The sequence below is a fragment of the Populus alba genome, chromosome 13 (assembly GCF_005239225.2).
Source record: "Populus alba chromosome 13, ASM523922v2, whole genome shotgun sequence".
Lineage (NCBI taxonomy): Eukaryota > Viridiplantae > Streptophyta > Magnoliopsida > Malpighiales > Salicaceae > Populus > Populus alba.
Window position 1 is genome coordinate 12,173,346 of NC_133296.1, and position 72,089 is coordinate 12,245,434.

A 72,089-nucleotide genomic window follows, 5' to 3' on the forward strand; every position below is an offset into this window, starting at 1 on the left:
AAAAAACATGTTACAATTAGCTATAGTAGGCGTGTGAATGGCCCTTTTCTCGTGTGTTCATCTTTCTCGAATCCAATGCCATTTTATTTTATTTTATTTTGTTTTGTTTTGTTCTCCTTCAATCTTTCTTGGACAAAAGAAGTTTGAATTCAACACCACTTTTAAGCAAGGAGGGATACTAGCAGATATCATTGTTATTATTGATCCCAGCTTAATTTAGGGTTTGGAGAGTGTGATAGTGATTATTTTTTTAAGTATTTTTTTATAAGAAAATATATTAAAATATTATTTTTTTTTTATTTTTTAAAAAATTATTTTTAACATAGCGCATCAAGACAATCTGAAAATACTAAGAAAAATTTAATTTGAAGTGAAGAAAAAAAAAAAAATTTTCATATTTAAAAAAAAAATACTTTTAAAATGCAAAAATAAACTGAATCAAACTTATATAACTCGATAGATTGGTTCATAACCTAATCGACGTGATCAAATCCGAGTAAGATCTGATAGTCAACTCTAAGGAATTTTTTTGTAAAAAAATATCATTTTAAATAAGATATTTGACCTGATGACTTCCGAGATAACCCAATAACTCACAAGTTAACTTGATGACTTGTGGTTTGACTCAATTATAGTTTTGAAACCCGGCCTGGCAGGTCGATTTGAGACCCGACCGATCTGGGGCTAGAATCGGGCCGGGTTAAAGAAAAAATAAAGGAACGAAAAACCCAGCGTGACTTGGCGGGTTGACCCGACGACCCGATCAAGACTCGGTTGCAAACCCATTGATTTTTTTTTGTTTTTTTTTTTTTACTAAAATGACGTCGTTTTGATTTTTTAATAAACAAAAATTTGACCTAGCTGACCTGGTGACCCAATCAAAACTTGGAACCCGGGCCTGGTCTTAAAACTATGGACTCAATGGTTCAATATAATGCAAACTAGACCATAGTTTTGCAACCCGGCCCCGCGGGTTGACTCAGCCTATCCGGGGCTGGAACCGGGCCGGGTTGAAGAAAAAACATGGAAAGAAAAAACCCAGTATTACCTGAAGAAAAAATCCGTTAACTTTTATTTTTTTACTAAAATGATATCGCTTTGATTTTTTTAAAAAAAAATTGATATAACCAATCCGGTGATCCGGTCAAAATCCGGATCCCAGACCAGGTATTAAAATTATCATCAAGACAAAACGATCTGGTAACTATAGCTAGTACTAGTTGTCCTCTGTAAACTTTAAGCATAAAGATATTAATTAGATGGACGGCTTGGCTCCATTGGTGCTTATGCATGGCTTCTGTCTAGTTGAAGAGGGGCTTGTTCAAGCAACCGGATTTTACTTCCCCATAGCAAAGTTGCAATCGGACTGATGTTCTTTTTGTGATGATCAGTGAAAAAAATCAGGAAGAAAAATAAAACAACAATTTATTTAATTAACAGAAATAACTGAAACATGTCAAAAAAGTATTGTAGAAATATATTAATTTATTATGAATTGGAACAATAAAATTATTATTTTATCTTGAAAAAAATACTAAATTAATTATTAACAATAATATGATATTTTTTCATGGTTCATTAGTGATTATAAAATTAATAGCGGCATCTCGGTCCTCTTATATCTTTTCGCACAATATAATTATCTAATTGTTTTTTTTAAAAAAAAAACTATTTAACTTGGGCTTTGGTTCTTTTTTCAAAATTTTATTTTCATAGCATAGTTAAATAACCATATTACCTTTAAAATTTAAAAATTAAAATTTCTTTAGCTTGTTTTCATGGGTTTATTTATATTTTTAGCATAGTGTTTTCTAAATCATCACGACGAAATCTATCTCTCTAGGCGGTGTGTGTAGTGTAATTCTTTTGGCTTTTCTTTTTTATTATCTCTCTTATCCTTGATTTTTGTTCATAGCCTCCTAAAATTTCAAAGTAACCTTTCAATTTGTTTTTTTTTTAGATTTGATTTTGATTCTTTCAATTGAATTTTTTTAAAATTAATTAATATAATTGAAAATTTGTTTCCAATTACTTCCTCCTTCAATTTTTATTTGTTAGATCCGGTTATCATTTTTTTAATTTCTATTTATTTTATTTGAGATGAATTTTAAAATTGATTTTTTTACAATTTCATCCTCTATTTTTATTGCCACTTTTTTTTTTTTTTTTACTTTATAAGATTTTTTAAATTGATTTTTTTTATTTCATCCTTTAACGTTAAATTAAATTTCTTGATTGAGTTCAAGTGTAGGACTTAACGGGTTGCAAATTTAAGAGATTAAATCAGGTTTAGAAGATTCACCTAGGTTTATTTTTTTTAAGCTCGTATTTTTTTAGTTTTATCCTCAGTGTTTGATTCAATTAGAGATTGAGCTTTTTAATTTTTTATCTGCTTTCTATAGAATCCTTTGCTAATTTTAAAAATGACTTGGGTTATCACTAGTATTTTTAATTTGTCATTATTTATTAAATTTATTATTTCTCAAATAAAATTTTTTTTGAATTAAATTAAATCAATTATTGAAAAATAAATATGATATGCTCATTTTTTTACTTATATATATATATATTTAATTGAATTGTGCTTTGAATATTTGGTTTATTATAATTCTTGTTTCTTTTACCCTAAATAATAAAATTCATAAATTAACAATAGTTGGTCAACGTTTAATTTATATATTATTGTCTTAATATTTTTTTTAAAAAAATATACCATTCAATATATTAACCTTTTGAATATTTAAAAATGTTTTGTTCAATGTATATATAACTTTTTAATATATTTTTTAATTTTTCTTATACTATAAAAAAATATTTTACAGATGATATAGCACGGTTTATGAATCTAATTTAATACTAAATAATAAAGTTATGGATTAAAGCGCTGGCATATGCTAGCTGTCCCCACTTCACATCACATCCAAGAGTTTCTATTTTTTCCACTTGTTGCCGTTATGCTTGTCGATTCTGTTTTGATTTTCGTTTCATTTTTTTGAATTGAAATGATAGGTTTTGGTTTTGTATCGTTACGTGGTTTTGGATACTAATCTTATAATCTTTATATTAGGTGCATTTATATTGGTGAACTTCTGAGTTTATTTTTTTTGTAATTATTAATTTAAGTTTCGTGAATTTTAAAGTTATTGAATATAATTGTTAATTTTATGGTCTATAAAATTAGTTGAGGTACATGCAAGCTGACTCAGACATTCACTATAATTTTTTTTTTAAAAAATAATACTAATTTAATAAATATAATTGAAATCTAAATCTAAAAATTAAACTAACAATAAATTATTAAAATTAAATTTTAAATAAAAAAAATAAGAATTAAATTGATATGACATGATCAACTCAACGAGTTTAAAAACAATCTAAACGCTTGAAAAAATATTACTTGATTAAAAAAAATAAAAACGACAACATTTTGAATGATTTAGGTTAATTTAGATTAACTTTCTATGTTAATGATCAAAGTTATTAGACTATAATAATCCTAAATAAAACTAATCAAAACTAATTATAAAGTTTAATTAACAATAAATTCATTATTGAATAATAAAATTAAAAAAAATCAACTTAAAAAATGACATAAAAAAATAATTTTTAAAAAATAATTACAAAAAATATAATCTGTAATCTCACAAGGTCTTTCTAACCTAATTATTCTACAAGTTTAACATGAGAGATAGCCATAAGTGAGAAAACAAAGCTTCCTGTTAAATTTTATCTCGATTTCATGTTTGAATTAAAAAATATAATTAATATTGAAAAAATTAATAGTTTTTTTTAAAAACCTATTTAACCAGAACAGAACAGAACAGAATCAGAATGTTACGGCTGGGTGAACAAAACTGGAAACCTTGGTCGCGGCTCTCAAATTGAGCTAAGAAACAATTAGGAGGAGGCATTTACTATTTACTATTTACTATTAAAAAATGTGGAAGAATAAATAGCATATGATGATATGATGTTTGACAGTTGTGTTGCTGCCCACAGACAGCAAATTTACTATGCATGCATCACTCTCTCCATCGGTGGTTGATTCTTGATGGCGACTTCGCCACTGCCTTCTTTCTACCTCTTCAATTCCCAACCATCACTGACTTATTAATAATTCATTTCACAATAGTTTCTCTCCAAAATCTGTAAAAGCAAAGTAAATCACTTTTTGCACACACTCTTTCTACTCCTTTTTCTTTTTATATATATATATATATATATATATATATAGAGAAGCAGTAAAATATCTGTGGGTTTTTTAAGCCATCCCCAACTAATTTATACCGGTTAATGATAAGGTTAATATTTAATTACTAGTTGAAAAAAACTGAAAAATCAATTAAATCAAGAAAATTAGAATAAAAATAAATGTAAAAATCGAATTGTGAAAAAAAAACCAAATAAATCGATTAGAATTTTAAAAAAATCAATCGATTTAGCTTCAGTTTTATAAGTTTGAAACCAAAAAAACTGAACCTGAAACCTAACCAAAAAAACCGAGCCAAACCGTAACCGGTTTTTGAATTGGGTTTTCGTTCAAAATAACCAAAAAAAAAAACCGCGTTTGAACCGGGTTTTGTTCTGAAATAACCGAACCGAACTGTAACCTGTCGGTTTGAACCAGTTCTAGTTTGTTTTTTTTTTTATTTAAAAAAATTGATTTGGTACTTTTTTTGATAAGAACTAAACCGAACCGAACAAAAAATGATCAATGCTAAGTTTTAGTGTTCGTTTCAAATTGCAGCTCAAATAAAAATATTAATTTTTTTTTTATGTATTTAGATATTTTAATGTGGTGATGTAAAAACATTAATATTTCAAAAATTAATAAACTGATCTAGTATTAAGTAGTAATTTTAATGTAATTTTTCCGTTGATACTGGTTTGAACTAGTTCCAGTTTGGTTTTTTTATACTGGTTTTGTTTTTTTTTTTTATAAAAACCAAACCGAATAAAAAATAATCCCTGCTAAGTTTTAGTGTCTTGCGACTCAAATAAAAATTTATGAAAATTTATTTTTTTTATTTATATTTTTAGATATTTTGATATGCTGAGATAAAAAATAATTTTTATAAATAAAAAATATATTATTTTAATATAATTATAAATAAAAAATATTTTAAAAAACAATTCAACCTTAATAAACTAATCAGAATTAAAGTAGTAATTTTAATGTAATTGGGCCTTTCCTTTGATAAAAAAGAAGGTTTTGTTGTCCGGCTTTGAATTGAGGAGATACTAAGCATCGGTAATTGACCTTATTAGCTTGGAAAAGAAGGTCAATGCTTTTGTCTGCAAATGATCCTTTCCACCACTAAAGATGCTCCTATATCTCGTCTTTGTTTAGATTTATTTATTTTTAAAATTTAAAGATAATCAGGTTTTACAATTATATTCATCGTATCTTTTAATTCATTAAAATTAAATTAACACAAAAATACTGAAATTATATTATATGATAAGTTTTCGGATTGGTTGAATGCTCCTTTCCCATTTGCCGCTTAAAACTTTGTCAAAAAGTCATTTATTGTATCCAATCATTTCGGGTACACAAATATATTGATAATAGCTTTCTTTGATGGCTTTCTGTGCGGCCATGAACTTCAATTATGTTATGAATCTAGGAAATGAGAAGAAAGAGAAAAGGGGAGCTCAGCTTTCCTTAACCATCTTACACACTTTAACCCCGTTTGGCAAATTTTAAATTTATTTTAATTTTAAATTAAAATTTTTTTATAATTTTTTGATCGTTTTGATGTATTAATATCAAAAATAATATTTTTAAAAATAATTATTACTACATTCTCAAACACCTAAAAAATCTGTTTTGATGTTAGAAGACTAATGACACAAATAATTTTGTGCCAATCACTGATTTTAACATGGCTGATAGTTGAAATCCAATTGAACTAATAAGCTAATTTCAAGAGGGTGTGTGTGGTCGGGTTTTAACTGGAAAGTTCTCCATCGTAAACGCTATTCAATATTAATGTTTACCATCATAATCTCACAATAATTCCGTTGTCGTCCAGCGGTTAGGATATCTGGCTTTCACCCAGGAGACCCGGGTTCGATTCCCGGCAACGGAATTTATTTTTATACTTCATGCTGTTGGAGATGCATTGTTTCGAGGTGTAGATTTTGGCTCTTAATATATATATTTTTTGACAAATTGTGTCGAGGATGGTAATTGGGGCATGACCAAAACCTTAAAGAATTAAATAAATGATTTTTTTTTTTAATTGCATGAGCTGTGGATTCTGATTCACAGCCAAAATGGACTGGGAAATTCTTCATTTTCTGTAAGATAGTGGAGGAGAGGAGGGGGAGGAATCCTTGATGAAGACTTGGGAGAATGTTTCACGTGGACATGGCACAAGTTTTGTTCTTGTTCTTGGCCCATTCAAGATCACTGGAGGACCATTGGAGTTGCAGGCATAGAAAGGAAAAGGAAAAAGCAATTTCAAGTGAATCCAATCCATGAAAAATTCTCCAACTACACTGGGTCCTTCACCAAGAAACTTAAGTTTTGAAGTAAAAATAATAAAATATTGTGGAATATAAGAAATTTCAATCCAGAAAATCAATCAATCATCCTATCCTAACTTTAAATGATACAAAAACAATATAAACATGGGACTTTTTTTTTTTTTTTTAATCAACACTGATTTCCTATTCTCCAGCATTGTTTCACAATTTTATTGTTTGGGGTCCATCAGTAGATGGCATTTTCTTCCTTCGTATCATGTCCTCTTATGGCCACAACATAAAACTTTATTATTCCTTTTCAAGAACAAAAGAAAGGGATCAAAAGAAAGACACGGTCCCCAAATTGTCTCTGCGAGAAAATTTGGCAGGTTGCCGAGAAATGCTTGGTTATTATTAACAGCATTATAATTATTGTTGTTTTCATCTGGGAAGACATCAAAATTGCTCTAAAATGTTTTTTTTTTTTTTAAAGGCAGATCAATAACTATAAAATGTTAAAACAAGAAGAAGCTGTTTTGCACAATAAGGATGCATCAAATTTGAATCCAAAAGTCTGTATTTCATGGAACTTTTTCCAGTCCTTGATCAGCAATTAACACAAATCTTGTTCCATTGCTGGTGTCAAAAGCTAATATGAACCAATTACGGCATTTCGAAGATGCCATTCAAAAACTTTTGCAACACAGCAAAATGCATCTCTTATTTGAAAAGCAGGGCATGGTCTTTGCAGAAACTATTGTACACAAAACCCAAAGTTCAATCAAACCTTCGAGGACAAACGCCAAAGAATGGTGCTGTAATGAACCCCGCATTTCTCACCTTCCGTGTTCTTTCCCTATTTTTTTTTTCTTTTCTTTTCTTTTTCTATATCATGCCCCCCCTAGCAAGTCCAAGAAGATGATCTCCTGAGCACAGGCTTCATTTGCCTGTCCTCTTCCAAAGAAATCATCCCCAAGTGTGAAGGGTCCTCCAGCATCATCTTTGCCACCAAGTATCCAGCAATTGACCATGTCTGGTATTTCCTTGCCTGTTTACCAACATATCTGCCAAGTTTCCCATCATAATATTCTGGCCAGCTGTCTTTCAGAAGACGGGTCTCAGCAAGATCAATCGCTTTTCTTGCAATTTGGGGTCGTCCCGTTTTGATGCATGCAGCAGTCAGCAACCATAAAAGCACTGCATTTCATGTAACAGAAGGGAAAGGAGATAAAAAAAAAACATGATGCCAGAGGATAACACATGTTGTGAAAATACAAAAAAAAATATCCATCCACTACATATTGTGTGAAAGACTTCAAAAGTAGGTTCAGAGAAACAGAAATAACAGACTAAAGAAATTGAAACTGCTAAAATTCTTAAGTGTCAACAATTCAGTATTAGAAAAGGAAGAGATGGAGACATGATCTTTTAGCTCATGAAACTTGATAAGGCAACAGATCGAGCAGTGCCGTTTAAGCTACATTACACTTGTGTCCAAATCAGAACAGTGAATGAGTGAGCAGCTCATCCTACAGTTAGAAATTGGTTTATTGAATTCACTTATATGAACTTGCGAATATATCTAAATTTATCTAACACGACCAATGCATTCCATTAACTAGGCACTGCCCAAATCCTACTATTCTGGAGACCGCTCTATGTTGCATGGATAAAAAAAGAAAGAATAAACAAACTACCAGTGCATGATAATGCAGCCAGTGCTTCTCGATAATTTACCATTTATGCATGCAAGCTAGTCATGTTATGAATATTCAAAAAGCATCTCTAATGAAATTCATGGATCCACAAATTAGAGCAATTTGAGGATCGCTGAAAGAAGATAAATCTGGGTCCACCTAAATACCATTCCAGCATCTCATATTAGTTTCCAGCTCCCACTCCTGAACAAAATCTCTGCGTGCATAAGATCTTGGCTATAACTAAGTTGAACAATAATAATTGAAAGGGGATAATGAAAGCTAAATTTAAAATCTAGACCATATGATTGGTGTTTTCTGTTTACTAGCTTCTCAATTTAAAATACAATTCTATGGTTTCAGATTCAGCCTTGTAACTCCAAAAAGTAATCAATGAACCTAATGAAGTGTGGCAGGAAGACTATCCTCATGGAAGGGCATATTTATTAGTTAATCTCTTTTAGTCACAAGAGAAAGTAACCAATTAAACAGACAGAACGAGGAACAAACCTGGCCATGATCCTCCATTATGATAGCTCCATCTGGTATTCTTAGGATCACAACCAGTTACAATTCGCCATTCATGACTTTCTATCGCAGGATAGGCTATTTTCAGAGGCATTTCTCCTACCAGCTCCTCCCAGCGAGCTTCAATGAGATCCATGATAGCCATTGCTTGTTCATGGGTTGCAAGAGAAGACAGAATGGCAATGCAATTACCTAAAGCAAACCATCTGAAATCCATCCTTGCAGGACTAACATTGCCAATAAAGTAGCCTCCACGAATTGGCATGAAATCAAATACCCAATCTGGGATTGAATCGGGAATAACGTTGAACTTATTTACAGCAGTGTGAGAATACTCCTCAGTCTTATATCTGTATATGTCATTCAGCTGTTGAAAGTCAAGCCAGAAGTAACTCCGCATGTGATAGCTCAAGGCATGCAAACGTTTCACAATTCTCTCAATAAATTCTTTTCCTTCTTGATCATGTTTCAACATTGAGCTAGCAGATCTCAACGCCATGAAAAAAAGCGCTTGAATCTCAATAGGATAACCATAGATACCCTGCAAATAAATCCATCCAGTTAGAACATGTAACAAGGTTGAACTTAACAAAACCCTAGGAGGTGATGAGTGAACTGATGCCTAACATTTGAAATGAAGATATATCTCACATCAAACACTTTTTGTAATGCTAAACAGAACCTGCAAGAAAAATTATAGCACACTATGCATTTAGTTTACGTGTGCATACACAAGTGTGGTTGAGGGTGAAAGGGAGACTTGATTATGATAATTTGGCCTCTATGTGAATTACTGTTAGGTCAAAGTAACATTTTGTCATAATGACTAGATGCCGGTGATTGAAGCAGAATGGTATTCAATCCCTGGAAATAGTAGAAGAAGCATGCCAATGCTCAATGAGAAAAACTAATCCCCAAGTTCTGGCTTTCACACAGTTTTAATTTCTTCCTTTAATTTTTCATAATTAGTTTTGACATTACTCCATGTTTGTTTATTTGACTGCATTTGTCTATTAAGAGAAAACACAGAAGGATGGCATTATCTGTTGCATTAAAGCAGAGCAAGAAGGAAACAAGGAGTTGATTCCGAAGTACTTCTTAACTGCAAAGGACTTTAATTTACTAAGAAATTGAATATTGTGATATGATAAGCAGGCTACATGATAAATAAAGATTCAACTTTACACGATTGCATGCAGCACTTCACATCAAACAAAACAGGAAAGTTAGACTTGCAACTGCCCAGGCTGCAGGTGCTTACTCAACACCAAGCTAAGCAAGCTCCATTGGCATTTAACTGACATAAAAAGAGGCTCAATGTATGTAACAGGGTGTTTAAATTTCGCACATGCTCCATATGAATGCATTTGCAGTGTGTTAATTTTTGGTTATGCTTATATCCTTTTATGCTAATCATTTGCAGTTTGCCATAATTCCCCTCCTGTTTAAAGAAAGGGGAGGGATACAAACATGTAAATGATAGCTAAAACAAAGATGTTGTGAACCCCAAGAATCAATTTCATCAATCTGTTCTGTGCCTGATGTCTACTATTTTTTGGTGGTGTTCACTAGTTAGAAGAGAAATTATGTCAAGTAATGGCTGCTTGGCCTAATGATTACAGTTACAAGAATGAGTTAACTAGAATCTCCACCATTCTTTCAGAAGAAATCAAATCACTAGATCTTTAAAAGCATTTTGTGAGGCATAAATATTAAAATTAACCACAGCATAGTCACAAACATACACATGGAGAGAGAGGGAGAGTGAGACACGAGAACAGCTTACCATTCTGCGATCAATCATGGAGCATCCATCGGCACAGAGAAGGGTAGGGAAAGTATCAAACCCCTCTGACAAGCAGAGCGTCAAAATGAGCTTTATTCCCTTCTGACACTCTGGTCTCTCTGCCAGGGATGAATCTCCAGTAGACTTCGTATATGCTCGAAGAAGAATGATCCACCAGAAACCAGAGTCAACTGGAGCAACTCTTCCAATAGCACTCTCACCAAAATCTGCAACAAGAGAGTCTGTTTTCCGAATAGGATCATGGAGAACTTTAAAGCTGGCTGGCATTGCCCCTTCACCAAGTTTGAATCGATCTATTCTCTTTTCCCACCCTTGGAGATACAGTGTCTTCAACAGGAAGTGCTTGACTATGTCAGGCTCACCATTCATCAGAAAAGCTAGGGCACTGGGTACAAAATCTCGTACAAAAACCTGAACAGAAGACCTTGAAAAATCAGATAAATGATACTACATTCAGATTCCCTGACAAATGCATATGATCTCATTTGCAACTACCTCCTACTTGAAAGTCAAAAGCAAGGGCTTTATGAAATTTCAAATACATCACCTACAAAAAATTAATGGCTCTTATCAGTAGATTTAATTTTCAATTTATCCAACAATCAAACTCCTGCCTGACTTTATTCCATACTTCCGCTTAGTGCATTCTTCAAATATTATTAGCTCATGTGTTTAATGAGTCTCTTCTTTGGTTGACATACAGAGCAAATAAAAATTGATCATTTCCCTATCATTGAACACAATTTACAATTTCATGACATCCTCAATATCAATGATTCCCAACCCCGAAGGGGATCCATCACCATCAGCTAAAAACAGTTATTTATGCTTATTGCAGCTTGGTAATTAAAGATCCTTCTTCCTTTTTGATGCAGACAATTAACAAGATACAATAACACCATACAAAAACAATCTGTTATGATACGGTTCCGCCTTTTGTTACTCATGATGGGGGTTCGGTTGGGAGCTTGGGTTTGAGGGGAAGACAATTCAACCAAGTGGGGGTTTTTCCTTGGGTTTTAGCTTGTATTACATTTAGCCATGTTGGGTTTTCACTTTGGGATGTGTTCAGCCAGATTGGATTTGTTGTTGTTGATGGGTTCGGCCCAATTATGGAGGAGTTGGTTTCGGCCAGATCTGATTTGGACTTTGTAGATGTGCATGGGCTACATGGAGTCTAAAAGTGACTAGGATTAATTAGGGTGTTGGGGTCCTTTTCCTACAAGGATTTGTCGAAAATCCTAGCTGAATTTGAGTTCATGATTGGCAAGTACAAGACTGAATTGGAGAGGGATTATTGTGTTTCCATATTGGACAAAGATTCCATATCTAACATGGAAAACAAGGGGTGGCAGCATGTGAGAGTAAGTTCCCCTATTCATTTGTCCATTATAAGCAAGGATTCCTTTCCTTACAAGGAGAACAAGAGGCAGCTATATTTGGAGGACTTTCATTGTTGCTTTCTTTCCTTTCTCTTGGAGGATTTCCTTACTTTAAAGGAGATTATGGAAGGCTTTTAAAATAGAAGAGTTTAGCAACTCTCTTCCCTATTTTTGATAGCATCAATTCAACCAAACAAAAAAAGAAAATCAAGCATTCAAGGCAGCATGTTCCAAACATGGAAAGAGGCTTAACAGGGTCAGCAAGCACACATTATTCCTATGCAAGTCAAACCCGACTACACAAGAAAATTAATCAAGCCAGGGATAGTTTTGAGGGCTGATTTTTTCCTTGTATTATTCTAAATATTTTATATGGTTTTATGTTGTTTTAAGTATTATTTGAACCATAATATTTTAATTTAGGTTTTTAAATTCAGTTGGGCTTGTTTTGGCCCAAATTAAGTGTTCTAGGTCTGTTTAGGCATTATGCTTGTGTTATCTCAAAGCCTAATGGTTTGCAACCCAATATGGATCCATTAGGGTTAATTATTTTAGGACTATATAATGTTTTCCTTGTAGCAAATTTCAATAGCTTCAGATTAATAATATTATGGTGTTTGAAGCAAACGTGTTCTTTGCTGTGACAAAGGCATGTTTGGGAGCGTGGTTGCGGTTGCTTTTCAAAGTGCTTTTCGTGCTGAAATGCATCAAAATGATGTTTTTTCATTTTTTAAAAATTATTTTTGAGATCAGCGCATTAAACGATGCAAAACACAAAAAAAATTAATTTTTAGCAAAAAAATAAAATAAAATTTTGGGAACACGGCTTGCACTATGTTCTCAAATGGTGCCAAGAAAACCTAACTTATCAAGATATAACTAACATTATAGCATCAATTCACGAATTCTAATACCTCTAGTTCTTAGTTGCAGGTTAACTATGGGTTAAGGTTCTCAAACTTGATTTTCAACTCTTTTAGAGAAGTATAATCTTTGTTAGGGCTTAACTGACCATGTGATCAAGAAATCAGCGCCATATTAAATCTCGTAACATGTCAACCATTGGACACAAATCAAACCAAGAAGAAACATCCCAATGCCTGATGTTCCATTAATCACACAGAAAACTAGCAATACCGCAAAGAGGATTCCACATTTGGTTAAAAAAAATATTTACCTGGTCATAGTTTAAGACCTCCTCTGAGGCATGGTCATATGCTGCTATAGTACCAACCGGTTGGCCTCTGAAGTAAACTAAAGACTTCCGTAGAGCCTCCCACGCATCAGCCACCATGGGGTGAGGTTCAAACGAGTTGCGAGTTGATGAGGCTGGCGTGTTAAACCCTGACCTTCCACCAGGTGAATATGTGGTCTCAAAGGTATCAATTCCTCTTGCAAGCCCGATCGAGAGCTCGCTTAGAGACCTCTCATCAAACGATCTCTGCCTCTCTATGTTCAACTTTGGCTTGTCAAGGAGGCGAGAGAGATCAAAATCATCCATTTCGGATATTGAACACACTGAGCTCACGTTCCTAAGCCCCCCCATCTCTTTAGTCCCATCCATTTGTTTTTCTCTCTCAATCCTTGAATACTACAGAGAATGCTTTGTTTCTATCACCAAATGCAAAACAAGAATCACAGCTTTAGACCACAGACATTCAACGGTCAGAAAAACAAACAAATTATCTAACACACACAAATATCATCAACATGAAAGTGAGAACCAGAAATAGAAATTTGGAAAGCTCAAAATAGAAACTGTAACGTGCTATAAACACTATTTATAAGCAAAATTATTAACCTCTTATCCATTAAAATATACTCCGTCATTTTACCACTAACTAAAACTTATCGGGTACTATAGCTTTATATACGTTGAATGTGCTAACAACAACAAGAAGAAAATTCGGACTTGTAAAACTCAACCAGTTCTCTTATCTACCACCTAACTTCATGGGATTTAAAACAATGAACGAAAAAAAAAACGCCATTTTTAATTAACTAAAAAAATGAAAACAAAACCATTCAAGAACAGAGTATCAGGGCAAATTAACAAGCTTTACAACTTAAAAAATGAAAAACAGAAATACCATTTTTGTAGTTTTACACAAAAAGATTACACTTAAATTTCAATTACATTTACCATTAAAAACCAAAAAATAAAACTTGAGAGCCAACAACAGTACATCAAGATCCGCAAAAATATCAAAATAACACAAGACGGAGACTTTTTTGTTTACTACTCAAACGAATACAAAGAACACTTTATGGAAAAAATGTAAAACAAAAGGTCAAGATTGTGAGTTTCAACAAAGAAAGCAACAAAATTGAGACGCAAAACCCAGATCTAAAAGCCTTTAAAGAAATGCTTCTTTTTAACATCCACACAGAAAAGGAGAGAGCCAAACAAAGAAGATTAAGAAAACCTTTGCGAAGAGCAAATGACGGATAATGAATCCCTCCGGTGACGGCGATTTCGCCGGCTAATGGTCGGTCAAGAGAGAAAGAAAAGGCAAAGACACAGCAGAGAGAGAGTGTTGAAAGAGAGAAAAAGAGAACATTGTTGCAAGAGCTGATATTTATAGTTAGAGAGAGAGAGAGAGAGAGGCCTCAAACGTTTTTTCCCGTAAGAAACGAGACTGGTAATAGCCGGTTAACGGGCCACGAGGAAAAATTGATTTCTGATTTGATGGTCTGACGTGGAGAAAACGACAACGTTTGATACAAGTCAAGATTTTGATAAGTCAGTCTTGGATTTTCCACTGGCAACGTGTTTTATCGGTTTCTGTGTGGGGGTCCATATTATTATTACAGTGATGATCATGGATTAAGACCAAATTAAGATCGAGTTGGGGTTAGGTGGATTAAAAAGGTGATTAGGTAGAGTAATAAATTTAGGGTGAAAAGTGACAGCTTAAGTTTACCTGTCTCTCTCTATTTTTTTATCTGTCTTGCCGTGTTCATCTTGCAACTTGCAAGCAGAGTTAGGGTTATAAAATCCTTTTCAGACTTGCTTCGGTTCACCTGTTTTTCTGGGTTTTTTTTATTTTTCTTTTTTGTATATAAAAAATAATAGTTAAACAGTTGTCCACACGACTGAATTGGTTCCATTTGTTTTTTATTTTATTTTATTGGTAACCTAGATTCAATTGTTATTTAACTTGGTCTGTCCGCACAAGCTATTCAAGATTCGGTTAATGTGAGATTTAGTCTAAATTGGATTTTAAAAAAAAATTAAGTCACTTAGTTAAACTCCAGTAATCAACTTATAATTTTATTGATCAAATTAAAATTTAATTTAATTTTTTTATTTTTTATAAAAACATTTTTTCAACTCTTTTAAAAAAATTAAAATAATATCATTTTAATCCAATATACTTAACCAATGACCAGATCCAAGTATATATATATATAACCGAATTTGATAGATGCTAAAGAATGTTTTAAATTTATCTTAGAACATAGGTTGAGTTAAGATTGATGAAATTGGTGCATTCCTAGAAACCAGCAATAACACAATCTAATAATTAAAATCTTACCTAAAGGTGTTAAATTATAATTTTCTCTCGAATAAATGTCAAGTTTAGAGAAATAAATCTTTAGAATTTAATAAACCAAGTGCTTATTTTCTCGATATCTTTATTAATATTTCTAATTAATTAAAAAAATAAAGTTTTTTATCTAAAAAAAATATTTTCGGTTATGATAATTAAATTTTAAAGATGAAATTTATGTCCACAAAAAAAAGTAATTAATTAGAGTGTAAAATAAGTGAGTGTAAATGTTTTTATTTTTTTATCCAAAAAAAATACGTACTTAATTAGAAAAGGGTATTGCATGTTCAAGTAAGATCTATATATATATATATATATATATATATATAAATTTAATTGAAAATCAAATTTTATCCTTTAGAATATTCGAAGTACATAAACATAGCTTTGAAATCAATTTTGTTAACAACGTTTCTCTCTTTCTAAAAGTAAATTTTTTAAAAAAATCATGAATAAAGTATCTCCAAAACTTTAGGAAGATTCTAGATGAAAGATTCTTTAAAAATGTGTACCTTCTTACAAGAATCTTCCCTTTGCTCTTAGATGCAAGCAAGAGATTAAAAACAACATAAAAAAAAAGGTTAGAAAGAAGTAAAAAAACCATTTTACTTTGGTACTTTTAGGTGACAAGTCAGATTTTAAATTTTTAAACTGGAGCATCCAACCACCACATTTGCAACGTGCATCCTTGCCCTAAAAAAAGAAGAAGCAACCTATGAGTTTCGTAACCATATATATGTACTTTGTCATCTTTGCTAGTTAGAAAATATTAGGTACAGTTTTGAATTACATTTTAAATATTTTTTTTTATAAATTTTATAAATTTTTTATATCATTTTAATATATTAATGTTAAAAATAATTATTTTTAAATAAAAAATATTATTTTAACATGTTTTCGAGTAAAAACAATATTTTAAAAAATAACTATTATTATATTTTTTAAAAATACTTTAAGATCCAAAATGTTATTTTAAGAGAGAAGAAGAAAAAAAAAGAAGATCTAACAATATTGTCATCTAATTACCAAATAACAATCCTGAAAAGGATTCCAAGATGAAAGTTTAAGTGTTATTTTAAATGTTTGTGTTAAGATTTTGAGTTTTAACAGGGAAAAGAAATGGTAAACAATCACGTATTTGTTGACATCCCAACACTCTTTTTTCTTGACATAAACATTTTTATATTATATAATATCCTCCCTGTATTGCAATTTTAAGTGCAAAATTATAACCATTGCACTAAGGAAGAGTCTCTGCATATAAAATAATTGTTCACAAAAAGTTGAAACTCTATCAGGTAAGCAGTGAATGATATTATCAGTTTATATATATATATATATATATAATTGGTTTATTTCGGAAATCTGATGTGAAGTCGAATATTTCTTTTTTGTTTTGAAGCATGTTAAATATTATATATGAACACGAGTTTTTTAGACTTTTAGATTGAATATTATGAGTTTTTTCTTTCCTTTCTTACGGAGGAAGCATTCTCTGTGGTTATTAGACTTACAACATCAAAAGATGTTTGATTGCCCTTGAAACTGCTTTCAACCATAAGTTCAAGGCTTGTGAGCTTCAAATCAAGGATGAACTTCATCTCATGAAGCGCGGCTCTTGCAGTGTTGCAGAATACTCTCGGGCATTCAATTCTCATTGTGACCAACTATCGGCAATGAGATGTCTAGTTGAAGACTCTAATGAAGTTCACTGGTATTTATGTGGTCTAGGCCATGAATTCTCCACCTTCTCCATTGCTCAACTCTCTTTAACTCTAATTCCAAGTTTCAATGATGTTGTCCCTAAGGCTGGAAGCTTTGATCTTTTTTTCAAGACTATTAAAACAATGCAAGTGTCTCTACTTATGTTGCTAATGTCTCCTCTTTCAACCGAAATGCAAAGCCTAATAATTATCAATAGAAATATAAGGGAGGCCAATTCAAAGGAGGAAATTATAGCAAACAATAGTATAATCGTCCCCCTCGTTGTCAAATATGTCATGAAGAAGGGCACTATGCCACGAACTGCAAACACAGATACACTAAACATGATGCGCATGTTGTGGAAGCACTTACAAATTGCACAATTAGCAATGACACTATTGACTGATATATTGATACAAGAGCATTGACACATATGATTTCAGATATGTCTCAAATTGACAAGGTGAAACCTTACATTGGTACGGAAAAAGTTATTGTTGGAAATGGATCATCTATACCTATTACTTACATGGGTTTATGCTCCCCCACTCTTTCTCTCACATTAAATGATGTTCTTATTGTTCCATAAATAACCAAAAATTTGTTATTTTTCAGTAAGCTTACAAGTGATTTTTCTTTATCTGTTTCCTTTACTGACAATCATTTTATCATACAGAATCTTCAAACTCAAAAGGTAGTGGCAAGTGGTGATCGAGTAGATGGCTTCTATGTATTGAAATGTGGAAACCATACCCTTTCTTTTATTATTACCAAACAAAACCTCTATCATTCCTTTGATATTTGGCATGCTCGTTTAGTCCATGTATCCTCTAAAATAATTTCTATACTTAATAAAAAGGATTTTTTTTTGTATCTCTCACCTCTATATTGCCCAATCCATTTTTATGTGTTAGTTGTCAAAAGGCTAAAAGCCATAAACTTCCATTTCAAGCCGGTGATAGTCGCTCACACAATATCTTAGGTCTCATACATTGTGACTTATGGGGACTAACACCCATAACTTCAATCTCAGGATATCGATATATGTAAATTTTATCGATGATCACTCGTGCTTCACTTAGTTTTATCTATTGAAGCATAAAGCTGAATTTTATCACACCTTCATATGATTTCAAACCTTAGTTGAAAATCAATTCTCGGTAAAAATAAAAACATTTCAAAGAGATGGGGAAGGTGAATTCACAAGTATCATTTTTAAGTCTCAACTAATTAAATATGACATTCATCATCAGATTTCTTATCCCTATACACCATCTCAAAATGGTAAAGTAGAAAGGAAACATAGACACCTCACTGAAATAGGTCTCATAATGCATTTTCATGCTAATTCTCCTCTTTATTTTTAGGTTAAAGCTTTCAATACAACCGTATACATTATAAATCACTTGCCTAACCCTATCTAGAATGAAGTATCTCCTTTCAAAATTTTATATGGTAAGACTCCTCCTTATGCTATATTTCACATATTTGGTTGCTTGTGTTTTTCATATTTGCGTGACTATGCTAAACATAAATTTGAACCACGAAGTCTTTCTTGTATCTTTCTCGGATACAATGCTTTCTATAAAGGATTTTGGTGTTTAGATCCTACAGCACATCGAGTCTTTATCACCAAGCATGCATGATTTGATGAGACAATATTCCATCCTTGTCTTCTAATATGCAGCCTTTTCCATCTTTTTTAGATTTCATTTCTTTCCAAGATTTCTGTATATCACAATAATCCTTGCCTGATGTTAATCCTTCTACAGGTTCTCAATCATCACCATATGAAATTGAGTCTTAAAGTTGAACACTTCTTTGGTGTCATCAGTACCTTTGTCTTCTCCAAATAATTCATCACTTGAAGTTGTATCAAATATATAACCTCCATCAATTTTGCATTCCCCAACTTAGAATTCCCATTCTATGATAACTCGTGGCAACGTTGGTATCTGTAAGTCCAAACATTCCAATTATATTTTTCAAGTTTCATCCTCTCTTTTACTATATTCTCTTTTTGTAATGAAGAAACCAAAAGGATTCAAAAGTGCTGTCAAGACTCCAAAATGGCTCACTACAATGAGTGATAAAATTCATGCTCTTAAACTCAATCAAACATGGAATTTAATTCCAAGACCATCTGCCAAAAATGTTGTTGGCTCAGAATAGGTCTTTCGTACTAAATATCATCCAAATGGAACTATTGATAAGCTCAAAGCTCTCCTTGTTAAAGGCTATACACAACTTTATGGCTTTAACTTTATTGATACCTTTAGCCTAGTTATTCGCGCATCAACAGTCAGACTTGTCCTATCTATCTCAGTCTTTCGTGGCTGGATCATACATCAACTTGGCGTTAAAAATGCCTTCTTACATGGTCTCCTATGAATAGAGGTTTATATGGAACAACCACCAAGATATATTGATGCTTCTTACCCATACCATATTCTTTGTCTAAAAAAGGCCATTTATGGCTTAAAGCAAGCCCCGCGAGCATGTTTTCATCGATTTAACACATTCTTACTCTCCATTGGTTTTAAATAAATTTTAGTATGATTGTGAGCATGCTTGAATATGGATATGGTTTAATATAGTAATCGTAAGTAAACCTACATGTTTGATCTATATATTTGTGGATTAGTGTTGGTTTTGCAAGCATAAAATCAAACTATTTATGGGACATGTGACAAAATTACTCTCTTCATAGTCCCTTTGGTGGTGAACCTGTAACTTTACCTCTCATACATACCATGTATCAATGCATACCTATCTGATATATTTGTCAAATAACAAGTTGTTAATATTCCAATAATATAATATTAAATAATAGCAAATAACATTAATATAAAACAATAACAAATGTTTGTATACTCCTAAAAGTTTTTCTATTATGCCAAATATCACTATATATACTATATTTATTTTGTTTATGCCTCTCTCTTACATCAATTTTATTATATAAATACGTTGATTTCCTTTGATCCTTTCTACATCTCTATCTCATTAGATTTTCTTTTATAGTAAGCATAATATATTCATGTCATAATAGTTGGTTAAGTAAGAGATGAAACTAATGAGTATATGTATTTTGAGAGATGTAAATATTATAGAAATGGCTTATAAATCATGCAAAATTAACATGACATGTAGTATAACATCCAATAAAACGTGAAAATAATTCTTGAAAACATTAACCACACATGCAACTTTCTTATTGTATATTGATTGTTCATCGAATCTCTTTTTGACTGCCTAGATTGAAGGGGTGTTAACTAAAAAAATAATTATTTTATGGTTAAATAAATTTATATATATATATATATATATATATATATATTTGATTTACTTGAAGCTACTATAATTTTATGAAGTACTTCTAGAGGCCATAATATACCACTAGATATGAAATATTATGAGTTAAATATTCAATGAATTAAATTTTTTATTTAAGCTATAAAAGGTCAACTAAATTAGAATAGTAATGAGCAATATATGAACATATTTCAAGATATTATTAAAACATTCTGATAAATTTGTGATCATATTGTTATAACAAAAGTTGTCATCATATATAAGTGTCCATCGTATTTTTTTTTATTAAATTTGTTTTAATGAGTTTACTATATGCACCACTTTACTGCATTAATTAATTTAGACTTAGTTTGAAAGGTTTATCCAAACTTTAACTCAATATTTATGTCTGAATTACTATGACTCAAAGCTTAGTTATTATTTACCATTTTACCAGCTTTACTAATATCCTCAAACTCAAGAATAGAAAGTCCCATGAATTGCAGTTGGTTTATTAGCTCACCAAACTTATTTTCTTCAAGTGGGTCAACTAAACACAAAATAAGATTAACCTTATTTTTCTCATAAATTGGTTTAAAGTCATTATTAGCCAAAACAATGTCAAACATAATTGGATCTTTCCTTTCCACAACTTTGGGTTTCTATGTTAGGTTCATTACACCATTAACTATCCTTTATGAACCAACAAATTGTGATGCTTGTGCAATTATTTGAGTATAACTTAGAACTTGAGTATGATCAATATTATAGGAGTTTATAGGAGGAGTATACTCATATAGGTCTATTGGTCAAGTAAAGCTCTCTATATCTCAATCCTTACTTAGAGATTAAATCAACCATAAACTTCAAAACAAAATCACAAGAAATGAGAATAACAACATAATAATTTGGACATTCCCCAACTTGCATCCTCCAAGTAATATAAACTTTGATTTCATTACAATTCCATCCCATGCCTTTATATATGACTTATTTTAATTTGACTAGTGAAATATCTAATCTAGCACTAAGAATAACATTACTTTTTTTTTTTTTATTATTGTATGTGATATTATTCTCCCTAGAATGACATAACAATGCCTTATTAGAGGACATATTCTATAAGACAACAAAACCTAATGCTATCATGTACAATCTCAAACAATAATTATTTTTTATAATTTATAACTATTTGAACCATAATAATCTTAAACACTAACCAATTATATTTAATTAAAATAAATATAATTGGATAAACTTCAATAATTCTCACCAAAATTTATCCATTGCAAAAAATTACACGATTCACGTAGATTTTAATATAAAAAAATAAAAAATAATAATAAAAAAATCATTAATTTTCACAAATATCAACCAATTCTCGTAACAGAAACAAAGAAGAAAGGAAATAAAGAGAGAGAGAAAACCTTGAAATTATTTTCTTATTGTTTTGTTTCTTATTTCTTAGATTTCTACTTTTTGTTTAATTTTCCATGATGAATTTTTTGCCTTTTTCTTTTAAAGTTTTCTTCTCTCTTTACAACAATCCAAGAAATAAGAAAATCATCAATCACGATTACCCTAAATACAAAATGGTGGAGGAATGTTTTCAGGAAAACAAAGTTCAAATACTTTTGAATTAAATACACTTTTTTCGATCCATATTATATGGTTTAAGGTATTTTTCTTTGTTTTTGATGTTCTTAACAAGATATTTATTGGGTTTTGAAGATGTGAATAAGAATTTATATTCTCACTAATTTGATTGTATAAGAATTTGATCAAATCATGTTGAAAATGAAGGTTTTACATTTGGGTAATCAACTAGATCAAGATAATCGGTTTTCTACAAATGGGTGTACTTCAAGCATGTTACCAAAGGTTGAAGATACAAGATATATAATTTTCAGTTTATTCAATTCAGCCTTAGTGATTGTAATTGAAAAATATTAATTTGAACATGTTATCTAATTTTTAAACTTAGAAAAATATGATGAAACTCTAAGGAATAAACAAATTTTTTAAAGTTTTAGATGGAGAATTAGAATTGGAATTAAAGTAGAAAAATGGAGTTGAAAAATTAAGAAAAATATTTTTCATTATTGATCAGGCCTTAGCTTTGTTATTTTTTATTATAAGTCATGCTATTTTTGTTTGTATAGCATAACTTCATTAGGCGAAAAGAAAAGAAATGAGAGCCAAGCTATCTATCCTAGAATTTGATACTCATTTTATAATTGCTAATATTCTTCATCTTACAGCAACAACTTGTGCAAGTGATTTTGAAAATAATTTTAAAAAAATTTAGATTTCAACAAAAAAATACCTTGAAAAATAATTACTACACCAATAAAAAAACAATACCTAAATTTTAGTTTCAATTTCTTACATAAATAAGGGTGTGTTTGTTTCTTGTAAAATAGTTTTTGAGAAACCACTTTCTAAATTTTCCTGTGTTTGTTTGCTATTAGAAAAATTAGTCAATGAAAAACACTTTACAGTCACAGAAAAATTTAGCTTAATTTCAAGAAAAGTGTTTTTATTTTATTTTGGACGAAAAACACTTTTCGAAAGTTGTGAAAAATTTAGAAATGTCATATTATTTGCTGATTATATCAAATTTGATCCTCAAACTTTTAATTGTTATACATATTTTGTTTCAAATATTTATTTTTTAATTTCATCTTTTATAATTTAATTTTTATATTAACTTTGGTTCTTATTTTTATAATTGTTATTTACTTTTTTCTTATCATTTTTTAATTGAAATTTTGTATCTATCAAATTTGGTACTCATTCTTTTGATTGTTATTTTTTTATTTTATTTTAAATAATTTATGAAATATTAATTATTATTATTATTTTAATTTCTTCATCTTTCATTTTTTTAATTTTTTTAGATTTGATCTCTATTATTTTTTTATTATTTATTTTATTTGAAATAATTTATGAAATTATATTTTTTTTCAATTTCATTCTCATTCAATTTTTTAATTTTTTAAAATTTGTTCCTTATTATTTTAATAAATTTTTTAAAAATAAAATATTAATAAATTATTTTTAATCTCATTTTTTATAACATAACAAAACACTGTAAAATATTTTTCAACTTATTTTTTATTAAACTATCAAACATAAAAAAATAATTTATTTTTTTAAAATTTATTTTTTTAAATAAATTATTTTCCAACAAACAAACAAACTAACATTAAATAGTTTTGCTGATTAGATTGTTTAAGCAGACAATATTGAAAAGTTCAGACAATTTAAACATGACAATATGTTACACTGACCCTGTCAAGTTTTATGTCTTCATGACAGTATATACTATATATAGAATTAGCAAGTGACGTCTTCTGCATGATCCTCCATGGAAATATGGATCGGATTATCCTGGCCTGTTCTTCATAAAACGTTGACCAATTACCAAGGTGAGAATATTCCTCAAACCTTAATTGATCATCTGGCAAACGTTGCGAGCAGGCGTGTTCAGAGCTGGAAGCTTGCTTTGTTGACCTACGTCCGCCATTTATGATCGAATTTCGGTTGTACAGAGTTTGCCTGGTTGTATGTGACTATGACCTTGCTGCTAACCAACCACCAAGAACCAACTTATCTAATACAAAAATGAAGAAGAATATTACGATATTTTTTTTATTTTAAGTTGCCATATATATATATATATATATATATATATATGTTGCAAAAAAAGAAGAAGAAGAAAAGACAAGCCTCTCTTATCTAAACATTTCTTCCATGTAATTAAAAATAATAATAATAATAATAATAATAATAATAATAATAATAATAATAATAATAAACGTACCCTAATTGCACCAACAAGAAGTTAATTAAATCACATGTGACATACTGTCATCGATAACACAACCTACCTACCGTATAAGTTATTCTTAAAACCATGCGCTTTAGTAGAAATAATATGAGACAAGGAGTTTGTTCCTTTATAATTTTAAGTTCGAGGCATATAATTGTTAATATAATAATTATTGGAAGCTTATAAAATCATTGAGATTAGTCAAAATACGTATAACCTGGGTCTGATACTCACATTAATAAAAAAAAAAAAAAAAAGTTGTCTTCTTCTTAAACATTGAGGATCAGAAACGCCCAGTCCAGCCATTAATCAATTGCTCAATACAACAATAGCATCTCTTGTCATTTTCGATAACCTTGACCATAATACTCTTTTAAAGATCATTACTTCCAACTGGGTTTAGTTTTTTTTTTTTTTTTTAACAAAAGATACGCATGCTTTGCTTCCCATTATTTCCATATTATATATAAAACTATGGTCTATGGTTCTTTGTGGCATGATTTCAGGAGCTACCTGTATTATATTATTGTTAATTAAAATATTAAATTAAATTAAGCGGGAGAATAGAGCAAGTGATGAGTGATGGCATGTTGCACGCCACCACTAATTATTTTTAGAGAAAACGTATATGAACAGATACGCTTCACCATAAAAGAAATAGTGTTGCTTCTATCGAAAATCATGGAATCATGGTTGTCGTTAGGACTGATTAATTCCAGGAACCGTTTGAACTCATCTGTGATGATAAAGTTGTCAATTATGCAATAAACATTTTAGCATTTGGACAAATTAATTTGGTATGCGGCTAAAGAATGAAAATTAAAAAATAACGTGCATAATAATTATTATTTATCTTTTTTAGTTAACAAATAAAAATAAAAGGAGGGGGGGTCTCAAAATAATCTACTAGCTACGAATTGAATCTCAATATAAAAGTTTAATTGAGAAATTTCAATTCTTTGAGAATTGAGAAAAGTTCAATTGAGAAACTAAATTGAGTTGAGTGACTACTTTGAAGTTTCTCAAAAAAGCACCTAACACAACTAGAAAATGGTAAAACACTTACACGATATTTCGTTGATTCCATTGAAAATACAATTACCGATGAAATAATGGATGAAAAAATATCATCGAAAAACATATTGTTGATGATTTCTATTATATTGGTAATTCTATCAGTAATATAATCATTAATAAATTTACTAATGAAATTATTGTTCCAAACAAAAAAATTTACTTGCAATAATTTTGTCAGAAAATCCATTGGTGATTATGGCATATTACCGATGGAATAAACCGATAGTAAATCTATAGGTGATTATATGCATATTGCCGATGGAATTTGTTCGTCAGAGAATTTGTAAGTCCAATAATTTTTTCTCAACTCTTTGGAACTCTTTGAAAGACTAAGTTAGACGATAATTTTGTTGGTATTAAATGTAATTATTATTTTTAAATTAAAGCAAACAATACAATTAAAAAATTATATTAACATAGAAAGCAATTTCTATTATTAATTTTAAGAAATATTATTAAATACAATTTATCTATCTAGATAACAAAGGTTGGAGAAGGAGAAAAGATAAATCTTCACCAGAACTAGAAGGGTGATGCGGTGGAGCATATGTACCAGTTAGAGTTGCTAACAACTACTCGTCGATATTCAATTTATCTTTTAGTTTGGTCGTCTTAGCCCTAAGTTAAGTAATCTCAGCTTCAACTTGTTCTCATACGATCGAAACATCTATTTCCAAGCACCTTTTGCATTTGCTTCCTTCTTTTCTATGCTCAGTATAAACAATCTATATGTTAAGTAAATAACTTTTTTTCTCTCCCACTTCCCAATTTAACCCATTAGTAATAGTTCAATACTGATTTCAAATGACAAACCTGATGGTCTAAATTTATCAAAAATATCCTTATATAATGGTGTTAGATGTGTTAAAAGATATTTTTATATTCTATATAAATTTGAGCTCAATTAAAAAAAAATTGCTAAAAAAAAATAAAATGAATTTAGCTATTTGTAAATGAAAGGTAGCTATGATTATGAAAGGAGTAAGAAACCATTAAATTACTATCAAATATACAATAATTAACAAAAACCTACCCATTATTAGAGTAAAAAACAGAGAGAGAAAAGAGCGATTTACTTGGAGAGAGAGGAGGCTGGAGATAGCTGGAGAGAGAGAGAGATTGTTCGGGAGATAAAGAGAGGAAGTAGAAGGGATGAGGAACAAAAAAAAGAGGAAAGGATTTAGGGAGGAAAAGGAAAAAAGGAAGGAAAAAGGAGGATTTAAGAGTAGTGGGGGAATCTGAGAGAGAGAGAGAGAGATTTGTTTTGGGTTTAATTTCACCGATTAAATTTTCTTTCTATAACAATAACATGAAATTTATTGCCGATATAATTACCAACAATATGTTGAATATTTAATAATTTTTATAATTTGTTGGTAATTTTATTGGTAATTAATATTGAAGTTTTTTGAGAACCCACTAAAATTATACAAAACCCCCCTAAAAGTTTTTGATGACATATCATGTTTGTAATTTTATAGGTTCAGAATTTTTAGTTTCAAAGTCTTGCAACTTTTTTTTTCCAACTCTCTAAAACTCTTTTAGGGACTAAGTCTAGTGGTAATTCTATCTGTATAAAATAGTGGAAAAGTCCTGTAATTGTTTTCCAACTTTGTGGAACTTTCTTAGGGATTAAGTACTTCAATAATTCCGTTGGTATTTCACATTTCATCACTAAAAAAAATTCTTTTCCATAATATTTATGCATTCCTTATCTATCCAATAAATTCCCTGACATACATTAACGACAGTAAATTATTATTAGTAATTCCATCAATAATTTTGACACATCATAATTACCTATAGAATTAATCAGGGAATACCTACCCAATTTCTTTTGTTCTTTGAATCCATAAGTAATTCCCTTATTATTTATTGACAAAAACATCAATGTTATTTTCCATCTGTAAATATCATCATAATGTACTGATAATATTTTTTTCATTAGTATTTGATAATTTTTTAGTAGTGTAAGTTTGGTGGAGACTTTTTATTTTTTGTTTTTTCAATAGGTTGAATATATTTATGGTAAAGCCATTGCACATTTTTAGTTTCTTCTTTATTTTTCTATTTAATTTGATGTACCATAAATTTTTTAAATAATCTGGACTACCTTCATATAGCCGACTAACTCCTGTTAATTTCTACTAGAAACTTTAAAAATATTTTTCTATTTGATACTATAATTTAAAATTTCAGCATCTTTCTGGTATCTTTAGAGCCACTCTCTCTCTCTCTCTCTCTCTCTCTCTATATATATATATATATATATATATATATATATATATATATATATATATATAAGTGAGTAATCCTATTTACAAAGTAGAAACAATTATAACAACCAAATTATCAATGTTTCTCATTTTTAAGAAAATCAACAACTCTTAAAGACTTAGCCTAATTGATAAATAAGTATATTTATCTATTTTATTATGCAAGTTTAATTTTCAAATAGATTATAAGAAAATAATTTCTTTTAAATACACTAGTCTAGAATTACGGATGACCTATTTAAGATTTGTTTAGAACATGAACTTTATTTTTTTTAATGAAAAACATTTTTTTTTAGAAAATATGTTACAGGGAGGTTTTTGAATAACCTAAGGTAAATATAGAAAAAAGAATCGCCATTTGATTTTATGATAACTAAGAACTCTAACTAGTTTTTTTATAAATTCTAGGTAAGGGACTACTTATATGATATGGAAGATAATAATTACCCTATACATTCTATTTAAGGTAAGCTGCATTATTGTTTGTTAGAAAAAATATAAAAAAGTGTTTATTATGCTTGAGATTGCCTAAACTATGTTTTTATTTAAAATTTATATTAAGAGAGTGGTTTGGGATTTAAACTTGAAAACTAATTAATCCCCACTTTGACAATATTTAGGTGTTAAACCTTTAGGTATGATGAGTTATTAATGGGCATTGAACCCACATGAATTGTATAGATTGGAATGGGCTTGAAGGCAACCACTTTTTTTAATAGGTCAATGTGAGATCACGTCAATCCAATTCCAATTTTCTTATTGCAATAAGGAAGATATTTTATATATCAACATAATTAAAAATATGTACTCACCAATTCAAATATTCGATAATCATCGTCCAAGGATAAGATCCAAGGACGACTCCTCTAATCTTAGGTTGAGTTCTTGAGTAAATAACAATTTATACATCACATATAAAAAACATAGTTGAAAGGATTGTCTTGCTATAATTAGGGTTTTTAGTAGGATAAATGTCTTGTCACAATTAGAACAAAATAAGTGATAGGATTAACTTTGGACTCATCATACTTGTAAATGAAAAGATCAACTTAGGATCCATCTATATAAAAAACAAAACAAAAAAAAAATTAGGATTTATAAAAATGAAAGGATCAACTTATCAATTTGGGATCCATTTAAATAAAAATGAAAGTACAAATTGATTAATAGACTTGGAAGAAGCTTGCCATTAGATTGATGGGATTCATTTTGAAAGGAATTTGTCATTTGATAGATGAGTTTCACTTAAAATAAAAATATCATTTGAAAAAAATAGGAATTAAATTGATAGGCTTAACTTGAAAAAAAATGTCATTTGACAAAATATTTTCCATCATATTAATGGGCTTAACTTGAAATAAAAATGTCAGTCAAAAGATAGTTACTAGTAGATCGAGGGGCTTAACCTGAAATAAAAATTCCATTTGAAAGAAAATTATTATCAGATTAATGTGCTTAAATTGAAATAAAAATTCTATTTGAAAGAAAGTTCCCACTTGATTGATGGTCATTTAACATGAAATCTATATGAGTTTAACATAAAAAGTACTTTCATAATTGATAGGTTTTTTTGAAAGTACAACGCCATTATGGTTAATGAGCTTAAAAGAAAGTGTTATGACGATTGATAGCTTGAATATGGCTCGATTTAAAGGTGACCAACCTCAACTTGTTAAAGCAAAGTAACGTGAGACTTCATGAATTGATATGAGGAGACTTAAGTTCCTTTTTTATAGCTGACTTTGATTTTTATCTCTCATAGGGATGAAGGGAAACATAATTTGTGGCTTTTGAAAGCTCAATCTTCCTTATTGATTTCATTCATAGCTTTGGAGGCTCTAACCTTTTGAAATGTCAAGAACTCGACCCTGACTTGCTTGAATTGTTTAATTGGCTCCAATATCTTTATTACTCATTACCAACTTATTTTTTCATGTTTTTCAATTCTGATCCTTAAAATGAGTATAGTTCATCCATCATTTTAGCTTGGCACATATTAACTCTGCTTATTATTACCACCAAGTGTAGTTTGAGAGTATATGTTCATTACTTCTTATTTTTCATCATCATTATGAAGATGTTGTTTCGCTATTTGACTATTGTGATTACCATGGATTCCTCCAAACAAAATTGACATTAATTGACCTATTTGTGTTTATGTTTTTTAATGGACATCATTAGGCATACATGCATCATCATCATCATCTTTTTTAGAAAATTTGTAAATTTAATCAATAATTTTTATTTTATTGTAAAAAAATTATTTTATGAAATTAACATTTGTATTTTATAAAAACATTTTCTCACTCTAACTTAGGTCCTCCTTTTTCTTGCTTCTCCTTTTTATTTATAGATGAGGATAAGGCTCTTAAAGCCCTTTTTTGGTGGCATGATTGTGGCTATTAGTTTCTTTGATTGAATCCTAACCCTCCATTATAATTGTACCCTTTGATCATAGTTGTTTTCACTTTTATAGTGATTTTAGAGGGTTAAAGCACTCTTTTTTTTTTTCTTAGCATGTAGTTCTCATGCAGAGGAGGAGAATGGTGTGTTGTTTGGTGTTTATGGGGGCGTGAGAGAGAAATGTGTGGCTAAAATGAAAAAAAAGACATGAAAAAAAAAACAAAGAAAGAAAAACCAAGTTGTAGAGTTGCATGCAAGAAAAAGAAAAAGAAAAAGAAAAAGAAAAAAAAGACTATTTTAGTTCATACACTAAAAATGATGTTGTTTTGGTGCTTTACTCTTCTTTTTTTTTAAGTGAACGCACCATTTAATCTAAAGTTGAAATATACCATTTCATTTAAGGAAAACCAAGTTGTTTTGACGTAAACAAGATTTTCAATTTCTTTACCTTTTTGAATTTGGTAATTGGTTCTTTTTTTTTTTTTTAATTTTCATCCAATTTCAATATTTTTTCTCTATATATTTTTTTTATTAATTTCATCATTGATTGCATTAAAATGATCATTTAATTTCTCTACCTTTTCCAATTTAATCCATGGCTTTCAAATTTTCAATTATCTAGGCAATTTCAAATTTTTTCTCAATATTACTTTATTGATTGCATCAAAATGGTCCTTGCATTTTACTGTCTTTTCTAGCTAGTCATTTTTTTTTCAATTATTTTGTCAATTTCAACTATTTTGCTCAATGTTTCTTCTTAATTTCATCAATGATTGTATTTTTTTTTTCATTTTGTAATTGAAAATGTATTTTTTTTTATTTTTTCTCTTTTTTGTTTGAAATATTTTTGCCTTTTTTTGGAGATTTTTTAGAGTGGTCCAAAATCGAGTTACAAAAAACCTTAAAATTAAGTGGTGTAAAGTTAACTAAGAGGAAAGGAAGATAAAATTATCCTATGGGTACTGATGATGGTTATGACAATAATAAAAAAAAAGTTTAACTGAACTTATTTTATTTGCAACGAGTCAAAACATCATTCTAAGAAATGTCATCATCATGAAGGGAAAAATACTAAAGCCATGTTAATAAGAATGTTGATTAAAAAACTATAGAGCTTGTTGCTTTTAAGTCAAAACTAAACTTTGTGGACAACTATAAAAAGTGATGGGTTGATACTAAAGCCACATATACTGCATGTTTTGACATGAATAGTTTTTCAAAGTATATAATAGTTGTCGATGGAGAAAAATTGTTCATGAAGAACTTTTATGTGTGCAAAATCATAGGCTAGAGAAAAAATATCATTTTTGTCCATGATAATCCTCTCAGAATAAACTAATGGTTATGGTTTTGTCTCTCAATAAATAATGAATATGTGTGTGTCAATGTGTGAGCGTGTAATGTTTTATCTATAAGTATGTTTATTAGGCCGTTGATCCTCCCAATAAAATTCTTAATTACATCACTTAGGATATGTTTGACACGTTGGATGGGAAATGACAAAATTATATAGTGTTTGGTGCGGGAATTCGACAAGATAAAGATTAATTTTTGTTCTATCCAAAGTCTCAAAAACAAAATTTTTAGCGTGCCATGTTGAGAATAGGGCATGCAAAGACTGATGCAGCAGACATATCTCGTAATTATATTCATTACTATTAATTTGCGTGCTGCAAAGACTGGCTAGAAATTACTCCATTGTTTATTTACCAGAGGTTAGGTCGTCAAGTCTGAACATAATTTATTAAATATTTGCCGATGGCGATGGCGACCCGATATTTCTTGGAGCAACCGAAGGCTTTACATGAAGGGAAATTTGCACAAACATACATACATACATATATATATATATATATATATATATATATATATGCGCGCGCTGGTTTATCGAATGGATCAAACTTGCACATTGTGATCCAGTTGTTTTTAGTGCTACGTGACTCACAGATACGAATATTTAGGTTCAAGCATTATATTCATTTTTTTAGATGTATAAAAAAAAATTAGACATTGCCAATGTATTTTTTACAATAGAAATTTCAAACTTTGTGAGAATTGATTAAATATGACTCAATTGTCTTGACGGGTCTAAAAACAACCTGAATGATCGATGCAAATATAATTTGAGTCAAAATAAATATTTAAGAGTGAAGAATCCTCATTTTCTCACTCAAGTATATTTATATAGTTCATGATATATCCAATGTCTACTTCTTCATTACTTCGATCGATTAAGATAACTTATAACAATATCAAAGTATAACATTTTTTATATAAGATAACTGAGTGATCTCAAATCTAAGGATCAGTTACACAACCATCATGTGTACTTTTCTATAGAAATAAGTGATATCTCCATATGAAATTCTTATATGGGTCGGTTTAGTGTAAATGTCTTATATATATATATATATATATATATATATATATATATATATATATATATATATATATATATATATATTGGTTCTAAGTATCCCTTATAGCTTAACTAATAAGAACAACTGCTTTTTTCATAAAAAAAGAATATAAACATATACCGAACTCTACGGCTCTAATAAATATCAAGTATTTAAGATATCATCAACCAAAAAAATTTTTTAGAAGCAATACTTTGATGCAATAGGAATCCTATAATTATAACAACTTTATAATTTTCTTTACAAAATATTTTTGTCATATAGACTTTATCTTTACTCTAGATTTATTATTCTAATATTATATAAATATTAAAGATAAATTAAGCCTAATAATAAATATGTATTTACATGAATACAATAATGCCACATGTAACTATCTGATTGACTATAATACATATTAAATTAACAAGAAAAACAATTTGAGTCAATTTGTTAAACCCGTGGTTCTGATAATGAGTCTGAGATAATTTCATAAAAAATATTAAAAAAATTATAAAACTTGATCCCTAATAAAATTTAATATTAAAGGATAAAATTAAAATTAAAAAAAAATAAAAAAATATTGTTCCATTAAATAATGTCCAATGAGGATAAGATGGGCCAATGAAAACTCCATTTCCTTTAGTTTTTTTCTAAATTAATAAGGCACAGTATCTTGACCAAAAACTAGAAAGAAGAACACGGCAAAGCATGTAAGATGGGCACAAAAATAATAGAGAGCTTCACATGTCTCATGTCAACTTTCCATTAATTAGTTTCTGAACGTCCATATGCCTATAACCCTTATTTTAAACAGTTCTATTAGAGGTAAAGCATTGGTATGCAAAGAACGTCTTCCATGAGCTACTTCACGGAATAGATATAAAACCTGACTAGACAGGTTAACTCGATACCTGAAATCTTCCCTCAGAGATTTGATTGGTATGCAAAGAACATCTCATGAACCTGACTAGACAGGTTAACTCGATACTCGGAGCTATAGATATAAAACCCGACTAGATAGGTTAACTCGATACTTGAAATCTTCCCTCAAAGATTTGACTTGAAAAATTAAATTACTTTCTATTTGGAAGTGGCACAATATTCTTTCAATTTTATGTGATGATCTAAATTGATCATAACAAATAATTAACACTTGACATATTTGTCCTCGTTAATGAGACTTTAGGGAAAAAATATTACAATCGTTAACCTCAAAGAAGTAATAAATCCCATATCAATTCTTTAATTTAATTAATCTTGCAATTTTTTTTATATTATTTCTTGAAATGCCGTGTTCTTGCTACCTAAATACAGTGGAAGAGTTCAAATTAAGATATATGGTTGATTCTGGCCATTCTTGTCAAATAATGAATAAATGCACGCATGCAGGGGTCAACGTACAAAGATGATTAATTTGATGGACATATTTGAACTTGCCGTCTAGGGAAGTATACATGCATTTATTTTTATGTCTTCAATCATTCAATACTTTTGGGAAAGTATACATGCATGGGCAGAACCATGAATTTTTCCTTCCTTGAACTATAAAATGAATATATAAATATTTTTTTAAAATTAATTATTAATTTATATACATAAATTTTTAAAGTTAACAATAAAATTTTAATTCAAATACACTACTCAAAATATTAAAAAATAAATTTGAAAGTACATAAAATTGAAGTGAAAGTAAAAATAAACTCACTATTGAGGTTACATCATTCGATGTTTTGTGGAATATAATTCATCTATAATCAAATCTGAATTGATATTGTAACAATCCCTCAACTGAGATAAAATAACAATCTCATGTCAGCTGCAAAACAAAGTAATTAAATTTCTCCTCTTTATCAATTCCTCCTTCCTTCACTTGATTCTTCCTTAAATCAGTGTTTTATAAATTGGACTTTGTAAATTTACAAGGTTATTCTCACTTATTTTTTTTTTCTTGGATTTTTTTTTTTATGTTTTTCCTATACTTTTCTCTCTTTCTCTCTCGCCTTTTCTTTACTTTCTTTTTCTATTATGTTTTCTGTCCAGTCGGCAACATATAAAAGAAAGGAAGAATTGATTTATTTTATTTTTTAATGACAAATAACTATTTTACCCTTAATAAGTTGTTTTGCTTTTATTTGACGATCTTTTTTTGTTAGCACTACCAAATTCCGTTCATTCTAAAATTTTAATCAAATTTTATTCAATATATTTTAAGATCCCTCATAAAATTTATGCTTAATCTGATGGTCGGATTGAAAATTACGTCCAATAACATAAAATTAGTCAAATTCTGATTTTTCATCAAATATCTGAATTTCTCCAAAAATTTTGAAATTTTAACCCAAGCTAAAAGCATTATATTAGAAAGCTACACGCAAATGTTCAGAATTTTTTGATAACTCAATCAATAATTTTTTTTTATATATATATATAAAACTAATAAAAAAAATATTGATAAAATCTTAATCTGAGCTATAGCCCACTCAAGTCTTTAACAGGCTTCCGCCCTTGTATAAATGCATGGATCATCTTTTAATATTTTTCAAAAAAAAAAGAGAAGGAAAAACAACACTATAGATTATTATATATTGTCTTTGTCCTCTTAAATATGGCGAAATGTTACCATATTTTTTATTTATTTACCATAAAATAAGTTGTTAATTATTAAAAAAAACTTGTAATGCTATCAGTACTGTTGATCAACTTCTAAATGTTCAAATACTTCCAACATTCTTACTCCATCTCCCAATTATTATTTACAATATCTCGTAATGATGTAAGAAAACTAACCTTTGTAACCAAAAAAAAAAAAAAAAAAACTATAACCTCACGCTAAGTTTTCTTGGTAATCTACTGCAATTCTATCAAATATATAATTAACGGGTTGGTGAAATTAATTATTATACATATAAGTATGTTAAACAAAATAGTGAATTAAATTTCATAAAACTAACTATAAATTTTTAAATGAGATTTCTTAAATGATTATTCATGCCCGTGTTTATATTCAAAAAATTGTTGCACTTTGTAGTTTTATTTTTTTCTAGAATATAAAAAAAACCTTTTGTGGTTTTAAAAACAAACTCCTTTAATGTGTTTGGCTACTTGGTAGCTTTCACGTTTAGGTGCTACCACAAGTATCAGTTGTTTGGTAAGTAATAAACCATTGTTTACTGTTAATAGGACCTATCAGAATTTGAGGGCGTGTTTGTGTGCCGCTGAAAGTAGCTCCAAGCTGCTTCAACGTGCAGATAGTGGAGAGTTTCACTCTTTACTGTTCCGACCTGGACTAGGTCTGTCCAACATTAAACAAGGTCCGACTCAGTTAAAAAAAAATTATGTTATTTTTATTTTTAATTGTGTTTTATTCAAAAAACTAGATGTTTAACATTATTTAATGACATTATATAAATTAAAAGGAAATCGCTTGATGACGTAATATTTGCATAATTTGATCACAATCCCAATTTTATTCCTGGTGATATTTTACCTGATGTTGTTGCGCACTTATAAAACCAATGAAATTGTATATAGTTTAATTGAACAATAAAATATATTTTATATTAAGTATTATTCATTTCATGATGTAATGGCAGTAGTTAAATCTATAATTTTAACCAAATACATTAAACTACTTTTTGTTCAATCTCAATTTTAACCACAATTTTAACCAAAACATATATTTTTTCAAATCAACCTCAACTAAAAGTATTTGTTGTAAAACAACTTTTTTAAACCACATCCATAACAACTACCACAATATCAAACACAATAAAAGGCCACACAATTCAAAATATATTAGACATTATATAGGTTTGTAGAGAAGTTATAAAGAGATTTAATTCAATTGAATTAGGATCATAAATGAAATATTTTTTTTTTTATTAAAAACGATAAATGAAATTGATTTATATTTATTAAAAATTAAAAACATGTTGCTTAGAAAATCTTTAAAGGATTGTTTAGTGAACTGAGACTATTCAATAGATTCAAACTATTCTTGGAATGATGTGTCTCATTATAAAGTGAAAATCCTAAAATAATTGTTTTGAAAAAACTTTATTTTGGTAAAAATGTTTTTGTTTTGTTGGAGAACTTATAGTACTGTAAATAATGAAGACTATTTTAAAAGGTTTTTATTTAATATTTATATAGTGAACTTTAATATAAGTATGACGATCTCGATAGACATAAGACCCTTGGATTTGAAAATCATGCTAGACCCAAGAAAATATGGGTCTGGTGAATGTACTAGATCCAAAATACTTGGGTTTGATGATCAACCTAATCCAAGACAAACATGGATATGAAAAATTTAAAGATTATGGTGTTTTATGACTGTGTCAAGCCCAAGATAATCTCCTAAATTAAAACTATTAAAGACATGATATAGCATTGTGCCTCTCCTTACAATTAATTTTTTAACAGTCACAAAATCCTAACAACTTTTTTCTTTTAAAACTTTTTTAATAGCTATAACTCTTTAATTCACTAACAACTCTTTATTTCTTTAACTGTTATAACAACTCTTTAATTTTTTAATTTATTTTCTGTCTAGCTGTTACATGTTAGTAACCTATATATATCTTACATTCTTACAGTCAAAGGGAGTTGAAAAAAAAAAACTCAAATCATTATTTTTCTGTGTTTGCAAAGCTTGCTGATATTTCTATGATATCTTGGTCGTTATTTCTGTAATCCTTGTCTTTAGAGGAGAAACTTGTTGGATCCTGGAGGATAGCCTTGTGTTAAGGAAATATCCTTAAGGATAGTGTTCGTACACACCTCACGTTATATTTTGTTTATGTTCATTGTATTTTAATTACAACATATAGAAAATTCTACTCAATGAATCTAGATTATTCATAGAATGATGTTTCTTATTAAAAATGATAAATATTAAGAATAATTTTTATATTTTAAAAATTAAGCACATGTTTAGTGAGGAAACCTTAAAAGAATTTTTTTAAATGTGTTTTTTATGGAAAAGCTATAGAAGATTTCATTTAATGAGACCTAAAAATTAAACATTTGTATGTTGAGGAGTCCAAAAAGAATAGTTTTTTTATTTATAAAAAACCTATTTTGGTTGAAGAGATTTTTTTTGTATAGAAGTTATAAAAGATTATATTCAATAAAGTAAAACCATTAATGAAGTGATATGTGTTATTAAAAAATATAAATGAAACTAATTAATGCTTATTAAAAATTAAACACTTGTTTGTTCAGAAAACCATAAAAAGTGTAATTAATACTCTTTTTTTTCCATTTAGAAGTTATACACAATTCCATTCAATAAATTAAAACCAATAATAAAATAATACGTCTTATAAAAAGATAAATAAAACTGATTTAGATTCTTAAAAATTAAACACATGTTTGTCTAGAAAACTCTAAAATAGGTAATTAAAAAAAACATATTTTGGTTTAAAACATACTTATTTGTGTAAAGTTATAAAATAATATATTCAATGAATTAAAACCATTAATGGAATGATATATCTTATTAGAAAAAGATAAATGTAATCGATTCATATTTATTAAAAATTAAACACTTGTTTGTCGAGAAAACTCTAAGCGGGGTGATAATAAAAAACCCATATATTTTGGTTTAAAAGTTACATTTTAAAATAATATTTTAAAAAACTTAAATGGTTAAAAAAAATACCTATTAATTTGGACATAAAAAACCTACTAAAATGCCTATGCTCCATAAAAAGAACTTTATGCCCTACTAAAAAAAAAACCGTTTAAGGTGGAATAAGTCATGGAGAATTATATATGGGTGGAAGATGCAAGTATGTTATGATATGAACCTCCATGTTTTTATAAGGATAATCAACATGAGGGACCTTTTAGGCATAATCATTCCCTTATTTGGAATCCAAGCTCAAGAAACAATAGGAAGGGTTATCTCATGAATGTTCCACATACCCTGAGAGGTTATCTACTCCCTTGAAAACCACTATCATCCAAGTCTGTACTGCCATTAAAGGTAAAAAAATTTATCTAGTACCCCCCGTCGATAAAAACCACTCTATACACACACACACACCTCCAATTAGTATTGCATGTTTCATTGCGACAAGTGACATAATATCAAAAAATGTTATGCCTTGAATAAGGTGATTGAATGGTTCATAAATAAAGACTATATCTAATTGTTTGTAAGAAAGGATACCCAAACTAAATCAAACAGAGAAGAGTCTTGTCAACCAACCAAGTATTGCCAGAAATCAATTTAATTTTTTATGGAACCTCGATAGGAGGTGATAGGGGAAGTAAAAATAGAAAATATAAAAAGCAAGTCCTTACTACTACTCGTTTTCCAAACATGTGGCATGAACCTATCATATTTACCCCTGTAAATGGGAAAGGAGTAACTTTTCCACATGAGGATGCTCTAGTCATCTCAATATTATTGGCTAATCACCATATCCATAGGGTATTTAGTGGATGATTATAGTGTAGTCAATATTCTCTTTAGCTATGCGGTGGCATAAAATACACCCCTTGAGATTGACTCTTGTAAAGACTCATCTTATTGGGATTGTAAGTACAAACATACCGATTAAGGGTGTTTTAGAGATCCTTATCACCATCTGTACTTTTCTCAAATGTTTATCTCTCTAACAGACCTTAATGGTCATTAACATGTGTTTGACTTACTACATCATTCTATGAATACCTCTTCTCCATCAAATCATCATAATTGTCAGTACTCATAAAGAGGTGGCCATGGTGTAGGGAAACCAAACATCTTCTAGACAATGTGTTTTTTCATGTCTAAAAGGAAAGAAGGCCTCGCTAATGGACCAATAAGGTCGCAAATGAAAGTAAGGTAGATGAAGTGGCCATCAAAACGAGATCCATTTTACAGATAAGTCAGGAACAAGCCTTGACAAAGCTCGTCACCATCCAAAAACTAATTTTGCTTTTAGACACTCAAACATGCTTGAGATTAGTCCTAGGGTGGCCACACATCAACTAAAGGTTAACACAGCCTTCTCCCTTATTCGTCAGAAGAAAAGAAGTTTTGAGGGTGAAATACAAAAGGTAATAATAACAAAGTTAAAAAAGTTACTTGCTATTGGATTTAATTGTGAAGTAATGCACCCTGATTGGATGACAAACATGGTAATGATAAGGAAAAAACATTGGCAAATGGTGGATATATGTGACTTTATAGATTTAAATGAGATCTGCCTAAGTGATAGTTTTCCTCCATCCAAGATTGGTAGATTGATGGATTCCACAATAGGTTTTGAATTCCTTAGTTCTCTCAATGCTAACTTTAGGTATCATCAAATCTCTATGCACCTGGGTGATGAAGAAAAGACATCATTCATAACCTAAGAATATACATTATTACAGGGCCATGCCCTTCGAACTAAAGAATGTCATAGCCATTTACAAGTGAATGGTGAACAAAGTATTCAAGGATTAACTTGGGAGGATTGTGAAAGGTTACATGGATGACATTTTGGTTATGAGCATGACATTTGAGCAATATCTTCTAGACATAGAAGAATTTTTTTTCTATGCCGAATCAATATCAAATAAAGCTCAATCCTTTAAAGTGTGTGTTTTCTATTAAGGGAGGGAGATTTTTGGGGTTTTTGGTAAGTAGTAAGGGGATAAAAGACTCATTTTCAATCAATAAAAAAAGTTTAGTGTCTCACAGGGAGGTTGGCTACCCTTAATAGATTTATTTCCTATTTTAGGGAACGTAGCTAACTGTTCTTTAAAACCTTGAGAAATACCTCTAACTTTGAATGGACATCTAAGTGTCAAGAAGCTTTCGAAAGAATCAAATTCTACCTCTCATCCCTTACGGTTTTATCTTAACCAAGAGAGTATAATAACCTTTTTCTTTATTTAGGCATAACATACACTATTGTTTGTGTAGTGTTAATAAGAGAGAAGAACAAAAATTAGTGTTCAATTTACTACTATAGCAAGACCCTTTAAGATGCTGAAACAAGATACTTGAAAAAATAGAAGATAACGCTGAATTTGGTTAATGCCTCTAGAAAGTTGAGGCCTCACTTCCAGGCTCACCAAATCGTAGTCCTGGCATATCAACCCTTCTGACAAATTCTTCATAAGCCTGATATATTAGGATGCCTAGTGAGGTGAGTAACTGAGTTAGAAGAGTTTGGTCTCCAATACTAGCCGAGATCAGCTATAAAGGAATAAGCTCTAACAAACTTCATTGTTGAGTGTTCCATTAAGGAATCCATACTAAATGAATCCAAATCCCCATCAAGCTTTGAAACACCACTTGTTGGGTTATTAGCTTCATCGAAACCCACCCTGTTAGCCCCCAAATTATAGTTATACATAGATAAGTCCTCCAATGTCGAAGGAAGTAGAGCAGGGATAATTCTCATTAGTTTAGAGGGACATGAATATACATTTGAAGTTTGTTTTGAATTCCCAGCTACTAATAATATAATAAGGTATAAAGCTCTTTTAGGAGGATTGGAGATTATAAAACCCTTAAATGTTTATCCTTTTTATATCTATAGTGATTTCAATTAGTTATGGCTAATGTCAAAGAATATATTAGGCTAAGGAGTCCATTATACTAAAATATCTTTGAAAGTTGAAGATCACTTCTCTAAAAAACATGAAGGAATCGTCTATATATCGAGGGAAAACAACCACTAAAAAGATTTTTATCCAAACTTGTAAGCTCCAACTCAATAGAGCTCCCTCTAGATGTATAGGTTAAAACTTTAGAAAAACTAGGTATGGGTGAAGAAGGACTAGTGATCTCCTCAGTCACATTTGTGGAGGACTGAAGAACCCTTATTAAGCTTTACCTGTTTACTAGGGAAATACATTTTGATAAAATCAAGGCCATTCAGCTAATTGGGCGAAGAGCTGGGTATTATTTAATCAATGATGTCATGTATCGAAAGTCCACCTCATCTCCCCTCCTGAATTTCATATCACTTGAAGAAAGCATATATGTTTTGAATGAACTTCATGAAGATATATGTTGGCTCAAAAGCTCTCGTTGCCAAAACAACCCGAGAAGATTTCTACTAGCCAACCATACTATATAATGCATTGGTTTGGCTAAAGGAAGTGATAAATACCAAAGATATGCTTTGGTTTCCTGCTAACCCTCTACAAAGATGACAATTATAGCCTCTTTATGCCTTTTTGTTTTTTTCCAGTAAGAGATGGATATTTTAAGTCCTTTTCCCAATGCCACATATAACAAACAATTTCTTTTTATAACAATTGACTTTTTATCCAAACTTAAAGCCTTGGACAACATAACCACTAACAAGATGATCTATTTCATTTAGAAGAATAATAATTACTAGTTTGGACTTTCTAAAGTTTTGATAACCAACAATAGAATAAATTTGACAATCATAAAATGAAATAACAATGTGAGAGACACCATATAGACTATAAGTTTTCTTCAACATCACATCCCTAAACAAATAGCCAAGTCGAGCTCACAAATAGAGTCCTACTAAATGAGATCTAAAAAGAGATACAATAAGCCAAGTGAGAAAAAGCAAAACTATTGAATGGAATTTTATGGGTCTATCAAATAACCTAAAAAATATCATCCGAGGAAACTCTTTTCCTACTAAAGTATCCAAGTCCTAAGTAATGAGCAAGGATTGAGAGCTAATCTAGATCTTTTAGAAGAATCTTGGTTGAATACGGTAGTAAAGAACACAACTTATCAATATTAAATCACTTGGTATCATAACGCCAAGGTAAAAACAAGAGGTTTAAGTTTGGAGACCTAGTATTCAAAAAGTTAGAAGTAACCAGTAACATAGAGAGTAAAGGAAAACTAGCATTAAAGTAAGATGATCATTTTACGGTGATTAGATAGTCAAAACAAACATTTACCACCTCTAAGATATGAAAGGAAAGAATCTCCTTCATGTTTGGCATTTAGATCATCTCAAAATGTATTATAGATAAAAATGTAACCTTTTAGAAATATATATTGTATTTCTATTATATGTTCACTCCTATTCTCCAATGCATTCTCAGAGTGACATAACTCTCTAGTGGAGCTTTCGGGTCTTATGCTATCGTCATGGGTAGCCTCTAGCCTTCTTCTCTCCAGTGCAGTATTGGATTAACATAAGTTTCTAATAGGGATTTCAAGCCTCATGCTATCGCCATGAATGGTCTTAGGCCTTCCACTTTTTAGTGCAATCTTAGACTAACACAAATCATCAATGTGGGGGCTTCTAAACCCTACATTATTGCTAAGAAGGCTATATGCCTCTCATTATGGTAAGACTTCTCTCGAGGGGGGAACTCCTATGCTTTATAACAATGCTAGGAAGGCCACATGCCCCCCATTCTTTAATGTAATCACTATTCAACTAAGAGAATCCCAAGTCCCACGCAATAACTAGGCTAAGACTATACATAAATATATTAAACCTTTTTATATAATTTTCCTACGCACAATTTTTACCATTGATTGAGAGTAGGGATTACCTCCCTACCTGGAAAGATATAAGACCTTGGTTATACATATGACTTTGGACCCTCGTAAATCTAAACACAACAAACATGAAAATATATTAAAAATAAGAAATCACAAACATATATTAATGCAATCAATCAATGTATTCAAATATAAATATAAAAACCCTATAAGATTAGGGATATTAACTCCTAGAAACTACTGCCTAACCAAAACACTTCCACCAATCATTAGGCTCCTCAGCCAAGTACTCATTGCAGGCAACAACAACCACTTGAGTAGGATAAATATCAGAAAAATAAAATATAGGATTGGGGTTGAATTCTATTCAGAAGTCCACTGTTATTCTCATTGATAGATGATAAAAGTGAAGGTTAGATAAAGCTTGAAATACCTTATCTATAATAAATACATCCAAGGCTTGAGATCTCCTAAACACTATTAAGAATTTAGTAAATGAGTCCCTTTATGCTTTTAAATGAGCACGCTCCTCACCCTAGCCTTGGTTGTTGTCGGCTTAGGCTTTAACGCTACCACTTCAGCCTTGAAAGCCTTTTAGGATTTTATTATGGAGGATGACATATCCTCAGCAGAAAAAACTCTTTCTAAGGTAGCGCTCAACTCAAAAGCTTGGTGATTTTTATCCTCTATCAACTTTATATATGCTTCTTAGGATTCATATATATAGATATCATAAGCCTCTCTAATCTCCCTCAACTGAGATTTGAGCTATGAATTTCCCCCCTAAAGGCTTCGTACCTCTTTCTGGTCTTTTCTTAGTTGAGCCAATGTTGTCTTTATTTGAGCCTTCTCGGGAGTCCAATGTCTTTGAAAATAGACATTCATCAGGAAAGTTAAAATAAAACAATGTTATTAATAAATAAAACAAAATCTAAGTATATATTACATGTTATACTAGATAAAATACTTAAATGTATTAGAAGTTGCCCAATAAGACTAATTTAACAAGTAAAACTCCGATTAGACAACTCATCAACATATAAAGAGAGATCTAGTAACCTTTCTATCATGTCCTCTCCCTTCGAACAAAGATAGTGGAGGAGGAATTGTAAAGCTAATATATGGCCTAACATAAGAAGAACTTGCATTAGGATCAAACAATTTAACCTGAGGTGTCACATGGGGTGTAAAACCCTTAGCAAAGGCCCTATTAACTTTGGCCACTAGATAAAGTGTTAGAGATGGGGACATTGTCATAAGTGTAGGTGTTACTTCCCCACCAACAACATAAGGCCATTATGAAGTACGCATTCTTTTTATATTAGCGTTAGCTCTTTTAGTTATTTCAAAAAGGATATCTAGGAAAAAAAAAATTTCCCTTCTTCCTCTAGAGATAGGTTATTGACTTTCCCCTACAATGGTAGGCTCAGATAAGAGCTCCATATTAGGAGTGATATTCATCTCTTAGAGACTCTCTTCCATCTCATCAACCTAGGAGCTAAATGTCCCCTCAACTTGTACATCATTCACTAGCCTCTTTATGTATTCCTCTTCTAAAGATGAATCTGCAATAAAAAACAATTAAGATAAGATAAATATATCAAATTATACCAAGTATAATTTTTTACATACCCTACCTCTCCACCTGGTATTTGACCTTTAGCCATTCATTTGATGTTATAGCAAAGGGAAAACACCACCATATTCAAACACACATCCTAGTTAAAGGTACTAAGACTTGTTTTTTCAATGGTATCTAACTAAGGAGTTTGCTAAAAATAAGGGCAACCCTATAACTATTGCATTTGGCTTAGGATAAGATATTTTTTATTCTTTATAATTAACCATTTCCCACGTCAACCTTTCACGTGAGAGGTCTTACCCTCTAACATGTTCTTCATAGGATTTTTAGGGCAAGTAGAAAAGGTGAAAAACCAATGGACATCATGGCTACCTTGGGGACAACCATTTAATGTATGGTTTAGCTTTACCCCTGTGGTTATAAAATATCTTCTCAAAAGTCTTGATTTAAACCTATCTATTGGAATGTAGTTGACCAGCGTAGATATTATAATGGAAAAACCCCTAGTCCTTGGTCCAATCCTAACTGATCTTGGTCCCCTACTAGAACCCCTAATTTCAGGTGGTCCTAGCCTAAACGTCATTATTAGAAGCTACTTGTTTCCTCTTCCTTGCGATCACTTTTAAAGGAAATTACTAAGTATGAATAGGTTACCTTGAGATAATTCATTTTACTCTGTTTTAGGACATAGTTACCACTCTCCACACAAAGGCTAAATGTTCCATGCAATTACTCCCCTTCAAAAACATTCTCGACCCTTCAAAACACCTCAACAAAATAGTTCAAAGAGAGATTTTTAAAAAAGAATTTCAAATGATTTGAAATGAAAGAAGTTCTTATATAGTAAGAGGCAATATAATGGGTTTTTCAAGTCTCTTTGATAAAGATACCATATAAACTTAGAGGGTTATTGATGGACCAATATTTATTGATTTTTTTAAATATTTGTTAGAAAAAATTTCATTTATGACACAAACTTATAATGGGTTTTGAGAATGTGTTTTAACCCAGATCATAGTCATAAACCCAAATTATTAGGCCTAGATTGAGCATCCTTCGGCTTGGGCAACGCGCCCGAACCCATATGCTCAACGAGTGCCAAGAACCTTGTGGGCTTGGGTATCACCCTTAACCCGGGTGCTGGGCATATGCCAGACATGTGTCCAGCACCCAATAGGCTCTAGCTTCGATTTCAAATCCAATAACATGGCCTAATGTTCATAAGCTTTATGAGTGTCCTGAACCCATTCACTTTTGTTCCCTCATTACTGCATGTATAAGGGATATTTATTTCTTCTTAATGCTATCAGAGAAAAATAACTCTCTAGCTCCTTCACCCAAGCAAAAAACAAAGTTCATGGGCTATAAAAACTCTTGAACTACCTAGGTAAAAAGTTCACAATTTACATTAAAAAAACAAACATATATCCAAAACAAGAACAAACAACTTTATTTTTAGAATTTAATGTTCTTTAGCATATATATTACTCTTTTCTTTTATAAAACTACTGATTTTATCATTTAAGGGTACTCAAATCCCTCAAAAGAGGAATTTTTATGGGTATCAAGAGTCATTCAACAAGGAATGTTTTCCTTTACTATTGAAGAATAGAGTTATTTGAATGAATATTTGATTAACCCATAATTCAACCACCAAAAAACCCTATTTCTTAGCATATTGAGTTTTGGAACATCATCAATTAGTTTTGGGTATCACTATACCATAAAATTGTTTTTGTTAAATTACTATCTTTTATTAAAAAACACTTTTCCAAAATCGTTAATATATAAACTCTTTTACTAATAGACTTTTTGTCTATTAGAAGTAAACTTCGTACACGTCCAATTTAAAAATACCTTATAGCAAAAGTAGTGTTAGTACTTCAATTATGGTAATATTACTTTTCGGATCTACCATCTACTTCCTACTAATACAAATTCCCTCTAATTATAATTTAGAGCATCCTATCTATGACAAAAAAAAAAGTACGAAATCTTCTGTACGTAGACATGTCAATAACTATGAACAATCAATGATGTGAGACGCAATGAATTATCGGGGGTCGACTTTCTGTATAATAATCGGTTTCTGATTTGGTTTTCAACATCATCTTGCCTTCAATGGAAGGAAAGGGAAATATTTGCGTGAGGACTGGGGAATCTGGTTGCTTGCATGGTGAGACTCTGGCCGGCCACTTGATTGCATTAATCTTTGAGTTGGTGGCAATAACTACCAAGGAGCAAGTAAAAGCAAATTAACCAGTAAACGTTGGTGCGGGCTGCTAAGCTGGGTGGAGTGAAGGGTTAATCTCCATATTGATCGAGATCTTCGTTTTTAATATTTCTTTAGTAGAATGAATATTTAATTATTCCAGCTAATTAAAGTTCACGAACTTGGAAAAAAATTGACTCAATATCTATTTACAAAATACTAGAACTTAAGCTCTAGAACAAAAGAAAAAGAGAGCAAAAACAAAGATATAATAGCTGGAAAAATAGAGGAAAAAAAGAGGCAAAAGAGCTATTGTAAGTTATATACAACACCTTCTCTTTCACCCCCTTTTTATCTTGAAATTTGAAACCAAAACTATTGCAGTGTTAATTCTGGTACCAAAATTATTCTCGCCATTTATTAGTTTTAATTACCTGTCACAAAAAATAATCTGACAGTTTTTTGCCTTTAAAATATATGTTTTTCTATTAAATAAAAATTTTTTTTGTTCAAACAGAGGAAGATAATTGTTTAAACAATGTATTCATGGCCCGACTAAAAAATAATAATCTTGATGGGCCTCAAAATTATTTTACAATAAACCAAACTTAGGTCTAAGCTCGAGCCCTTACCTTATCGAACTGAGCACACCCGCATCAAATTTAAGCTCAAGACCTACTTAGTCTAGGATCTCTTTTTTTTTAAAGCTTAGGTGCCTTACAAGCTTGATTTTAACTCTTTGACTTCTCATGATATAAGCTAGAAGAAAATCTTGTAATTTTTCAAAGTGGGAGTGAGGGTTTTGGGTTTATAAAACATGTCAAACAAGAATTATTTGAGATCAATTTCTTATTCATCTATGATTTGGTTTTAAAAAGTTAATATTCCATGTTAAAATATTTTTGTCGGAAAATAATTTTCAATAAAGTCTTAACAAAAAATGTGAGTAGACCTCACTTTAATTAGGCATCAAATGTGTAACAAATTTATAACAATTCCTCACATGAATAAACATTATTTTACCACTAAACAAAGACTAAAAGATTCTTAGAGAGATAATGATTTGGTACATCGCTACATCAGGATATGTAGCTTTTTTACTTCGAACCTTCTTTGGTGAAATATTATTGGATTTACTTGACTAATTGGTAAATGCGATGTCTTGAATTGGTTGTTCAGATCAAGATCATGCTTTTTATTTCTTTCTTTGTATTTTGTAATGTTTAAGTTTTATTTTATGTTATATTTTTTTTAATTTCTTGTTTATGCTTTTCATTTCCTTTACTATACTTATGTTCTTATATTATTTATTTATGTTTATCTTCTTCATTATGTCAAGGGGAAAAGGTTTCACTAACGGTGTTAGAATATATATATTATAAACTCAATATAGACTTCAATGTTTATATCCAATAAAGTTTGTTATTAATATGTCTTATCTTTTTATCTTACTAATTCTTAATATCTTACTTGTTAAATGATTAATCTAGATTTGTGTTGTATAACACTTAGTATAATAAATGCTTGATCCTTCATAGTCTTCGACCGACGTCGTTGTTATGACAGGAACTTAATTTGTTGTTAACATAAGTTAGCAGCATGAATTCCTGACAATATTTAAAAGTATGATGTAACTAAAACAAGATAATTAATATAATCATGTTAAAAATTTACAATGAATTATTAAAGATAAATCATCTGATTGGAATCTCCTTTATGTGTGGTTTCCAGTTAAGTAATAAAAAGAGTTTATACTATGCTTATTTTAAATACCATTAGTGGATCATCTAATCTTGATATATATTTTTATCATTGTTTAATCATTACATTAATCTCACATCTTAAAGATCTTTTTAACTCTTTGTTAAAATATGTTTAACTCTTTGTTAAAATATATATATTATTTATAATTTATGTAGTTGACATCTTTGTGGTTTGATCCCGATCTTACCCGGTTATTTATTACTTTGATACTCTTGCACTTGGGATAAGACATCAACTCTTTGATCGTGTTACATATCTTTTAGGCTAACCATCCCGTTATACCTTATTATCATCCACCCCTCCATTTGGTGATGTGGTCAGGCTTGCCCTGCAAGGTCTTTTTTAATGGATTTGTTAAGTTTGTTAGCAAAGGTGAAAAAAATAGTGAATGGCATTACCTCTATAAGCATCATCAATCCAATTATAACATGTCATGAAGAAATTCATAATATGCTTGAATCCAATAAACCTAAGGAATTTGTTAAAAGCAGAAAAAATGATTTATTTTTTGGGATGCAGCATGTATGGACCTAACCTATAATAGCAAAAGGCTTCTCTCATGACCCCTTCCCTCATGACCCCTTGAAGAGGGAAGGAGTACCCAACTTGTACATGCATAAAAAAACAAATTAATATATATATATATATATATATATATATATATATATATATATATATATAGGCAAGACAGGATTCTTCATCCACACCATAATTCTTTGTAATCTTCAATGTTTGGTCATACCCCTGAGAAGTTTGTCTGTATTGCATCTGTCGGCAAAGTGCAAACTAAGATAGGAAATTGAAAGCCCGAATATTTTCTCTAATTGAACCAAATAAAGACTCACAAGTCATATCATACTGTAGATTAATATTGTCGACTTGAAGAAAAGCACAATCAAGTCGGTTCGTCTCACGAATTAATATCTTCAAACTCAATTTTAATGACACGTTAAAGCACGAATGAAGTCTCACGAATTCTTATATCTACTAATCATGGATCTCAAGTCATTATGAATATTATTCTCATGATTAAGCATTTTACCTTAACAATACAAATAGGTGTTATTCTCGTAGACTAGTTGTCTCTTAATTACATTTGCAAACACAAACATGTAACTCAAACACAAAAATGGAAAGCTCATAATTAATCTATGAGTGATGCTTGGCCAAGAATGCTGTAAGCCTGTTGAAAGTGGATTCATCACAAGGCAAAACTATTCCATTTTGGTTATCAAATCCGAATTCCTCTGCAGCTTTATCTAGCAATTGCTGGAAGATAGGACTCTTCAAGTAAGAAGTGGGAACAACAAACCTTTTCATTTCATTTCCCACATAAACCACAAAGTGCCCTTTTGGAGCTCTGCTTCTTCCTTCAAGCTCCACTTTCTTTGGCATCAAGAGAGATCGAGCTTAAAAGAGCCAGTGAATTTACCGAAGATGGATAAAGATAAGAAATGCATTTGCGTGGGATATAGAGTATAGGTGTGTCAAATGTGTATATATAGAGCTAGGGATATATAGGATTTGTGCCACTTTTTATCATGAAAGATGAGGTATGTAGCTGAGGAATGTGCTTAAAACGTGCACTTCTCTCGAGTCCTTATGTGCATCCAAAGCCACATACAAACACATGCATTTGCAGGGAGAGAGATTTATGACTGTGCACTCCATTAATGTAGTTGTTCTTGTTCAATGGCCAAAGGACTGCATGTGTTTTTGGTCTTCGGTTGCACATGGGGGACGTGACTTGGCTACAGAAGCTTCTATACCCCACTATATATATATATATATATTTGTGAAGAAAAATCAACCGAAAGAACATGCTAGCAAACGAAGTTGATTATGATATTGTCAGCTTTGCATCTCCACGTCTCATAGCCACCCTTGACCTTGCAATAAGTACTTTTGGCCCGTGGTAATTCATCTGTATTCTGTATAATTTGTTGTGTTCTTGTTCGTGCATGCATGTAAGTGTAGATTGTGAGGAATAACCAAAGTTACTGATTGGCTGTAAGTTTTTGGATTGAAGTAACACTATATATAGTGTTTTTTGGTAGAAGATTTAGGAATTCGAATCCTACTATTTTTGTTAAATTTGAATACAAAGTACATAGTGAGGATCCAAATATTTGTGTATATATATATATATATACAAATAAATTTTACTTACAAATTACATTTATGAGTTATGTAAAATCACTCAGCTTTTGAGCTGAATGGTTCGGCCTGTTGCTATAAAAATATTTTGTTAAAATATATACTAAAAATATCTTAACTTAAAATTTTGAGGAGTCGGAAGAGATCTAAAATATGATTTTATATTGATTTCAATGAGTTACTAATCATTTCTTCATAGTACTGGCATAAGTAGTTCAACTTCAAGCTGTCAGCGCTGATTCATACACACACACACACATGTGTTAATGTATGTGTTACCTTTTCCTTCTCATGGATCAATTCCTACATTTGTTTTTTTTTTTTTTTTTTTTGTAATAATCTATTGCTACAATTAAGGGACATTCTTTGCAGGCGATCCACCGAAACTATTAATTAAACACTGCACGTACGCAGGGTGACAGATTTAGGATTAGAGTATGGGCTGAAAGTAAAGTTAATATTTTTTAAGGTGGAGGAAAGGGCACATTTTCTATCTTTGAAAAAAAGAGAGAGAGAGGATCTGTTTTCTTGCTTCTCTCTCCTTTTCTTTTATTCTTTCTTTTTGTGACAGGGAGGAGAGTTGGATAATTGGGCACCAATCAACAGGAAGACGAAGGCTCTCAGGATCTCACAAGCTATCCCACCATTTTAAGCATTCGGATGTTAATGGAGCTAGGTAGCCAAGTACCATATTGCCTTCATGAAAGACAATATGATGTAGGAGTGTGTATACCGAGAGACAGAGATGCAATCTTGAATTGAATCTCTATTTGTTTTCAGTTCCCCGAGAGACCGAGAGAGATGATTAAGAAACATGAATATCACCTTTAGATTTAGATTAGCTAGGTAGATTTTGGATTTATTTTTTAATAATTACATGTTGAAATTTTTTGAAAATCATTAGAAAATTAATTTTAAAATTCAAAAAATTAATCATTGTACCACACTTCCTTATGCCAATAATTTTTTTTTAGATTCGAGAAAACTCCATCTCTTAAAAAGAGCATTTTGTGAGTCCAGGTAAGCGAATAAAACCCTAACTATCCCAAACTCTTACAAAAAATACATATTTTAACTCGAATTCAAGACCTGCTATTCAAATATCAAGCTTTTTATCATCATACCACATCCTTCAAACCTCATGTCAATAAAACCTCATGTTAATATCACTAAAAATACTAGACGACACTGATCCATAAGCTTAAATTGGAAAGTGTGCCTTCTATCAAGAATTAGATAGGGTTTCTAGTACTGTACTACTACAGAACAAGAGCAGCAGCTTGTCGTGGGCTGTGCAAGAATGGTCATATCCAGTGTTAAAGTGGGAGTTCAGCTGGAACAGAGACATATCCATGTTGCACACACAAACGGACCCTGAGAGGTGAAAGAAGTTTCACGATCCAATATATTTTCGAGGGATTTGATTGCAAATGGGATGTTTGACACGCCAACAAAACCTCATTGCAACATGTTAAAGTAAATCATGCATGGAAATGATAAAGAGCAATCTATCAAGAGATCTATTGACTGAGTAGACAGCTCTTTCAGTCCATGTAGAGTCATGTCAAAACTGATCTACAGACCATTGTACGGCAAATGAAAAGCATGAAAAACAAGTAATTCTTGAAATGTACAGTCGAAATGTACAGTCAGAACTCAGAAGAATTTTTTTAAAACCGACACAGTCACGAGAAAGTTTCAGAGAAATAATATAGTTTGAAAACAATTGTAATTCTAATTCTGAATGTGATATTAATTAAAATTATAGTTTTATTATAATTATAATTCAGAATAGTTGTTATGATAAATATATAAAAAAAATCTTTTATTTTCAATGGTTGTCACTCTTAATAGAAGAAAAAAACTCTAAAAATCCAAAAACCTAGAATAATATCAATCTTAAATCGCTTAAAACATTCTCTAATCCTCTATCAAAATACTAGAATCATTTTCCCCATGTCTCCACAAGTCTTTTTACTGTTTTTTTATTGCAAATCACGAGTCAAGTTTTCATTGACAGTTTTCCGGTCGCCACAACTAGTGGAACCGCCACCTAAGCATCAAAAAGTCAAGGTAAAATAATTGCATTGTCTCTTAGTTTTATGAGTTTTATTATTGAATTGAGTTTTGATTTATAAATATTTGTGTTGTGTCTGATAATGATGTATTTTGTTGTTGAGCTAATTTTGAGTTTTGAATATTGTAATTATATGTTTTTAATACAATTAATATTATTTATGGAATTCGGTTTGAATTAGAGAAATTAGGGTTTAAATGGATTATTGAGTTAGTTGCCATATTTAATAATATTGCTTGAATCTAGATAAATTTTATTTTAATTAATGTAATTAGATAGTTTTTTAATCAATTAATGTTATTCATAAAGTTTTGGTTGAAATAATAGCAACTATAGTATGCATTGGATTTGGTAAAAATTGTGGTAATTAAGTATTTTGTTTAATTGAGATCATTTAGTTTTTAATTGATGCAATAAGATATTTATCAATGATATTATTAAGGTTAAAGTAATAACAATTAGGGTTTGCGTTGAATTGTGAAATAATTTATTTTTGATGAAATGAGTATTCTTATTTTCTAGAATATATCTTCAAATTTCTTTATGCTATGTCATTATAGTGGTACTATTGTTTCTCATATGAATATAATATCGCTTTTATTGATGAAAGTATTGTGCTCTTGAATGCTACTATAGGCATGACATTTGAAGATACCAAAAAAGTTATATGTGAAAGAATTTGAATGAATTATAATGATGTTGAAATAAATATCACTTAAAGGTGTCTTGTTAGAGAATATCAGTATTTTCCAACACTGATTGCATGTGATGAGGATTTTGAAAATATAATGAAATTATATGACCAAAATGGAATGAACATGATGGAGTTGTATGTGAGTAGTCAACATAAACTTAGTAGCTTATATAATATGGAGCATAAAGATTATAATGTATATATACCAATATTTATTCAACCATTTAAACAATTATAACATTCAACTGGTGTCGGTACGTCTAGGACATTAAAAGATAGGGTTATGAGAATTTATGATCAAAATAATATTAAAATTCCATATTATGATCAGTGTAGGTATGACTACTCTGAACCTAATGATAATGAAGATGAGGGTGTCACAGGTTTAGATAATGATGATGATGATTTAATGAGACCTATAGTTGAATCTAAACCTATTATGTTTATTCAGGTTTTGAAAGTTGAGCTACAACTTTCATTAGAATACAGGTAATATGTTATTGATAATACAAATGATTTTATTTAGATTAAGAATATTTTTTATGGAAACTTTATTTAATAAGTTCATAGCTTATTTATTAATACATTGTGTTGGAGTAGATATTTTGAAAATAATCCAACCCATTTTTTGTCATTTTATTGTAGCGAGGTGGAAAGACAATAGTCAAATCAAGTATGTTAAAATAAATTGCAATGTTGATGTTAAATAAAATGATGAGATATTTTTTTTTAATGTTGAAAAATATTGAGAAATAATATTGAAAAATAATTGATTGTGTTGATGTTGGTAAATGATGAGAATTAATTGTTTGCGTTGATGTTGAAATTTTTTTGTATTGAAAAATATTGAGAAATAATTATTTGCGTTGATATTGATTTTTTTTATTTTTAAAAATATTGAAAAATAATTGTTTGTGTTAATGTTGGTAAATGATGTGAAATCATTTCTTGTGTTGATGTTGAGACTCTTTTATATTGAAAATGTTGGGAAATAATTGTTTGCGTTGATGTCGGTAAATGATGAGAAATAATTACTTGAGTTGATGTTGAAATTTTTTTATATTGAAAAATATTGGGAAATAATTGTTTGTGTAGATGTTTGTAAATGATGAGAAATAATTGATTGCGTTGATGAAGTTAAAAAAAAAAAATTATATTGAAAAATTTTGTGAAATAATTGCTTGCATTGATACTGTTAAATGATGAGAAATAATTGCTTTTGTTGATGTTGAAAATTTTTTATATTGAGAAATAATTACTTGTGTAGATGTTGAGATTCTTTTATATTGAAAAATATTGGGAAATAATTGTTTGCGTTAATGTTGGTAAATGATGAGAAATAATTGCTTGCGTTGATGTTGAATTTTTTTAATATTGAAAAATATTGGGAATTTTTGTTTTGATGTTGGTAAGTGATGAGAAATAATTATTTACATTGATGATGTTGAAATTTTTTTATATTAAAAAATATTGGGAAATAATTATTTGTGTTGATATATGTAAATGATGACAAATAATTGTTTTTGTTGATGTTAAAAAATTTTTATATTAAAAAATGTTAAGAAATAATTGTGTGTGTTGATGTTCATAAATGATAAGAACTAATTATTTGCATTGATGATGTAAAACTTTTACGTTGTTGGTAAATAAATAGAAATAATTGCATAGGCTAATGTTGGTAAATGATGAAAAATAATTGTATTGTTAATGTTTCTGATTGTGTAGAATTCTTATTCAGAAGATGACATGGCACCTGTTTCTGTTATATGCGTATTGGCCATAGACTTATAGACATCAATTATCCTCTTCATATTTTGTAAGCTTGTTGAGATGCATTTTTCAGATCGTGTAATACGGAAATTTAGCTTTAAGCAACACATTCCATCTGACATAAATATAAGCGATCAGTTGCATTACATTAGCCATTCGGATAGGCACATTGATTATAATTGGATGATTCACTATCTTCAATATATATCGATATGCGATGCATAAAGAAATTTTATTTTTAGAAAGGTGCATCTTGTAATCTTCAAGGAGGAATACATGGAATGGTATCTAAGTATAACACGTTGAATCATTACACCAAACTTAGCGCAAGTTCCTGCATACGAGAAGATGGAGTATAAGCCACATGCACGTTAGATTCAAAATGTTGTAAGTATTTATTACTTTTTATAGACTTGAACAAAACCATTGCATTTTATTTATGGATTAATAATTTATATTTGCTTCATATTAGGTTGGACAGTTGTTATATGATGGTCAACGTGTTGTAGCTGATCTTCGTGATCTCAATGATGATGATGAACTTGCTCGTTATTATGCATCCTCTTGGTTCGAGACATGTCATACTACACTTGACTTGTTATGAGAAATGTTGAGCCTAGATGATGTTGTTTCAAAGGATGAGACCATTCAGACAGGTGAAAGTCATGTTGTTGGTGAATCCAGCACATCCACTTGTTGTCACAGAATACATAGATAAGCTCGGATATATTATTATGTTGTGTTTTTTTTTTTTGGTTTAGAGTTATTTTTATTATTATTACTTTTGTAATATTTTTTTAGCTAATTATCATGTTGTCTTATATATTATGCATTTTCATTCTTATTTTAGTAAGCATGATTTAAAATAGCTAATTAATAGGTGAACATGTGAACAAGTTATTTAAAATTTCAAATCATTCTTTTACAAGTTAAAAAGAGGCATATTGTTATGTTTCATTATTGCCATTATCAATTATCTTTAAAAATAATTAATAAAAATGTTTAAAATAACACGTGTTAATATAAGATTATAATTAACAAATAAAAATGATATTAAAATATCACACTCTCAATTATGTGTTTGAGGTTTAGTAATTTATGTATTTTGGGCTTCAATTGTAGTGGTTTAAAATTTGTCTTATGTCAAATTTAGGATTAACATTAGGCAAAAATAGTGTTGGGATAACACAATTGCTATTTACATTAGCATTTGTGTATTAAATAACCATAATTTTCATTAGCGGTTATTTAATATAGACACTATTAACAATACCGGTTATTTAATATAATCGCTACTCCTAATAACAATTTACTAATAAAACCACAATTCTTATTAGCGGTTGAGTTAAAATATGCTATTTTCCCAATGCTTCTCTATCTAGTGCAATAACCTGAAAATTTTTTTATCAAATTATGCTAGTTTGGTATTAAAAAAAAACCCAATCAATATAGTTGTTTTTCCTTTGTTTTTGATTTGTCACGATATTAATTATTTAATGTGTGTTTATTAATGCCATAAATGTTTCTTTAAGAATGTTTTTTAATTGAAAACATATTAAAAGGATATTTTGAAAGAACTTTTTTTCTTACATCAATACATTAAATCATTGAAAAACAACTAAAAATGTCATATTTATATTTTTTTCAAGTAAATAAATTAAAAAAAAAACATTTTTAAAAGCAGAAACTACCCCAATGTTAAATTAAGATTTTGTATTTCAAGTTCAAGATGAAATTATATACAAAAATTAATAATATATGAAATATACGCAAAGATAAGAAGTGAGTATTTACACAAAAAATTATTTCATATATTTACACAATAATATATGAAATATATATACGCGTAGATTTGGTCTCTGAAATGAACAAATGCTTCCTGTACACTAATTAATTATTAGCAAAAAATAATTCATCTTGTTGTTTGTGATTGAAAAAGAAAAAAAAACAAAACTATTTTCATTGTTATGATATGATGTAGAAGTCATGCCCTCATTTAGCATTTTAAATTTTCCATTTGGATGATTTTTATTAAACTTCGTACAGAATTAATAATAAAATTATGCAAAGTCGACTAATTATGGCTAGGTCTTTCAATCTCATCACAAAATTTGAATTTAAAACGTTATAAAAAAAATAAATTTTATTGAAGGACATACTTGCCTCTTGGGTTATAATAGAAAATTAAAACTAATAGTCTATTTAAAAATGTGATTATAATTATTTTTTTAAATATTTTTTATTTAGAAATATATTAAAATAATAAATTAATTTTTATATCAATGCATTAAAATAATCTAAAAAATATCAAAAATTATTAATTTGAAGCAAAAAAAAAATTTATTTTTTTAAAAATGATGTCAGTGTATAAGAAAAGCCATTTTAATTGAATAACTTACCAAAAACTAAGTTACATTGAGTTCATGGAAATTTGAAGAAGGCAATTTATATCGATAAGCGACACGAAATGGGGACTCTTGCTTGAGCAACAGGCCTAGACATTATTTTGGGGACCTATGAAGCTCGTCTGCTAGTACAAAAAATGCGTTTTCCTTTCACAGCTAACCATCTCCTACAATTTCCTCGAATACCGACTAAGAACAAAAAATTAGTTTCCATTCTGGAAGACCTACAGTAACCAAAAGTAGCAGTACAACCAAACTTTCTTTAGTTTTCGACTAGTAATCAACACCAATAAATGATACTAATTTAAGGCACCACCGACCACCGGCAGAATTTTAAAATCTTTGTTTGTGTTACCGAGGGGTTGGTTTTTAAAATATTTTTTATTTAAAAAATATATAAAAATAATAGTTTTTATATTTTTAAAATTTTTACGTGATTATGTTTTGTTCAGTTTAGTTTTTACATATAAAAACAACCAAATCAAAATTTTATAAAATATAAAAAAGTCAAAACCAAATCGAAACCGGTTTCAGTTCAGTTTAGCTATTTTAAATTAAAAATTGAAATCCAACCAGCTAATTTCAGTTTATTTTGATTCTGTTCGGTTTGGTTTGACTATTTTATATTAAAAACTGAAAATTATATTATTTTTTGGGTTTTTTCTGGACTTTCTAATGGGTTCTTTTCGGTTTTATTCAGTTTTTTAAGTTCGGTTTGGTTTGGTTCGATTTATTTCCTAACTAAACCGGTTCGATTTGATTTTTTGATTTCATACTTATAAAACCGAAACCAAACCGAACTCAATTTTTAAAAAATATTCTAATTAATTTTTTTTAATTTAGTTTTTTAATTTTTTTTTTATTTTCTAATTTAATCAATTTATCAATTTTTTTTACTCATTCCTAGCCGCTACAGAAGAAGTATGTCGAGTAGGGTAAGAAATATTTGAAATGGAATGGTTGAAATGGCATTTTTGCAATGTAAATGCACATGGATTCAGAGAGACTGCAGCAGCCAGCTCTCTCGCGATAGTACTATACATTTATGGAAAGGAGAAGCCCCTGCCACTATGCCAGAAGGGGGTATTGATCAGCTATATGTTAGGTAGCGTGCCTGTATATACTGATGGACTTGGCCATCTCAAGCTAAATTTGAAGAAGGCAATTATTGTCGGTTTTCGTATTCTAGTTGGAGTTTCCACGCTACCGGGTGCTGCCCACGGGCAAAATGCATCTTCTTCTTCTTTTTTTCTCAAAAAAAGTTTTGTATGCATGCATGGCAAATCATGAAAAGAGAGATTGTATATTTACGGAAAAAGGAATAAAATCTTTTCAATTTTGAGCATGCAGTTTGTTTCTCCAGGGCAAAATAATAATAATAATCTTTTTGAGAAAAACTTGCTTGCTTTGTCTCCCATGAGCCTCGGTCTGCAGGCTTCGCTTCCTTGTAAGAAAAATCTTCTTGTGACCTTAAGGGGTAATAAAAGCACTTCAATTTATTCACATAAACTTTTAACTAATTATAATTTGCATTGTGAAAATACTATTCATATCATCTTCATGGGTCTATTTTAGAAATGACTTAAATGACACATCTTGTTTTTTATAAAGAATCGATGTTAAAATATAAAAAAAAAACGAGTCCTATTTTTTGGAAACTAGCGATAATTTTTTAAAAGATCATATTAAAAAAGACGAGTCTCTTTTTAAATCAATGTCAATATTTAGCTTTTACAAATAACCAAACTGACAAGTCTTTTATTTTTAGGAATAGATATTAAATTTTTCATGAAATAAGTAGGAATTAAAATTAAAAAATAAACTGAATATAATGAGAATAATTAAGAGCAATCAAGAAGATAAATATAGAGAAAAGACATAATAAAAGTAACGTTTCATAAAAAATATGTTGGAAGAATAAGTTGTTCTTCTCTTAAGTATAACTAATCTTTTACTTGAATCTCTATAACCAATGCATATTTTAGAATTCCTAGTTTCCTCTAATTATTAGATGGAAACTATAATTTTTCATGATAGTTATTTAGTCCCAGTCGACATCCATCAAGATGCGACATGGATCATGAACTTAGGCCATAAGCAATGTTGTCAAGTTTCCTAAGTTCTTATCAAAATGCAAAGTTCTTTATTATAAGTAAGATAATTCAATGTTGCACAATTGAGCTTTTCATTAAAATAAACTATGAATTTTTTTTTTTTGTAATATTATTGATGGCATGACAATCAATACATATCTTTCATGTCCCATCCTTTTTCAATACTAACAACACTGGAACTGCACATAAACTTGTGTTTTCTCTTGTGTACCTTTTTGTTAACAATTCTTCCACTTTCATTTGAAGTTTCTCTGTCTCATCAATATTACTTCTATAGATTTGCTAATTAGGTATAGATGTTACAAGTACAAGATCAATTTGGTGCTCGATTCCCCTGATAGATGGCAACCCACTAGGAATTTCATTAGAAAAGATGTCTTTAAAATCTTGTAATAATAAAACACAAACACTAGGATTACAATGATTAAGATAATTAGTGTTAAAATATGTCTTCTTATACACAAGTAAGATTATACGTATATCAGAAAAATAAACATTCTTAATCTCACTCCTCTTTACATAAAAAAATAATATTTTATTTTATTTTATTCACACTCTTTTCTTTTCTTACCCTTCGTTTATTCTCTCTTCTCTTGACTGAATTCCTATTGATTCCTATTTTGGCCAAATCTAATGTTATTCTCTCTGTGCTCGCTTTATTTTCACTTTTCCCCTTGTCCTTACATGGTTGATCTTTTTCTTTGGCTTCACTTTCTCCTTTCAATTTCAATTAGTATTCATACATTTGTCTAGGAGACAATGGTACAAGTGTGAATATCTTCTCATCCTTTTTAAGAGAATACACATTCTTAAACCCATCATACTTGACTTTTGTATCAAATTACTGAGGTCTCCCCAACAATAAATAAGTATCATGTATAGACACAACATCATACAAAACTTTATCCTTATGTTTTCCAAAAAAAAACCTAAACATGCTTAGTAACTCTTACTTCTTCATTATCATTCAACCATTAAAGGCCTTTCATGTTTAATAGTGTTTAGATTCAATTTTCCAACAAGTATAGTACTGGTGACATTAGTACAACTCTCAATATGAATAATCATAAACATAAGTTATTATTTATATGGCATATAGATTGAAATGTGTTCTTGATTTTTCGCTCTAAATCATATTTCTTAATTTGAACATTAAGTGATCTCTTAATCACCAAAACCTCTCTATTAATTAGATATTCAACATCACTACAGTCCTTAAGTACTAGCATCTTATCATTTTCAGATTTGTCACTTTCGAAATTAATCTCTTTATGCTCCCTCATAAATATAGTTATGTTTTTATACATTATGAAGCTATATGTTCACTGCCCCAAACACTTAAAACACTAAATATCACAGTTAAAATTATATGAGATCTCGACTTTACCTTTTGCTTCAGTAGCCGAATCTTTCCTGCAAACTTTAAATGATTTGAATTTGTTACCCATAGTATTTCGCTTTGATGTGACAACCTCTCTCCTCTATAATTTGGCCTCGAAGCTAAAAAGGAACCTGAATTGCCTTCTTAATGTGTATTGCCCTTCCTCTTCAACTACATATCTATTTTGGCAGCCATATGAACCATATATTCAAGCTTAGTATAGGTTGCAACTCAATCACATTAGCTATCTATTTATTCAATCCATTCAAGAACCTTGCTATTATAGCTTCTCTACCCTCCATAATATTACCTTTAATCATAACAATCTTTATTTCCTTGTGACAACCTTTATACTCGTAAAACCCTGAGATAAAAAAAAAATCGTTGATATAGTTCTCTATAATAATTACAAGGAATGATTTTATTTTTTTTTCTCATAGCTACTTTCATCTCATCTCATGTCTCTATAGGTCTCTCTTCATTCATTCTCATTTCTAAGACAAGTTGATCCTATTAAATAATAGCATAGTCAATAAACTCAAATATTAATATCTTAATGACACAATCAAATAATGTACAGACTCAAGAAGTAATGCAAACTCAAAACTATGAATACAAGATTGCAAATATCGATACAAATTCATGCGAAATATGAATGATATGGAGACTTGAAAAAAAAAACAATGAAAATTAAAAAACTAATGAAATAAGATTTAAACGACTCAAAATAACACAAGTACTATATATAATGCTACAATGATGCAATAACTACCTAATTTGTTTTTGTAATTTTTAAAAAAACCCAACCAAGTAAACCTAAAAATATCTTAAATCAAGATTTATCTCAAGAAGCCCTAAGAATCTTTTTTTTTTTTTCAGATTTAAAAGCAAGTGGTTGAATTCTATGTTTCTTGAATCAAGATTTATGACAAAACCCTAGAAATTTTTTTCTTGTGATTTTTCTTTGTTCTTTTTATATAAGACTTTATTTAATCAATATCATAAATAATTTTAATTTGTTTTTTTTTTTTAATTTGATGCCATAACTAATTTTTGGAGAAGATAAAGAACTCGAAAACAATATAGTATGCAAAAACTTAAAGATAAGTGGGATATAACCTCATTTAGAGCCTTACTTTGATATTAATTGATACGAACTCCATGGATATAAATATCCAAAAACCTACAGTCAAATCAACCCTTCCCCAGAAAACTAAATTTAAGCTTGTGATTTGAGCTTTGACATAACAATAACTTATATCGAGGCACCAAAAGGTATAGAAGATACCATAAAGCTTGATTAATTCTTTTATAAGTTAAAGTAGTTCAATAAAGAACTAGAAAAACATGAGTGAAATCTCATTCACATGATAATAATTGTTGAAATCAAAGCATGTCAAAAAAAAAAACTTAAATACAAGCTAATTAATCATATTTATAATAAATAAAACATCCTAAAATAATACCGGAAAAATAATAAAAGAGTTTTAAATAATATTAATATATATATATATATATTTATATATCTTAAATCAATTAGAAAACTAATATAATTCCTACACAATAGCTTATGGACCTTATCGCAAGGCTTTCTTAATATCTGATAACCCTAAAATTTTAACCCAATATAGAACAAGACCTTTAAAAACTCTCGATAAAATTTTAGTCTGGTACAATGGTTAAATAAAAAAATTATATTTGTTAGAGTAAACTTGTGTATTAAGAAAAATAAGCCCAAAGCCACCTCTAATGCCAAAATTAATTAGCCCACCATTGTGAAATAATTAAGCCCATGTCCTCTCTTGCATGTAAGTTAGATTAACTAAGGTCTAATAATCACTTGTTGAATTTATAGCTTCTTTGAAATTCACATTGGTCCAAATACTCTGAATAAGGTCATTTAATGTATCTTTTAGATTCTTTGTTCTTAATCTTGTAATTGACCCAATTAAAAACTTTCAATGAATCCTTTGATGTAATTTGAATCGATTTAACCTTTTTTCCTCTTCATTCATTGCTATACCTAACCATAACAACCCTTCTTTCATCCACCAACCAACAAAACCAATTACCCGGGTAGAAAACCACAAATCCATTGTCCAAACATCACTATTATCACCCAACTATCTCCTCACACCACCGACAACAAACTCAACAATCACTCCATCATAAAAAAAAAAAAAAAACTTCTAATTGACGATTTAATTTTAAATCCCCTCAAAACATTCTTTAAAATCTCATTTTTTTTATTCTATAATCCTTACTCTTAATTCTTAAGTCTTTCCTCTATATTCCATTACTGGCAACAACAACCGCAAATTCCTCGATTTATACCTCTTTTAAATCTTTTTATTTTAGTTCTATTTATTCCCTTTCTTAACTTTGCTTCCATTTCCTTTCCATAATTCCACTCCTTTCTCATTCTCTAAGAATTCTTAAATACACCTTTAAAATGTTTTAAGAATTTAATTTAATATCAGTTGAATATAAATTGGTTTGAGAATAGTTCTTATTATATAAAAAATGGAATTAAGCTTTATGATTGAGTTGATTATAATTTATTAAGATAAATTAGTTAATCCTTATAATATATATATATATATAAAATAATTAAATAGTCTTTTAACCAGAATTGATCACATTTAATATAGTAATATTTTATTTTTAGAAAATATTTTTCTTGTCCATCTTTCCATCATATCTACTCTCTCTTTTTTTACATTTTCTATTTCTTAAAATAAAAAAATCAAAATAAATTGAAGAAAAATATATAATGGATAAAAATGATTAATTTATAAAAGTTTAGCAATATAAGATTAGTTATATATTTTCTGAAACAATGAGGATTAATTTTTCTAAACAATAGAATCAAGTTATAATCAACTCTCTATTTTTCTAATTGCATTGCAAACAAAACCAAAAATAGTTGGACATTCACTATACATTAATACATTAATATTGCCTTTTTTTTATTATCATCCCAAGTTATATTAAATTGATATGTGTTGAGATTTTTTTCTACTTTAAATGCTCTCACATATCACACCTAACATGAATATAAGACCTTTAAAATTAAAGGGAAGGATATGGAAAATGGAGTCTTCACTTAGTTTTTAATGAAACAAAAAATCCTAAAATATATACTAGTATCAGAGATTTGAGTAAGATGTTGGATATACTTAAGAAAAGATAGAAATCACTCTTATTGAATCCTTTAAAAGGAAAAATTACCTTAGCTATGTGTTTTCTCCTAAATCTACTTCATACATGCCATTAATTGTCTAAATTATTTCTAAACTTATTTGCAAATCATTTATTATTGGTTGATGTTAGTCCGAGTCAGCGTTAGACCCTAAATCAAGAGTCTCGTGATTTGATTTTTTTTTCAACTTTTTTTTTAATAAAAAAATCATGTTAAGCCTACAATAGTTTCTAAAACTAAGAGATTTGTCAACCTAGCTGTTAAAAACCAAGCTTAAACCAAAACATTGACAACTTAACAAAAAAATAATGAAAGTTCAACGATGCATTTGGATTCATTTTAAAGTTAAAAATATCTTGTTAGGTCTATATTAGTCTCCAAAACCAGGATACTCGTTGACTTAGCTATTTAAAAAGTTTAAACATAACTTGACGAAAACTTGTTGATATATTTTTGAGCTCATTTTAGTGTTAAAAACCTCGTGTTAGGTCTACGTTAGTCCCTACAACTAATAGACTCTCGTTCAACTAATAGTTTAAAAAATCTTAAACCAAACTTGATGATAACTTGGTAAAAACTAATTGACACACTTTTGAACTTTTTTTTTTAAGTAAAAAAATATGTTAAGTCAATGTAGATATCTAAAACTAGGAGGCTCGTCAATCTAACTGCTAAAATAAAGTTTAATCAAAGCATTATGTCATCTTGATGAAAAAATCGTCAATGCAATATTGACTTCATTTTAGGGTTAAAAATCATGTGTTAGGTAAAACTGGTTTTAGAACTAGGAGGCTCGTCGAACTAACTATTAAAACTTGGGTTTATATTATTTCAAACTCTTTTATTTATTATCTTTCTTGAACCATAAATGGAAAAAAACATGACATTTATTTTTGGACACAAGCTATTATATAAATATATATATATATATATATATATATATATTGACAATTTAATTGTTTATATAAACAGGAACCAAATTAATATATTTTTTTTTATCGTTTGATAACATATTGTTTCTTTAACTAAGTTAATTAGTGGGTGAGTCAGTGCCTAAAGGTCACGGGTTCGATTCCTGCTAGGTGTGCTATTTTCTTAAAAAAAAGGGCATGAGACCTTATAAAAAGGGAAAAAAAAATATATACTAGACCAAGCATGTGGGCTTGTCTTGGGCCCATGCATCTGTTGTTTTGTGACAGACCTAACCCAACGCAGTTGGGCTCTTTTTTATTGACCTTTTTATTCTTTTTTTCAACTTTATCATTAAATGTTGAGTTTTTTTATTAAATTTTATCATTCAACACAAGATTAATTATAAATTGATTTTTGTATTTTTTTTATCATATAATAAATTAAAAATTTAATTTAACCCAATAAAATTCACAACCAAAGTTGCGAGATGACTAGAAATGAACACAACTTACTTTTTTTTTTTTTTCCTTTGAGTTTTTTCTTTAAAACTACCCAGCTGATAATGTTACATCTAGTCAAATCTCCCAAAATTTAATTTAAAATCTGGACTAAATAAAAAGTTAGGTTAACAATTTGCAAATTTGAATTAATATACAAAGTTTAATGGTGATACTAAAAAGTTTTCTACAATTTAAATATTATTTTTTTTTTTTATAAAAGCTGCATGAAAAATAAACTAATAATACCTAAAACGTGAAGAACTATATATTTAGGATATTTATTTTACCTAAATATTTTATAAATCTTATTGTCCTTGATAAGTAATGATATTTTTTATAAAATATTTTTAATAAAACAAATATAAAAAAAATTATAATGTAAAATATTTTACATAAAACAAACTCGTTTATGGTCTCTTAAATTAGCCACGTGCATTAGAATTTTAAAGCCAGGGAGGCGGAGAACCGATAAACCGAAGACCAGATCCACCTTTTGCAAAAACTTAAAAGTAGTCAGGTGTTAACTGCTCTTTATTTAGTGTATTGCGTTACGTTTTCAACTCTCTTTCTCCCTTGTATTCACATTAGGGGTGAGAAAAAAACCAAAAAATCAAGAAAACCGAAAAAAAAAAATAAAAAAAAACCGAACAAAAAAAAAAAAACCGAATTAATCGATTAAAAAATCATAAAAAAATTCCGGTTCGGTTTTGGTTTTGGTTTCTAAAGTCTGAAACCGATTAAACCAAATCGAACCGAACCGGTTCAACCAAGCCACCATTTAAAAAAAAAGTATAAATAGAAAGTTTTTAACCCTAAACCTACATTTAGCCGCCCCCCCTCCGTGGCTCCCCCCTCCCTTTGCTCTTTGCATCTCCCCCTCATCTCTCCTCTCTTATTTTTCTTCATGCCTTTTTAAACTTAAACCTACATTTAGCCACCCTCCTCCTTTGCTCCCCCCTCCCTTTGCTCTCTGCATCTCCCCCTCATCTTTTCTCTTTTATTTTTCTTCATGCTCGGCTCCATGATTGTTGCTTATTAGTTGTTGAGCTCCTGCTTCATGCTCCTTTGCTTAAGCTCCATCTCTTTCAGCCGCCCCCTCTCCTTGTTCTCTATCTCTCATCCCTCAAATGATTTGAGTTAAATCTGTCTTATTATCTTCCATGCTCTTTATCTCTATCTCTTATCTCTCAGATTTGCATGTTCTTAGCCCAAATGTTGTGGTGCTTGATAGTTTTAGTAGGTTCATCTCTTAGATCATGCTTTTGTTCAATTCTTTCCCTGCGGTAATGTTTTGTAATTGTTTTTGGAAATGCTTTTGGTTGAATCAATAATCATGGACTCGATCTAATCTTTTGTGACCTCAATATGATGAGATTTGGGTGCTGGGAATTGTTAGGAATTGATTTCTATTTGTTTGCAATTGATAGGCCTTGTAACGTTCCCTGAAGAAGGAGTGAATTGAATCTAAAATTTGCTTGAGCATCATAATTTCAGTTTAACCAGTTTGGAAGGAGAAAAAACCGAACCGACCCGAACCGAAATTAATCGGTTTGAACCGGTTTTTGGTTCGGTTCGGTTCAAAAACTTTTAAAAAAAATAAAATTGGTTTGGTTGTTAATTTTGGTCCAAAACCGGACCAAACCGAAAATGCTCAGCCCTAATTCACATACAAGGTATTTTAGAATTCTAATATTTTTTTTTTGTTTTACAAATATTTTTAAATTTATTATTTTTAATTCAAATTATTATTTTTAGTATTTTCTAATTATTTTAATATATTAATATTAAAAATAATTTTTAAAAAATAAAAAAATATTATTTTAAATACATTTTCAAGTAAAAAACAGTTTAAAAAATAATCGCTATCACTTTTTCAAACATTACCATAATCTCATTAAAGTTTTGAAAAAGTAAACACACGTTAAAAAAGTGAGAGAATAGCAATTAAGAATAACAAATGTTTTAAAAAATTATATCCCTAAATTTTTACGAAGGTCTAATGACCAAAAAATAAAATTTAAGATCCAATAATTAAAAAAAAAAATGGTCATCAAGGATATATTAGAAATCTATTTTTGACACATAAAATATTGTTAGAAAAATTTTAACGAAATGATTTTAACTAAACATTAAAATATCATCAAATATAATCGTAATTTATTTAAAAAATTTATTCTAAGTTAATTTATAATTAATTAAAACTTGCTTTGATATTCTTCTAAGTTGTCTCAAGAATATTTAGTTGACTTTCATTGAGATTGATTAATTTGCAAAAAAAATGTTTTGGAATCATTCATTAAATAATTGATATTTTAAATAGTGGTTGTGTGGAAAAATATATTCTAAGACACTACCGTTATTTTAAATTGTAGTTATTTATAAAATAATACTCATGTTTGTATTCTAGCTATGTTATTTTTTAAATATTTTTTTTAACTTATGTTATTCTTTTAAAATCTTTAATAAACAATGCTATTTTTTATCTCTATAGAGAAAAAGAGTTAAACCCAGTTCAAAATCTGTTTCATCATGCAATTAAAACCCCTCAGCACTTACACGATCACACTCATGCTGCTCTTTACAGTCATAATCCTTTTCTTTTCTGGTTTCCTTGAATTTCCATCCATTACAACCTCGATTACCTCGCCTATTAAAGACTCAAACTTTCCTATCAAAACAGCACCAGATCCTTTCACTGACTTGTTCATTGCTTTCAAGAAATGGGATTCTCAAGTGGGTTGTGTTCAGTTTAGAGAGAAATATAAGAATTTGGACTCTTTTGGGTCTAAGGGGTCAAATGGGTCTGTTTCTGTGCAGGTTGTTAATGGTGATGGGGGGTGCAGTGAGTTGAAGATGCAGCATGTCAGTGTTTTGGTTAAATGGTGGACTTGGATTCCTAGCAATTTGGATAATTTGTACTCTTGTCGTTGTTGGTTGAGTTGTTTGTGGACTAAGTCTTCTGTTCTTGCTGACAAGCCTGATGCTTTGTTGTTTGAAACAGCTCCTCCTCCATTTCAGGTATTTTGTTTTGACCCAAGATTATTTGTTTCGAAATTTTCAGTTTATTGGAATTGCAGAAAGTGTTAAATCCATAGATTTAGTTGTTGTTGGAAATCTGAAGCGTATATTTTTAGATGCATTTGTTGTATTGTATTATTGAAATATTTATAATGAGCAAGTGATGATAGGCGAGCATCAACTAGGTAGAATATGATACTTGGTGACTGCAATTTTGCTGTGTTGAGAAATGTGATCTTGTGTTCAAAATAATAGGTAATCATGTTTGTTGTTTGTTTTCATATCTGTGCTCTGCTGTTACTGGTACTGATTTCTTTGTTACAATAATAGATTTAAACCTAAGATCCCTCCATTTCCAATCGCAAGCTGATTTTGGAACACACCATAAAATTGATTGCCTAGATAGACAGACTTCGCAGCAAATTGTTTAGAACCAATTTTCTTGTTAGTGATGGCATCTGCAAGTTCTATGTGGTACAATTGGCATATGGGGACGGCAATGTTTGCACTGTTTGTCTATATTTCCAGCTTATGGCTAGTTTAAGGAGGTCAGTTCTAGGTTAGGTGATTTGGATGATGTTTCATGGATTAAGGAGGTCAGTTCCAGCATATGGATGACTTTGCTTTGGATCATGGTATCCAGAATGCAATCTTCGTGTGCAATTTTGGGAATTTTGATGCGAATAATCTTTATAAAGTTTTGTTAAAGGTAAAGATAAAAAACAGAAAACTTATTTCCTTGAGAGACATTGAGAATTCCAAAGTTCTTTCTAGATTTTAGAAAAAGGAGGAGTTGCTTGTTCTTCACAAATAGCTGTGCAGGCACCCCAATGGCATGCTGGAGAGACCCTGAATCTGACACTCATTTGTTGTTCCATTGATTCTGGTCTAACACCATACTAAACCGTGAGTGTCTCTTAGGTCTAGTGTCATGAAGCACAAGTAAACTAATTCAGGGCTGGAGGCTTTTTAAGATGAAAGGGGAGTTATGGAGTTGTATTTCTTAAGCTATTTGTTGGTTATTATGGAAGGCATGGGGAAAAGACATCCTTTTATGGATTGGAAGTTAAGTTCCAAATTGAGTAAATGCTACTGTACATCACACGCTGTGCAGAAGAACTATTTTGACAAATTGACCAAGCATGAGTGCTGCAGCTGGCAGTGCTTTGGAATCTTGACATCTGTGTATAAAAACAGTAGAATTGCAATAACTCTGGCAGTAGTCAACAAGGAGAAAGAGATGATCACTCTTGCTGTAGTTCTTTCTCTTGTCACAAACGTGTTAAATCCTTTTTGTTTCTGATCTACATTTATCTGCTCACTTATCCTGGTTGAGTTTTTTTCTGCAACCTGTGCATCCCTGTTAGCTTATTTGCTAATTAATTGGCAATTTTACTGTGATTGTTAGAGGCGCAATGGTGATCCACTTCATGTCTATATGGATCTTGAGGCTGGCAGGAAACGTTCAGGTCACGAGGATTTATTTATTAGCTATCATGCGGAGGATGATGTCCAGTCAACATATGCTGGTGCACTCTTTCATAATGGTTGAAATTTTCACGTGTCTCGTCTCAAGGACACTGTAAGTGTTTGGCTTATGGACCAATGGTCATTCCTTTTTCTATTCCTTCTACTAGTTTGCTTTTTTTTTTTTTTTTCAATTAAAATTATATTATTTCCAGTAAAGAAATCAATGGTTGATTTCATTATCTTTTTTCCTTCCTAGGATACACTAGTTTATTGGTCTTCATCACGCTGTCTTGCCGATAGAAACCAGCTGGCTAAGAGTCTCCTCAGCTTGCTGCCTCACCATTCCTTTGGCAAGTGCTTGAACAATGTTGGCGGGCTAGACATGGCCCTTTCTTTCTATCCTGAGTGTGCCAATGATGCCAGTGTCAAACCAAAATGGTGGGATCATCTACATTGTGCCATGTCTCATTATAAATTTGTCCTTGCCATTGAAAACACCTGGACAGAGAGTTACGTGACAGAAAAGCTATTTTATGCTTTAGATTCCGGTGCAGTTCCAATATATTTTGGTGCACCCAATGTTTTGGACTTTGTTCCTCCACATTCAATAATAGATGGGACCAAATTTAGCTCCAAGGAGGAATTGGCTTCTTATCTCAAGAACCTAGCTAATGACCCTGTAGCCTATGGTGAATACCATGCATGGAGAAGATGTGGTGTATTGGGTAATTATGGGAAGACCCGTGCTGCGAGCCTCGACACGTTGCCTTGCCGATTGTGCGAGGCTGTTAGCAGGAAAGGAGGGAGAGAGGCTAGAGCTTAGTGGGATTCTGTTGATTTCATTCTTATTTGGATTGGTTTTGCCAGCTATCATAGTGAATCCAAGATTTTTCTATTCCAATTGGATGGATTGCTGTTAGTTGCACACAAGCAAGAACAACCTGTTGTAGAGACCAGAGAGCACAGGACAGGGTGTAAACAATTGGGCGAGTCAATCATCATTTTCCATGATGAAATTGTCTGGTTCAATTGAAGGAGGCTTGATTTGTGTGTAGTTTGATGATTGATGGATCTCAGGGTGTGGAACCAGACTTTTCATCTGTAGATTTTGTCTTGCCCCATACAAAATGTTGACCTAAACCCCAGCTCATCCAAAAAGTCTATCTGGTTTTAGAGATTCAACGTGTGTTATGGAAGTGTGGTTGCTTCTCAGTCACTGGCCTAACAGTGCTTCATACCGCCAGTTTGAGCCAAGAACCTCGTAAAAGTTTTGCTTAGGAACTGGAGCGGAGACGCGCGAAGACGAAAGGAGGTGGATTGGTTGTTGTGATGGGCCTCGTTGTCGTAATTCGTTAGCGTAGTATGCTCGATGTTATTTAATATTGATTTTTATAGATCCAATTCAAATGGCCAAAAAAAAAAAAACTAATTCCTAAATTGAGCTTGTATCAAGTTTTTTAAAAATTCATCAACATTTGTTTATTGAAATAAAAACAAGAATTACACCTCATTTTGAATTGATTGGTGCAACTTTCAAATCTAAATAAATTTATTTTTATAGACTAATTCTCAAAGAAAATAAGAATTGAAAAAAAAAAAAGGGGGCAAAGGTAATAAGGTATGGGTTCCCACAGCCATATTCAAAAGGACATAAAACCGGTAGCGTACTCAAAAAAAAAAACAATATAAGAAAACAATGAGAGCATTTCTCAACACTGTAAAACTCGACCCCCTCCGTCTTTTCTTCTCCCCACGCCTCCTCAACAGACGCAAAACAAATTTCGTCTCTCTTCCAAGCTTTTCCTACCCAAGTAAAACCCTAAATCAAATTCAAACTCCTGGGGTTTTTTATTGTAAGGAAATGACGACAGTGTCATCAGAAGCTGCAGCAAGAGCAGTGATTGAAGTGAAAGACAAGATTGAACTGAATGAGGTTGAAAAGCAGATTTTTGACCGCTTA

General features: G+C 30.1%; 4 protein-coding genes and 1 non-coding gene across 6 annotated transcripts in view; 3 read left to right on the forward strand and 2 right to left on the reverse strand.

Moving 5' to 3' along the window:
- The first annotated feature begins 6,020 nt into the window (after positions 1-6,020).
- TRNAE-UUC (transfer RNA glutamic acid (anticodon UUC)) lies at positions 6,021-6,092 on the forward strand. The gene has a single exon. It is a non-coding gene; the product is annotated as a tRNA-Glu (tRNA).
- Positions 6,093-7,005: 913 nt separating this feature from the next.
- LOC118035437 (probable alkaline/neutral invertase D) lies at positions 7,006-14,470 on the reverse strand. Its single transcript, XM_035041000.2, has 5 exons — positions 14,312-14,470; positions 13,063-13,496; positions 10,483-10,914; positions 8,679-9,237; positions 7,006-7,668 (listed from the first exon to the last, which is right to left on the reverse strand). The coding sequence occupies exons 2-5, from the start codon at positions 13,447-13,449 to the stop codon at positions 7,373-7,375; spliced, it is 1,674 nt and encodes a 557-aa protein (XP_034896891.1). The 5' UTR covers positions 13,450-13,496; positions 14,312-14,470; the 3' UTR covers positions 7,006-7,372.
- A 34,745-nt stretch (positions 14,471-49,215) lies between these two features.
- Positions 49,216-50,004, reverse strand: LOC118035546 (auxin-induced protein X15-like). The gene has a single exon (XM_035041144.2). The coding sequence runs from the start codon at positions 49,822-49,824 to the stop codon at positions 49,579-49,581; it is 246 nt and encodes an 81-aa protein (XP_034897035.1). The 5' UTR covers positions 49,825-50,004; the 3' UTR covers positions 49,216-49,578.
- An 18,205-nt stretch (positions 50,005-68,209) lies between these two features.
- On the forward strand, positions 68,210-70,952 carry LOC118035500 (alpha-(1,4)-fucosyltransferase-like). Its single transcript, XM_073403830.1, has 6 exons — positions 68,210-68,374; positions 68,459-68,659; positions 69,199-69,255; positions 69,774-69,914; positions 70,068-70,190; positions 70,386-70,952. The coding sequence occupies exons 1-6, from the start codon at positions 68,210-68,212 to the stop codon at positions 70,950-70,952; spliced, it is 1,254 nt and encodes a 417-aa protein (XP_073259931.1).
- An 828-nt stretch (positions 70,953-71,780) lies between these two features.
- Positions 71,781-72,089, forward strand: part of LOC118035499 (tRNA nucleotidyltransferase cca2) — a 6,441-nt gene continuing 6,132 nt past the window's right edge. For both annotated transcript variants that reach the window (XM_035041087.2, XM_073403864.1), the window contains exon 1: positions 71,781-72,089. This exon is cut by the window's right edge and continues 69 nt beyond it. In XM_035041087.2, the coding sequence (XP_034896978.1) occupies positions 71,826-72,089 (264 nt within the window). In that variant the 5' untranslated portion in view covers positions 71,781-71,825.

Coding starts and splice junctions, on each gene's coding strand:
- LOC118035437 (XM_035041000.2), bottom strand. CDS start 13,449: ATGGATGGGACTAAAGAGATGGGGGGGCTTAGGAACGTGAGCTCAGTG. Junction 9,238..10,482: donor CCATGATTGATCGCAGAATG/GTAAGCTGTTCT, acceptor ATTTATTTGCAG/GGTATCTATGGTTATCCTAT. Junction 7,669..8,678: donor TAATGGAGGATCATGGCCAG/GTTTGTTCCTCG, acceptor CATGAAATGCAG/TGCTTTTATGGTTGCTGACT.
- LOC118035546 (XM_035041144.2), bottom strand. CDS start 49,824: ATGCCAAAGAAAGTGGAGCTTGAAGGAAGAAGCAGAGCTCCAAAAGGG.
- LOC118035500 (XM_073403830.1), top strand. CDS start 68,210: ATGCTGCTCTTTACAGTCATAATCCTTTTCTTTTCTGGTTTCCTTGAA. Junction 68,660..69,198: donor CAGCTCCTCCTCCATTTCAG/GTATTTTGTTTT, acceptor GCTTATGGCTAG/TTTAAGGAGGTCAGTTCTAG. Junction 69,256..69,773: donor ATGTTTCATGGATTAAGGAG/GTCAGTTCCAGC, acceptor CACGCTGTGCAG/AAGAACTATTTTGACAAATT.